This window comes from Sphaeramia orbicularis, chromosome 13 (genome assembly GCF_902148855.1).
Source record: "Sphaeramia orbicularis chromosome 13, fSphaOr1.1, whole genome shotgun sequence".
In the NCBI taxonomy this organism is placed as follows: Eukaryota; Metazoa; Chordata; class Actinopteri; order Kurtiformes; family Apogonidae; genus Sphaeramia; species Sphaeramia orbicularis.
Window position 1 is genome coordinate 12384289 of NC_043969.1, and position 72089 is coordinate 12456377.

The 72089-nt window shown below is 34.4% G+C and overlaps 1 protein-coding gene across 1 annotated transcript; it reads left to right on the top strand.

Annotated features, from left to right (window-relative positions):
• Positions 1 to 20772: 20772 nt before the first annotated feature.
• On the top strand, positions 20773 to 55178 carry LOC115431862 (myb-like protein D). Its single transcript, XM_030152535.1, has 4 exons — positions 20773 to 20831; positions 21108 to 21516; positions 22462 to 22683; positions 55020 to 55178. Exons 1-4 carry the CDS (start codon positions 20773 to 20775, stop codon positions 55176 to 55178), a joined length of 849 nt encoding a protein of 282 aa, XP_030008395.1.
• Positions 55179 to 72089: the final 16911 nt, after the last annotated feature.

Genomic DNA, 72089 nt, shown 5'->3' on the forward strand with positions numbered 1-72089 from the left:
GCCAAGAAATTTTTACAAGAGAAAAATATTCTTATTATATATATATATATATATATATATATATATATATATATATTCTTATTTTGTGTATGTGTGTGTGTGTGTGTGTGTATATATCTATTTCTTAATAAGATTTTCCAGCAAATATCATGGTGATTTTATTCTTCCACTAAACACTGTTTGCTAAAATTCTAGCAGTTTTGTCTAGTTTTAAGGCACATTATGGTGCTGTAGTTGATAGACTTATTCTTTTTTTTTTTTTTTTTTTGCGTGTTCTAAGAATTCTAGCCAAAAATTTCTTTCTTACCCCATTGGCAGAATTTTTTGCTCAATGTAAGCCAATTCGACCAAATTTAAGACTATTAGGTTCATTTCTAGCGGGGCATTTTTTGCAGTGTACTGCCTCTGCTTGGTTTGTGTTGTGTTTCCTCAGTAAACTACAGGTGTAAAACCTACATGTGTTTGTGTCATTACTCTAACAGTCTGTGTGTGAGCCGGTAGCAGTTGTTAGCAGTTGTCACCTGCTTAAACCGGTCACTTGAACATCTTTTGTGGATTGTGGCCTTGTTCATGTGTGCTGCTATAGTTCATCATTTTATCTGGACATGCAAATCAGACCACTACTGCCAGCCTTTTGTATATCAACCTTCCCCTCCAACCACTAGACGGCTTTATGTTTTTGTACACTGACGACATGTGGCCTTCAGTCAGACTTAACACCACACAAATGAGCTGAATAAAACTGGTCCTTCAGGGAAGTGCATCCACATCAGCCGCTATGTTTTCATTAGGGTTGGCCTATAATATATACCTCAGCTAAAATTTACTTAGGGGTCAAATGAGTGGCCATTTTTGTCAAAAAATAAAGTTGTAAGAAATGCATAGAACTGTGTTGAAATAATGCTAATCCATTTGTGCACATTTTACTGATATTATTTGACAGTAGAAGCTCTATTTTCAGAAATATTGGATTTTGAATAGCACGTGTATGTGAAAACTTTTGCTGGTGGATGGACGTGACATTACCCATGATGCTCTGGTCAGTACCAGTACTTTATTAGTAATAAACTTATATACTTACTATTGCTAATTCTCCTCTTATTCATAAATGTTAGTATTGTGGATCTAAAACAATAACAGTTGACACAAAAACACAAAATGTGGCAGTGGACGGATGTGACATGGTTGTTACAGATCCCATCATACTGATGCTCGGCAGTCATGTCACCGTTTACACTAATGATCCCTGTGCAAAAACTAGGATCAGAATTATTTATTGTATAGTTTATCATCATACTAAAGAGGAAGTAACAATATAGAATTGTTATTTCTTTATAAAAATGCTTATTATTCGAAAACTGTTGATTTAAAAAGTGACGTGTGGCATTTTTAATGTATGTATTGGCGTAACATAAGCAGGATGGATCAGCACCATACTCCATATTACAACCTGTAGTATAAAAAACAACCATGTAGTATAAAATCTTGTAAGAAAAATTGTGGAATCTGAAAGAATAGAATATTTGTTTTTCAGGTAAATTCAGTTCAAATATAACTTGGCCATTTGTGACATGAAAATGTAGCATTAATTGTGATGAAATTGGACATTTTTGACCTGAAAACATAGTTCATATGACCATCAACATGTTGCAACAGAACTGAAATCCTGTCAATTTGCATAACTTGCATTTACCAACACAAAGTTCCTTTGGGGATTCACTTAGATTGATTTCTTATGCACAAAGAAAGAAATAAGACCTCGAAGCAAATTTTAGCTGAACTATAATAACACTGGGTTACAAAAAAATGTTTTTTGCAAGTTGTCTAGGTTTTTTTCAACTGAATTAGGACCATTTTGCACCGCTAAATCCAAAAATGACATCTGTTTTTCTCAATCAGGTCAGGTTTTTTTGCTAATTTGATTTTGAAAAATTTGATCTTCTCACAAAATTGATAACATTTTTGTGACTTTATCAGTTGATTTTTTTTATATAGTTCTCACCCAAAATAGGTTTTAAGAGAAAAAAAATAATTTTCTAACAGGATGTATTTATTATTTACTATGTATTCATCGCAGATGTAGCAGAATACGTCAGGCTTATTTTTGCAAGATCTTCTAGTCGAAGCCATTTCATTCACCTGTAATCTTAAAAAAAAACAAAAAAAAACAATCATAAATTGGCAAAAGTAAAATCTTCAGAACTCGTTTATTGCAAGAAATATGAAAGAATTTTGTATCATATGATGTGAAAATGCCCATAAATGTAAGCAAAAATGTTAAAAAGCCAATATGTAGCATAGTTCAGAAAGTTGACCTGATTGAGCAAAATTAATGTGATTTTTGGATTCAGCACACCAAAATTATCCTAAATCAGCTCAAAAAACTTAAATATATATATATATATATATATATATATATATATATATATATATATATATATATATATATGTATATATATATGTATAAAATATTGTGATTAAGGTTCTCCTAATTTGTGCATGAAAGGGTTAATAAGTTTTTGAGTTATTGTGGTCACAGACAAACAAACAGACAAACCTCAATGAAAACATAACCTCCGCCGTTCCTTGGTGGAGGTAAATGAATAAATAAATGCAAGGATTGTGCATGTACCATGGCATAAACCCGACGGTGAAAGTGATTAGAGCAGGAGCGTCAAACTCATTTTAGTTCAATGGCCACGTTTAGCACAATATGATCCGAAGTGGGCCACACCAGTAAAATAATAACATAATACTATATAAACAAGTGGTGCCAGGCATAACAAACCCCGCCCGCTGCATGTACAGGGTGGGGAAGCAAAATTTACAATCAACATTTAGTTGTTTTTTCTCAGCAGGCACTACGTCAACTGTTTTGAAACCAAACATATATTGATGTCATAATCATACCTAACACTATTATCCATACCTTTTCAGAAACTTTTGCCCATATGAGTAATCAGGAAAGCAAACGTCAAAGAGTGTGGGATTTGCTGAATGCACTCGTCACACCAAAGGAGATTTTGCGATAAATCTCTCATTTCTGCGGTTTAGAACAGCATCGACAGTGAAGATCTTTTCATCTGAAAAGATCGTTACAATGGAGGACTTTTTCTTGAACCATGTAATAATTTTCTTGCACCTTTCCAATCTCTTTTCCTTCATAGCGGTTGTCAACAAGTGTTTTGGTGTTCTTGTGTAAGATTTTAACTTCAAATCATATTTTACTGCATTTCTAACGGTCTTGTTGTCTACCTCAAGTTCAATTGCCATTTTTCTCATGGATTTGGTTGGATGGACGCTGAGAAAAAACAACTAAATGTTCATTGTAAATTTTGCTTCCCCACCCTGTACAGTATAAGCCAGGACCTATCAGCCTCCATCAGCCGAAGGAAAATCAGGTTTTTTGGAACCAGAATTCAGGTCACACAGATGCTATATTCTGTCAGTGCATACCTATGTAGGACCTGGACACAGAACAGGACGAGGTATCTGAGGACAAACCTAATAGTGACAGCTCTTAAAGGGCTCTGCTTGTATTCATAGAATCTACTGTCGTTATACTCAACCAATGCCACACGGGAACTTCCATCATAGCTCTTTGTACTCGTATGAATGTACTCATATGAATCACATGGATATATAAATATATATATGGATGTGATCCCACTCTCACACGGTAGAAATACTGCGCTGTTATTGTCAGAATGTTCTTTTTTTAAACCTTTCAAAGAAGCGATCTGTCATGTTGTGTCACATTGAGTTTATTTGTTGTGGTATTGAATATGTGAAGGGCAACAAGTACTACAGCTCTAGTATCCAGTATTCAGTCAGATGGACATTCAGCAGTATGGAGCAGTTGAATTTTATATACGGAAATGATAAGTGTGTTAGGTCAGTGCAGAAAACCAGGATGAAAGAGACGTGTGTTATAGAAGATGTGATGGATAAATATGAAAGGGATGTAAAGTCTCGGTCCTTCAGCTTGGTGAGATTGTCTCTGCTTGTTTTTCACTGTTCCTCTAAATCAGGGGTGTCAAACTCCTTTTAGTTCAGGGGCCAGATTCAGCTAAATTTGATCTGAAATGTAGTAGCAGTACCAGTAAAATAGTAACAGAATATATAAATAATGTCAACTCCAAACTTTTCTCTATGTTTGAGAGCCAAACAAGTTAATTTACATGATGAAAAGGTTTACATCTACAAACTATCCTTTCAAAAGATGTGAATAACATGAACAAACTGAAAAAAAATAAGTGTAATTTAACAAGATTAGGCCTCAGTTTATCATTTATACATGTACAGGGTGGGGAAGCAAAATTTACAATATTTTGAGGCAGGGATTGAAAGACAGTGTATGACCAATTAGTTTATTGAAAGTCATGAGAATTTATTTGCCACAAGAAAATTGACATAATAGAAAATGTTTTTATTCTATGTGTCCTCCTTCTTTCTCAATAACTGCCTTCACACGCTTCCTGAAACTTGCGCAAGTGTTCCTCAAATATTCGGGTGACAACTTCTCCCATTCTTCTTTAATAGTATCTTCCAGACTTTCTCGTAATAGTTTTGCTCATAGTCATTCTCTTCTTTCCATTATAAACAGTCTTTATGGACACTCCAACTATTTTGAAATCTCCTTTGGTGTGACGAGTGCATTCAGCAAATCACACACTCTTTGACGTTTGCTTTCCTGATTACTCATATGGGCAAAAGTTTCTGAAAAGGTATGGATAATAGTGTTAGGTATGATTATGACATCAATATATGTTTGGTTTCAAAACAATTGACGTAGTGCCTGCTGAGAAAAAACAACTAAATGTTCATTGTAAATTTTGCTTCCCCACCCTGTATGTTATAACTTATATATCACAGTGGATCTACAAACACACAAAACGTTTAATAACAGGTGGAATATTGTTAAAATTGTACGTACTTCTCTTAAGACATTTCAGGTTATTGACATTTTTAGCAAAATTATACTTTGTTTTAGTGTAAATACATGAAAATATTTACATTTACAAAGAGAAACATAAATAAATGCGATAAGTCTAGCATTCCTGCGGTTCAGAACAGCATCGACAGTGAAGATCTTTTCATCTGAAACTAGAAGCACTCGGAGAGCGCAGACCTCCGCCAAGGCTGATCAGTGCCCCCCCCCCCGTGGGCCCCCCCCACGCCAAGGAGGTTATGTTTTTGCCAGGGTTTGTTTGTTTGTTTGTCTGTTTGTCTGTCCGTTAGTGTGCAACATAACTCAAAAAGTTATGGACAGATTTTGATGAAATTTTCAGGGTTTGTTGCAAATGGGCCCCCCCGTGGGCGCCCCCACCCCCGATCACCACCAAAATTTAATAATTTTTCCCTTAGCCCATTTCCAACAAACCCTGAAAATTTCATCCAAATCTGTCCATAACTTTTTGAGTTATGTTGCACACTAACGGACAGACAAACAGACAGACAAACAAACAAACAAACCCTGGCAAAAACATAACCTCCTTGGCGGAGGTCAAGATCGTTACAATGGAGGACTTTTTCTTGAACTATGTAGTAATTTTCTTGCACCTTTCCAATCTCTTTTCCTTCATAGCGGTTGTCAACAAGTGTTCTGGTGTTCTTGTGTAAGATTTTAACTTCAAATCATATTTTACTGCATTTCTAACGGTCTTGTTGTCTACCTCAAGTTCAATTGCCATTTTTCTCATGGATTTGGTTGGATCCTTTAGGATTTTGGATTTGAGAGCTTTAATAAAAGCTTTGGTACGTTTTTTGTTGCTTCCTCCACTTCCAGACTTTCTCGTAATAGTTTTGCTCATAGTCATTCTCTTCTTTCCATTATAAACAGTCTTTATGGACACTCCAACTATTTTTGAAATCTCCTTTGGTGTGACGAGTGCATTCAGCAAATCACACACTCTTTGACGTTTGCTTTCCTGATTACTCATATGGGCAAAAGTTTCTGAAAAGGTATGGATAATAGTGTTAGGTATGATTATGACATCAATATATGTTTGGTTTCAAAACAATTGACGTAGTGCCTGCTGAGAAAAAACAACTAAATGTTCATTGTAAATTTTGCTTCCCCACCCTGTATGTTATAACTTATATATCACAGTGGATCTACAAACACACAAAACGTTTAATAACAGGTGGAATATTGTTAAAATTGTACGTACTTCTCTTAAGACATTTCAGGTTTTTGACATTTTTAGCAAAATTATACTTTGTTTTAGTGTAAATACATATAAATATTTACATTTACAAAGAGAAACATTTGGAGTTGTCATTATTTTTATGTTATTATGATAGTATTTTACTGGTCTGACCAACTATAGACTGAATCGGTTTGAATTTGGAACATGAACTAAAAGGATTGTTAATATCTTAGTGTAATTTTTGCATTTCACAAATTCATCCCAAGGGCCGGACTGGACCCTTTGGCGGGCTGGATTTGGCCCCCGGGCCACATGTTTGACAGCTGTGCTCTAAATAGAACCGCAGATATGGAGTACTCAGCCTCACAGGATGTACTCAGGTATACCACTGGGTGACTATTTCAGTCTGGATCATCCTACTTTCTGTGACTGTTTCCCTTGTTACAACGACTTCCAACTGCAACATCGTCAAAGACACACATCCTATAACGTTTGTTTTTTTTTTTTTTCGGCAGGGGTTTAGTTCTTTTAATTGCATGGCTGCTCACCTGCAAATGTTCCACCAAAACAATCTTCTCCCAAGACTATTTTGCAAAACGCTCAGTTGCTACATCCTGTGCTTAGCGCCACCGAAACTGGGTGTGATTTGTTTAAAGAAACGCAAACCCGCCAGACGACACAGACGTTGTTTTTCCCCCTATACGAGAATAATAGTGGGTGATGCAACACTTATCTCACTCCCTAATGAAGTGTGGAGATCTGGGGGTCTGGCTGTACAAGACTCACATCACAGTACCTCTATAATGTGATGGCATTGTCCTTTTATAGCACAGGTGTCAAACATGCGGCCCGGGGGCCAAAACCGGCCGCTGGGATGAATTTGTGAAATGCAAAAATTATAATGAAGATATTAACAACTAGAAGCACTCGGAGAGCGCAGACCTCCGCCAAGGATAATCAGTGCCCCCCCCCCCCCCCGTGGGCCCCCCCCATGCCAAGGAGGTTATGTTTTTGCCAGGGTTTGTTTGTTTGTTTGTCTGTCTGTTTGTCTGTCCGTTAGTGTGCAACATAACTCAAAAAGTTATGGACAGATTTTGATGAAATTTTCAGGGTTTGTTGGAAATGGGATAAGGAAGAAATTATTACATTTTGGTGGTGATCGGGGGTGGGGGGGCCCACGGGGGGGGGGGGCGCAGACCACAAAATTTCATCAAAATCTGTCCATAACTTTTTGAGTTATGTTGCACACTAAGGACAGACAGACAGACAAACAAACAAACAAACAAACCCTGGCAAAAACATAACCTCCTTGGCGTGGGGGGGCCCACGGGGGGGGCCACTGATCAGCCTTGGCAGAGGTCTGCGCCCCCTCCGTGGGCCCCCCCACCCCCGATCACCACCAAAATTTAATAATTTCTTCCTTATCCCATTTCCAACAAACCCTGAAAATTTCATCCAAATCTGTCCATAACTTTTTGAGTTATGTTGCACACTAACGGACAGACAAACAAACAAACAAACAGACAAACAAACAAACCCTGGCAAAAACATAACCTCCTTGGCGGAGGTAATCAAGGATGTGAAAATCATTTTAAGTCAATTCAATCTGAAGTGGTTCAGACCAGTAAAATACTATCATAATAACCTATAAATAATGAAAAAGGCAAATTTTTGTCTTTGTTTTAGTATAAAAAAAAGTAAAATTACACAAAAATGTTTATATTTACAGACTATCCTTTTACAAAAAATGTGAAAAACCTGAACAAATATAAACAAGATGAAATGTCTTAAGAGACGTATGTAGAATTGTACCAATATTCTGCCTGTTACTAAATATTTTGTGTATTTGTAGATCCACTGTGATCTGTAAGTTGCAATGCACATGCATAAATGATAAAATAAGGTGTAATATTGTTAAAATTGCACTAATTTGTCTTAAGAATTTTCAGGTTCATATTTGTTAGTGTTATGTTCAAGAACAGTTCGTAGATGTAAACATTTTCATTACAGAATTTTACTTTTTTTACTCAGAAACATAGAGAAAACTTTGATGTTGACATTATTTATAAGTTCTTAACTTATTATTTACATTATTTTACTGGTCCGGCCCACTTTAGATCATATTAGGCTGAATGTGGCCCCTGAACTAAAATGAGTTTGACACCCCGGTTTTATAGGAATTTATCCGAATCATTTTCTTATGATTATACAGTTCTGTAGAAAAGTCACTTAGGACACCTTTAGCTTTGTCGCTATTGCAGGGTTGAAATAAGCATTTATATATGTGTATTTCAGGTTCTGTTCTTCTTCAGACGCAACCGGAAAACACAAGAAATACATGCAAATAACAGTTGTACTAAATGTGTTATGAAGGTTAACCCTTTATCAGGCATGTAAGTAGGGATGGGAATCGGAATTGGAATCGGAATTGCTTATCGATCAGATTCCTTATAGATTCTCTTATTGGTTCTCATTGGGTGAGGGAATAGTAGAGTACAAATGGGTGTGTTGCATTAACTTGTCTGCACAGAAAATATAACATATAAAGTATGTACAAATAATAATAACAGATGAGATGCCGGGTCCGGTTCGGGGCGGGGTGAAAGTGAAAGTGAAACTTAAGATGCTTTACAAATTCCTCTATTGCTACATGTCCACTACGCGGAACTAGTTCAACTCGGCTCAGCTCGTCTCCCGTTGTTGTGCACCTCATTTTCTTTCCCCTACCATCGGAAACTTGTATTTGAGGGGGTACGACGTTTGTTGCTCACACCGGAACCAGAACTGGGCCCGGCGTTCACTCTGCCGCTACATTCACAAGCATTGCTACGTAGCGTATTGTAGTACAGATCGTATTAATCACTGTTGTGTTTTGTGTAATTTTTTCTGTATGTTTACACACATTTATTGTTCTTGTTTTGAGGAGAATAAAATGTTATTTCATAAGAAAATGTTTTATTTTCCACATAATGTACCGTGATGTTTTTGGTCCAATTCCAGCATTTGCCTAATGTCACCTCTCATGTCATGTATTTACCCACACATTTGAACTAACTATTCTTTTTTACGGTAAGATAATATTTACTGCCGCGCCAATTCAACACCTTTAAAATGTAATGTCAATCATCACATGTAGCCTATTTAGTCATTAAAACATCGGTGTTTCAAAATAATGCAAAAAACATAAAAGAGCCAGTCTTTTGAACGACTCTTTTCAGTGAACGACTCCTGATTGAACGACTCCCTTCAAAGGGGAGATATCATTTTTAGATGAAAAATGTCAATTTACTGCTCGGTAACACGTGGACTTGAAACGGACATCAATTTTTTAAGCTTTACACAAACATTCAAAACACGTGGTTGTCGACAGAAATTGATATAAAGTAGGACAAAACCTTTTACATATTATGTTCAACTATGCTGAAAATAAATTTTGGAGTAAAATATTGAAAAGTCTGTTTTATTGACATGAGAATGTGGTAACATGTGGACAGGCTGCCATAGTACACTGTAAAAAATCAAAATCTTACCAAGTGTATTTTTCTCATTTCTAGTCAAAACATCTCATCACACTTAAAATAACAATTAATCACCTAAAGAGTAACTTTTCAGTGAGATATAAGAACTTACTTTTACACAACAGATCTTGACAATCTTATTTCAAGAAATCTTACCAAGATAATTTTCACTTGTTCCTTTGGCAGAGTTCTTGCTCAATTCAAGATTTTTTTGCTTAATCCAATTTAGTTGCTATCCACTGCAACGCCTATGAGAATCATTTTATGAAAAAAACAAAAACAAAAATGGACTTACAAGGTCTCCACCTGACAGCGACGATATAATACTTCCAGCCTTGACTGGGGACAGTGGGTGGGAGCAAGGTTCTAATAGTTTTGGATTTTTCATTATAGTTTAGTTTCATTTAGTTTTGACTTTTTTTTTCTCTAATTCAGTTAGTTTTAATTCGTTTTTAGAGCAGGTTTGCTAGTTTTTATTAGTTTTTGTTATTTTCTAAATGCTTAGTTTTAGTTTCGTTTTTTTTTTTTTTTTTTTATCTTTTCTCTTCTTCTCTGTCATATTCAAATAAATTCCAAACAGGACTCTGCTGTTTTCTCCTAATAATAATAATAATCTGCCAATGAAACAAGTGAAAATTACCTTGAATTAGCCCTGCTGATTGCTTGTTTTTGTAATGGTTTACCCCCCCCCACCCCCTTTTATTTTTTTTTTATCTTTTTTTGACAAATTGCAAAAAATAAATAAACAAAAAATGCCCGATCATCAACTGATACCAATCTATAGATTGGATCAGGACATCTGTATTTTGTGGCCCACTCATTGAAATATTCTGAAATTCACAATTTCAACCTTAGTGTGTTATTTGAGGACATAAGAAAACTTTATTACCTTTGAAGGTTATAATAGTTTTGGATTTTTCATTTTAGTTTAGTTTTATTCAGTTTTTACTTTTTTCCCCCTCTAATTCAGTTAGTTTTAATTCGTTTTTAGAGCAGATTTGCTAGTTTTTATTAGTTTTTATTTTCTAAATGCTTAGTTTTAGTTTAGTTTTAGGTTTTTTTTATGTCTTTTATCTCCTTCTCCGTCGTATTCAAATAAATCCCAGACAGGACTCTGCTGTTTTCTCCCAACTTTAGTTTCCATGTTTCCAGGTAGAGTGGGGACCAGAAGACGACTGGAAACCACAAGTGACCACAAGTGATGACCGTTAAATATCATATGGTGCCGCTAGCTAAAATTGGTTAAGGTAAATAAATCTATTTCATATCAATCCGACATTGACAACGACGAAAATGAAGGGAATTTTATCCATAACACTGGGTTACAAAAAAATGTTTTTTGCAAGTTGTCTAGGTTTTTTCAACTGAATTAGGACCATTTTGCACCGCTAAGTCCAAAAATGACATCTGTTTTTCTCAATCAGGTCAGGTTTTTTTTTGCTAATTTGATTTTGAAAAATTTAATCTTCTCACAAAATTGATTACATTTTTGTGACGTTTATCAGTTGATTTTTTATATAGTTCTCACCCAAAATAGGTTTAAAGTAAAAAAAAAATCATTTTCACAAGCACACTTTATGAAATTTGTGACTTGATTCCTGTTAGGTACAATGGTGTATTCATCGCAGATGTAGCAGAATACGTCAGGCTTAATTTTGCAAGATCTTCTAGTCGGAGCCATTTCATTCACCTGTAATATTAAAAAAAAACAGTAATCATAAATTGGCAAAAGTAAAATCTTCAGAACTCGTTCATTGCAAGAAATATGAAAGAATTTTGTATCACATATATGATGTGAAAATGCCCATAAATGTAAGCAAAAATGTGAAAAAGCCAATATGTAGCATAGTTCAGAAAGTTGACCTGATTGAGTAAAATTAATGTGATTTTTGGATTCAGCACACCAAAATGATCCTAAATCAACTCAAAAAACTTAAATTTGTTGTTGACCAGTGTAATTTTTATACGTTTTAGTTAGTTTTGTAAACACACAATACAGTTTCATTTAGTCGTTTTTTTTTCTTTTAATTATAGTTTTTATTTATGTCATTTAACCAAAATGTTTTTTTCAATTCTAGTTTCGTTAGATTTTGTTAGTTTTCGTTAACGATAATAACCTTGGGTGGGAGGAGTTTTTTTTTTTTTTTTTTTTTTTCCAAATGTATGGTGAAATCCAGTGCCTCTATGTGGAGTCCATCTCTGGAGAATGGGATTCCATCTGCTGAGGAAAAATGGCCTTGGGGATGGAAGACAGACTTTCCACTAGCAGCAGGATAGCAGGAAACTTCTCCACGTCCCCACGGAGTCCGATAGTGGGATACCAGCACTGGTAGTTCTCCTGAGTCGGAAGCCATTAAGCGAGGCCACGATGGGACATGTCTGGCCAGAGGCCCCTGGTCGAACATGCCCCCACCTAAGAGTTTGCAAGAAGGTGCAGGCTGCTCCGTCTGACACTGCAATGCTTCTTAGATCTGTTATCATTTGATGCCCGCCAGGTCTTGAAAAAGTGCTTTAGAAGTGGCCATGTGGCAGGAGGATAGAGGAGGAGAGGGAGTGGGCTGCTGCTCTGAGACTCCAGGCCACAAGTGGGTTGGAGAGAGCAGCACTACAGCTTCAGCATTTCATTACCCTGGGTGAATTCAAATCTGCTCTGTCAAACTGTCCAACAGACGTGGCCTATTTTTGCACCGGTTTTTAGCTATTTTATGTTGTCTTACTTGTATGTAAGTTTCCTACTCTGTTCATTTCCTTCAAAAAAACAGATTTTTATCTCAAGGGACTTCTTGGTTAAATAAAGCTTATATTAAATAAACTAGAAAAGCATTCAATGAACGCAGACCTCCACCAAGGCAGATCAGTCCCCCCCCCCCCCCCCCCCCCCCGATCAAAATCTTTCCATAACTTTTTGAGTTTTCTTGCAAACAGACAAACAAACCACCCCGTCGCCCCACCCCGATCACCACCAAAATTTAATCATTTGTTCATTGTGCCAGTATCAACATTTCCTGAAAATTTCATCAAAATCCATTAACTCTTTCATGCATACTGGTCACTACAGTAGACAGTTATTCTACAGCTGTTCTCTTGTATACGTGGATTTTGTTGTTCTTTTTTTTTTTTTTTTTTTTAACACATATCTATATTAAAGTTTTAGTACAGTACATATCTTTTCTGACATGAATTGGTAATATTATATAGATCTCCCCTGAGCATAAACCCCCAGAATCACAAAGCCCTCCCCATCATTTTCACACAATTTATCAGTAAATACATGTTTCTGTGCGTCAAAAATTAAACGTGTGGTGTCCAGCTGAGTGGACATTTTTGCAACTTCATGAAAAATAGGTTCATAAGAATTTTTTTTTTTTCATTATTTTTTTTTAATGCATTTTTAAATTTTTTTTAAAATTATTTTTATTTTATTTATTTATTTTGTTTATTTGTTTTTCACAACAAAATTTTCAATTGCATTGTTTTTTTCATGCCTAAAGAGGAATAAAAACACTCAGGAAAATATTTTGATTAAGGTTCTCCTAATTCGTGCATGAAAGGGTTAATAAGTTTTTGAGTTATTGTGGTCACAGACAAACAAACAGACAAACCTCAATGAAAACATAACCTCCGCCGTTCCTTGGTGGAGGTAAATAAATAAATAAATAAATAAATAAATGCAAGGATTGTGCATGTACCATGGCATAAACCCGACAGTGAAAGTGATTAGAGCAGGAGCGTCAAACTCATTTTAGTTCAATGGCCACGTTTAGCACAATATGATCCGAAGTGGGCCACACCAGTAAAATAATAACATAATACTATATAAACAAGTGGTGCCAGGCATAACAAACCCCGCCCCCTGCACGTATTGAATCTTATTTTGGCTTTGATCCAGCTGATGTCATCATGTCTATGTGTGTGCTGATGTCAGCATATCAATTGCGTCTATATACAGGGTGGGGAAGCAAAATTTACAATGAACATTTAGTTGTTTTTTCTCAGCAGGCACTACGTCAATTGTTTTGAAACCAAACATATATTGATGTCATAATCATACCTAACACTATTATCCATACCTTTTCAGAAACTTTTGCCCATATGAGTAATCAGGAAAGCAAACGTCAAAGAGTGTGTGATTTGCTGAATGCACTCGTCACACCAAAGGAGATTTCAAAAATAGTTGGAGTGTCCATAAAGACTGTTTATAATGGAAAGAAGAGAGACCGTTAGAAATGCAGTAAAATATGATTTGAAGATTTAAATTCTCATGACTTTCAATAAACTAATTGGTCATACACTGTCTTTCAATCCCTGCCTCAAAATATTGTAAATTTTGCTTCCCCACCCTGTATGGGCCAAGTTTGAAGTAAATTAAAACAAAATTGACGTTTCTATAGACAATTGAAATGTCACCCATTATAAGTAAATGGGAGAAAAAAAAAAAAAGATTGTAAAAATTCATGCAAAATTTAACTTTGACCTACTTTTGCTAAGATGTAACCACATCTATTCTGGGTCACTGGCAATCACTAAACCCAATTTGGTATGAATTCAACCAATAGTTTTGCTGCTAGAGTGTTAACAAACAAAGAAATGAAGAAACCGAACCAAAAACAATACCCCTTGCCTCTCCTTTGGGGGCAGGGTAAAAATGTCCCCTCCAAACTTTTCAGAATTGTGTGAAAAAAGTACAATAACATCAAGAAAAGATTTAAATCTACAAACTATCCTTTTATTTTATTTATTTATTTTTTCCACTTTTCTAGTAGATGCTAGAAAAGTAGATGCGGGAGATTGTTAAATTAAATATATCAGATAAAATAGATAGATTTTTGGGTATGTTGCATATTTGCGACAACAAGCAAAAAAGGTAAGAAAAAATTATTAATGTCCAAACAAACAGAGGTAAAGCTTTTAATTTGGAACATTGATGTCAAATTCATTTTAGGTCAGATGCCAAATTCAGTCTATTTTAATATCAAGTGGGTCGGACCAGTCAAATACTATCATAATAATCTATAATAAATGACAACTCCAAATTTTCCTCCTTGTTATAGTGTTAAAAAATGTAAAATTACATGAAAATGTTTATAAATTACATTAACAAACTATCCTTTCCTAAAAAAGGGGAATAACATGAACAGCCGTGAACAAACTAAAATTTATACAGAAAAATAAGTGCCGTTTCAATATTATTTAACATTATGCCTCAACTTCTCATTCACACATGTGCATTACAACTTATAGATCACAGTGGATCTACAAATACACAAAACATTTAGTAACAGACATACAATTATAGAAACTGCTCTTCTCTAAAGATTATTATTATTATTATTATTATTATTATTATTATTATTATTATTATTATTATTATTATTTTGTTCATTTGTTCAGGTTACGCACATTTTTTGAGAGAGAGGGTAGTTTGTAAATATTTTCATGTGATTTTACTGTTTTTTTTTTAACACTAAAACAAAGAGAAAAAATTGTAGTTGTCGTTATTTATAGATTATTATGATACTATTTGACTGGTCTGACCCCCTTTGAGATTGAAATAGACTGAATTTGGCTCCTGACCTAAAATGAATTTGAAACCAATGTTCCAAATTAAAAGCTTGACCTCTGTTTGTTTGTACATTAAAGGGGTCATATTATAAATACATTTATTTATGTATTTGAGAACAGATCTTTACTACGATCCCAAAGGAGGACACTTTGTGTTGAAACCGTAAATTCCGGACTATAGACCACACCTGAATATAAGCCGCAGACCCTAATTTTAGAAAGAAAATCAATTTTGTACACGTATAAGCCGCGCCGGTTTATAAGCTGCGGGTGTCCACCAGTGGTGATTTCTCATAGACTGCAAGAGAAGCCCGGCTTCCCCTATCATTACGAAAATTAAATGGTTAAATATGTTCGGTTGTGTTGACATTTCATTGACTACACATGTGTTAAAACACGTTCATCTCACAGACGAGTTGGTTCAGAATCAGCTTTATCACAAATCATCAGACTCCATGTTGTTCACTTCTCATACATTCCCGTTGCGCTGTTTCCTCATACGATCTATGCTCAGTGCATTTCCCCGTTGAAGCCTGGCTTCTATGGGAGTCTATGGGACCGAGTGGAACCTTTTTTTTTCATTGCGTCAAAACTGGACGGTAATTGGATAAAGATTTTCTTTGAGTTCAAATGAAATTCTTCCCTGTATGTAAATGGGTCTGATATGTGTGAGCTTGCTGTCATATCTATAGGTTGATTCGCTGTTAATATGATGATTAAAAAACAAAAGACAAAAACGAGGCAATAAAAGGATAGTAATAAAAGCACATTTTCTCTTTCTTTTTTTTTTTGTCAGTGGACTTATCGGGGTTTCCTTTGGATTCGTGCCGATACGGGATTGACTTGCTTTTGCGCCGGCTGTGGATTCACGGACTTAAAATGACTTGAAAGACACTTGAAAGTGAACAAATTTTTTGTTTTTTGTTAGAGTAGGACTTTTAATTTATTTTTAAAATATAAAGATTAAAAACAAGTTATTACGTCTGTTGTAATATCATTTTCATTTAACATTACGCACGACGTGCAGTAGGGATGAGATGCCACAGTACCAAGCCGTGGTACCGAGCTGAGCTATGGTACCCAGCCATGGTCCCACGGCGCCATGGCACCTGGCACGGAGCTGTGGCACCGCGGTACCGCGGCTCAGTGCCGGGTGCCGTGGCACCGCGGTGCCACAGCTGGGTGCCACCGGTGCCGCGGCACCACCGGCACCTCGAGCCGAGGCACCACCGCGGTGCCATGCACCGAGCCGTGGTACCGCGGTGCCACGGCACCTAGCATTGGCCCCGAGGCACCACCGAGGTGCGCTGTGGTACCGGTAAAATCGTCGTGTAAGCCGCGTCGGAGTATAAGCCGCAGTGTTTAAAGCGTGGGAAAAAAGTAGCAGCTTATAGTCCAGAATTTACGGTAATTATTTTTATGTGCACAAATCTTTATTTATAATTAAGTTAATTAGTTCTTTCTTTTTTAAGTTATATCTTTTTATTTCCAAATAATTCAAGACAGACCACTACAAACAGAGTTCCAAAGTTCAATAAATCAGACAGTGATGGCACAGCACTCTGTTTTAAGTCGTTTTTTTCAACTAAAAATGCTTTGCGCTGGTTAGGGGGTACTTGAAAAAAATATTTCACAGGGGGTACATCACTGACAAAAAGGTTGAGAACCACTGTCTTAGAGGGTGTAGTCCTAATGAAACAGAACATTCTGCTGCAGCGATCTGATTTCAATATATTCTGCTTTGACAAGTTTTCTTTTTGGTGTTAAAAAGTCAGGATATTTTTGTCACTGCAGCCTGATCATATCTTGTTATTCCCTCCTCATTAATTTGCTTCCCTTTTTATCCGCTCTTATTTTTCTATATCCTTATCATTAGGGCAAGGGGACGGAGACAAGAAAAGAATGAGGAGGGTAGACCAGAGAGTAAAAGAGAAAAGAGACAGAGCTCCATCAGCTGTGAATGATAAGAAACCCCAATGGGAGCCTTCAGCTGCACCCAACCTCCATTCACTTTAATGTTTAATTGATCCCAAGGTTGCGAACACAGAGCATAAAGAACACTGGCTGGATGATACTGGCCCGGGGCTCAATATGTGTAGAATAAAACATATGCAAGACCGAAAAAATGCAGAAGTGAAATGGACGTATTCCATTACATGTGTGCTGTCTTTGTCAAACTTCGCGTGGCTCGAGTTCAGTTCTTTTTTATCGTCGCCATCAGACACAGACGAGTTCTCGGTTATAAATAATGAAGGTCCGTCGTAGAAGAAACATGAGCCTTCATTAAGTGGATCAAGTGTGTGAAAGAAAATAGATCAGGAAGGACACGAAGGACTTGGATCAGGGTGAACCAACAGATAGAGCGCACTTTCACTGAGACACACACTAAACGAATGACCTCAATCAAACAGTGGAAGTTTCTGCTTCATCCTCAGTCACGAAGCATCTTATTCAGCCCATGTTTCTTGTTGTTGTACACCAGTGGTGGAATGTAACTAAGTATTTGGACTTTGTTACTGTACTTAACCCATAAAGACCCAAACAGCTACTGGTGACAACAATAATCTACTGATCGAAACTGTTTAATACCTGTTGATCCTCTAATTCACAGGTGTCAAACATGTGGCCCGGGGCCCAAATCTGGCGCGCAAAAAAAAGGGTCCAGTCCGGCCCTTTGGATGAATTTGTGAAATGCAAAAAATTACACTGAATATAATAACAATCAGGATATACATTCAGACCAATTCAATCTCAAGTGGGTCAGATCAGTAAAATACTATCATAATAATCTATAAATACTCACAACTCCAAATTTCTTTGTGTGTAAATGTAAATATTTTCATGTATTTACACTAAAACAAAGTATAATTTCACAAAAACCTGAACAAATATGAACAACCTGAAATGTTTTTTGAGAAGTAAGTACAATTTTAACAATATTCTGCCTGATATTAAATATTTAGTGTATTTGTAGACCTGCTGTGATCTGTAAGTTATAATGAACAAATGAAAATGATCAACTTGAAGCATAATATTGTTAAAATTACACTTATTTTTTCACTTTGTTCATGTTATTCACATTGTTTGAAAGGATAGTTTGTAGATGTAAACATTTTCATGGTTTAATTTGGCTTATTCTAATACATTGAGAACACTTTGGTTTTGACATTATACATTATTATGTTATTATTTTACTGGTTCGGCCCACTTCAGATCAAATTTAGTTGAATGTGGCCCTTGAACTAACATGAGTTTGACACCCCTGACTTAAAGGGTTAAAGGTAGTTAAGGCTGATCTGTTTTTATATCGCATATCTGAATAAAGAGTGTGTGTCGGAAAGTGAGATATATAATTTTTTTACGATAATATACTGCATGTTGTTGGTTTTCCTGCTCCTTTTGTAATAAAAGATCAGGCATATATGATTTAGTGGGATTTAAGGGATGTTTTTCTTTTAATGATAAAAAAAAAGGGCAAGCAAATTGAATGAACAAAACCTTGAAGCCTGCTATAAAATACCATGAAATTATATTAAATTATATATTAACAATCCTTTTAGTTCAAGTTCCACATTCAGACCAATTGTGATCTCAAGGAAAACAAGAAAAGCACTCAGAAAGTGCAGACCGCCGCCAAGACAGACCCCCCCCCCCCCCCCCGATCACCACCAAAATGTAATAATTTCTTCCTTGTGCCAGTATCAACATTTCCTGAAAATTTCACGAAAATCAGTTCATAACTTTTCGAGTTATCTTGCTAACAAACAAACATGCACGCAATAATAACATAGCCTATAAATAATGACTCCAAATTTAAATCAAAATTTCACTGTAAAAAGTTCATATCAGATCGGTATTGGATCAGTATTGGCAAAACTAATCCCCCAAAAAATCAGATCGGATTGGAAGCAAAAAAATCCAGATCGGGACATGGTACTAATGTAAGGAATGATGTTCAAAGGGATAATCTGGATGTGGACAGGTGTCTGGATCAGCATTGTGGTTGCAATTTTAAACTAGAAGCACTCGGAGAGCGCAGACCTCCGCCAAGGCAGGTCAGTGAGCCCCTGTGCCCCCCCCCCCCCCAATCACCATGAAAATGTTATCATTTGTTCCTTGTGCCAGTATCAACATTTCCTGAAATTTTCATCCAAATATGTCCATAATTTTTTGAGTTATCTTGCTAACAGACAGACACAGAGAAAAAGACCAACCAACACTGACAAAAACATAACCTCCTTGGCGGAGGTAAAAACTGATGTTCTAATGTTCTAAAATATGTGTTCCTTTCACTTTACATGTATTTTTCTTGTATTTTTCATATTTACTTCTTGGATTTATTAATTAATTAATTTATTTATTTATTCATTTATTTATCCCTCCAGTATCCCGTTCAGCAAGGCCCTTACTAAGCACCAAGTGTGCCTTTTTGGCACACTTATGGGATAATGTCAAAAAAATTTTCATAGTTTGTTTTTAATTATTTTACACTTTGTTCTATTTCATCAACTTGCGTCGTAAATAAAAAAATACCAATTGACAATTATTGAGCATTTGCAAATGCTCAATAATTGTCAATTTTTTTAACCCTATGAATGCTGTGTTTGTAATGTAAACAAACCTTTTTTTTATGCAAAAAGAGGATCTTAACCCTCCGGTATCCTGTCCAGCAAGGCCCTTACTAAGCACCAAGTGTGCCATTTTCGCACACTTGTGGAATAATGTCAAAAAACATTTCATACAGTTTGTTTTTAATTCTTTTTCTCTTTTACACTTTTTTCTATTTTATCAACTTGAGCCGTAAATAAAAATACCAAATACTCAATAATTGTCACATTTTTTAACCCTTTAAATGCTGTGTTTGTAATGTAAACAAACCATTTTTTTGGATGCAAAAAACACAAAAAATTATTATTTTTTCCAATATACTACATAAAAAGTGGATCATATATTATTTGATTTTTTCATCCTGGCATATGTCAATGATTAACTCCAACATCGGTTAATTCGCATTATTATTTTTGACGCTAGGTCAAATGTTCAAAAATACTAGCATCTGTCACCAAGTGTGTATAAAATGCACACCTATAAATGAAACTATTAAATATTATATATTGATTTATTTTTCCGCTCTAATTTGATTTTATTTTTGTAAATCAAGGTCAGCTCTAATCATACATATCAAATGGAAGAAATAGTGCGTTTTAAGCACACTTGGGAGACAGATGCTAGTCTTGTAATTTTCTTTTGTTTACAATGTGCACATTTTAGTTGGTGGCCAGAATTTTAAAGATCATGCAAAAATGAACAACTTTTGAATTCCAACCTTATTTAAATTGTGAAAAATAATATGAAGTTTTTTAAAATGAAGTGCAAAGTGTGCCTAAAAGGCACACCTGGATACCGGAGGGTTAATTTGCTTTGTTTTGTTTTATTTAGTTTCTTTGCATGTTCGAAATAAATACATAAATATAAATAAATAAGACCATCCTCCTGTTTCAATTAAGCATTTAGAGCCAGGCACTTCCAAGGCAAGGAACATGTTTAGTGTGCCTAAAAGGCGCACCTGGATACCAGAGGGTTATTTTTCCCCTTCTGTGTAAGGAACCAAATATAGTAATTTCATTAACCTTAAAACAACAATACAAATTTTTGAAAAAATTCACAAAAGTATTAAAGTCTTATTATGTCCTCCAATAACACACAAAGGTTGAAATGTTGAATTTCAGAGTATTTCTATTTGTTTCCTATAAAGGGTTAAGTGCTAACCTTCAGTACTTCCTCCACCTCTGTTGCACACAGTGTTCTTCTCTGCTTCTTCACTAATCTGGACAGTTTACATTGTAGTGTTAAATCAATGGATAACTTCTCAAAGTGGCGTGCAGAATAACAACGTGCAGTGGACTGGGCAGAGTTTAGAATCAGGACAGGAGATCTGCCCGGCTGGCAACAACAACGACGACAACAACGACGACAACAACAACGACAATGACAACAACAACAACGACAACAACAACAACAACAACGACGACGACGACAACAACAACTACAACAACAACGACAACAACAATCACAACTATGATGACAACAACAACGACAACAATAACAACAATGACAACAACGACAACAACAACGACAACAACAACAACGACAACAACAACTACAACAACTACAACGACAACAACAATCACAACTATGATGACAACAACAACGACAACAATAACAACAACGACAACAACGACAACAACAACGACAACAACAACAACGACAACAACAACTACAACAACTACAACGACAACAACAATGACAACTACGATGACAACAACAACGACAACAATAACAACAACGACAACAACAAAAATGACAACGACAACAACAACGACAACAATAACAACAACGACAACAACAATGACAACGACAACAACAATGACAACAATGACAACAACAACAACGACAACAACATCAACAACAATGACAACGACAACGACGACAACAACGACAACAACGACGACAACAACAATCACAACTATGATGACAACAACAACGACAACAATAACAACAATGACAACAACGACAACAACAACGACAACAACAACGACAACAACAACAACGACAACAACAACGACAACAACAACTACAACAACAACGACAACAACAATGACAACTACGATGACAACGACAACAATAACAACAACGACAACAACAAAAATGACAACGACAACAACAACGACAACAATAACAACAACGACAACAACAATGACAACAACAACAATGACAACAACAACAATGACAACAACGACAACAACAACGACAACAACATCAACAACAATGACAACAACAACAACAACGACAACAACAACAATGACAACAATGACAACAACAACAACAACGACAACAACATCAACAACAATATCAACAACAATGACAACGACAACGACGACAACAACGACAACAACGACGACAACAACAATAACAACGACAACAACAACAACAACAACAACGACAACAACAACGACGACAACAACAACAACAACGACGACGACGACAACAACAACTACAACAACAACGACAACAACAATCACAACTATGATGACAACAACAACGACAACAATAACAACAATGACAACAACGACAACAACAACGACAACAACAACAACGACAACAACAACTACAACAACTACAATGACAACAACAATGACAACTACGATGACAACAACAACGACAACAATAACAACAACGACAACAACAAAAATGACAACGACAACAACAACGACAACAATAACAACGACAACAACAATGACAACAACAACAATGACAACAACGACAACAACAACGACAACAACATCAACAACAATGACGACAACAACAACAACGACAACAACAACAATGACAACAACAACAACGACAACAACATCAACAACAATGACAACGACAACGACGACAACAACGACAACAACGACGACAACAACAATAACAACGACAACAACAACGACAACAACAACAATGACAACAACAACAACAACGACAACAACAACGACAACGACGACAACAACAATAACAACGACAACAACAACGACAACAATAACAACGACAATGACAACGACGACGACAACAACAACAAAATCCCACTTACCGTCGGAGGAAAAAGACAGCTGACTAATGACAGGAGTACAGCACAGACAGATAAACACAGAGCTGTTCTACACTGACAACTGATGAACACATGCTTTTACACATACCTCAGATCACACACACACACACACACACACACACACTGGATAGTAAAGCTGGTTTCCTCAGAAGAGCGAAAAAGTAAAGCCTCTTAGGTTGTTCTATTCGGCTGAACAACATTAACACCGACCCCAACAGGACAGAGCGGTGCAGTTGACATGAATTTGGTCTGAAGTCAGAGACAGACGGTGAAACCTGCAGGTTTTACGATGACAACATGTCCATCTATTTCAGAAGGAGGGTTTTGGGAGAAGTGGTTTGTTTTACTTAATGAAAAGCACAGAAAGCTTAGGTGTTCCCGAACGATCCCAGTGTTAAAAACAGAAGGTGAGCAGGAATCTCTGGGGAGAGGAGACCGGCGGCTGATCTCTGTTAGTCAGCCCCGACGCTTCACACTTTATCTGACATCCTACTACACACACACACACACACACACACACACACACACGTATGAAATACATCAAAAGAACACTTTGTCTGTGTGTATTATATCATCGCTGGCTCCCATATAGACCGTCTCTTTCCCCAAGTCAAGCCTGCTCCTGTATTTCAGTGGAAAATATATAAGAACTAGAAAAGCACCTGGAGAGCGCAGACTTCAGCCAAAGTGGATCAGCCCCCCCCCCCCCTCATCACCACCAAAATTTAACCATTAGTTCCTTGTCCCACAGAGGTTGCGTTAACCTAAAATATTCCATCATTGACAGATTTTTTTTTTTAAATAACGGAAAATTCTGAAGGCCGTCCGTCATTTTGACAGATTAACCCAGGGGTGTCAAACATGCGGCCCGGGGACCTGTTGATTGATCTTAAGTGGGCCGGACCAGTAAAACAATAGCATAATAACCTCTAAATGATGACGACTCCAAATTTTTCTCTCTGTTTTAGTGCAATCAAAATGAAATTATGAAAATATGTACAATATGTGCAAACTATTCAAACAAAAATGATGCGAATAACCTGAAAAAACCTGAAATTTCTTGAGAAAAATAACTGCAATTTTAACAATATTACACCTCAACTTACCGTTTATACATACATATTACAGATTGGACCTACAAAGGCACAAAATATTTAATAACAGGAAGAATATTGCTAAAATTTCACTTCCAAAATTTCAGGTTTTTAACATTTTATTGTTGAAGGACCATTTGTAAATGTTAATATTTTCATCATTTAATGTAAGTTTTTACACTTAAAACAAAGAAAAATTTGGAGTTGTCCTTACATATTTATAGATGTAATGTAATATTAGGTTTTTCACATTAAACTAAGAAAATTTGGAGTCATTATTTACAGGTTATTATGCTATTATTTTAGTTGAGATCACATTGGTCTGTATGTGGAACCTGAACAAAAACCACTTCGACATCCTTGATTGTTAATATCTTCAGTGTAATTTTTGTACTTTACAAATTCATCCCAGGGGCCGGATTGGACCCTTTGGCGGGCCTCATTTGGCCCTGTTGAGCCGCATTATGTAATAAATTCCCATTATGTAATAAAAGTTCAAAATGTAATAAGAATGTCACGTCATCTTGTAATAAAGCCGCATTATGTAATAAACTGACGCATTTTGTAATAAACTACCTCAATGCATTATGTAGTACATTTTTTCACATTATGTAGTAAGTTATTACAATTTGAGAAATTTATTACAAAATGCACTTGACACATTTTTATTTTCAGGAAAATGTAATGTGCTAAATTAATCTTTAAACTGTGTGGTTAAAGTTCTGATTACCTGTAGCTCCTGTGACTAATTTCCTCTAAATTGCGCTGAAATTATATTAATTTAGATTGTTATTACATCATGAACCATGTTATTACATTATTTTTTGATAAAATGTCTACAGATAACACACCAATTAAAAGTGGCTTATAGAATTATGTGAGTCGTAATATCACATTGGTTTATCAGCCAGCAGCAACTACAGCTGCTGCATCATTGAGATGTTTTTGAACGTTAAATACTACTAAATATATCTCACTATCATTAAAAAATTTTTAAAAATCTGAAATGACGGATAATAATGTTATGATGGAATTTTTACAACCTGTCCATCAAAATGACAGACAATAAAAATGTCTACTGCAACCTCTGCTGTGCCAGTATCAACATGTCCTGAAAATTTCATCAAAATTCACCCACACACCCCCGGATCACCACCAAAATTTAATAATGTCTTCCTTGTGCCAGTATCAACATTTCCTGAAAATTTCATGAAAATACGTCCATAACTTTTTGAGTTATCTTGCCAACAGACAAACAAACAAACATACACACAAAGCAAAGTGATCACAATACCTCCTGGCAGAGGTAATAATAATAATAATAATAATAATAATAATAATAATAATAATAATAATAATAATAATAATAATAATAATAATAATAACAACAACAACAACAACAACAACAATAACAACAACAACAACAACAACAACAACAACAACAATAATAATAATAATAGCTTTATGTATATAGCACCTTTAAAAAAATGAAGTTTCCAAAGTGCTTTGACAGACAAAGCAGAAGCAGCAGCAGAATACAAGATGCAAGCAAAGACATTAAAACAGAAAACAACCCAATAAAATAGATATGTACAGCAAACACGAAAAATAGGTCACTTCGAATAAATTGAGAGAATCGAGGTAAAGAGGGCAGGGATAGCGTAACATGATGTTGTCAAATCAATGCCAAAATGAAGGAGTGAGATAAAACAACATCATGTATGAGAATATAAATTAATAACTTAGTGGAGCTTTGCCACATATGTGTTGATAATATGTAGTTTAAATATGGATATATGAATATATTATTACTATATAGGACAATATAGAATATTATCTGTATTTACATTACATATGTATATGTGTTTTTTTTGTTTTGTTTTTTGTTTTGTTTTGTTTTGTTTTGTTTTGTTTTGTTGTTTTGTTTTGTTTTGTTATTAATATCTGGTAATATCTGGTAGGATAAGTAAATGGCTATTGTCACATTAGCGTATATAAGAAAAAGGATGTGGGATATTATTATTATTATTATTATTATTATATTCATATAAAATAATAATTGCTTATAGTAGGGATGTAACGGTATGAAAATTTCATATCACTGTTATTGTGACCAAAATTATCACGGTTATCATTATTACCGTGGTATTGTTGAAACTGTACTCAAAATGTTCAAAAAGTACTAAGACACACACTGAAATAATTTAACCTAGTTGTATTAAAAATAAATAAATAAATAGATAGATAGATAGATAGATAGATAGATAGATAGATAGATAGATAGATAGATAGATAGATAGATAGATAGATAGATAGATAGATAGATAGATAGATAGATAGATAGATAGATAGATAAAATAAAATAAAATAAAATAAAATAAAATAAAATAATAGGCACAATGTACCTTCTGTTGCAGAAACGTTCAAATATTAACCCTTAGTGGTCTGAACCTATTTTGGCTGTTTTTCAGTCCTTTTGATTTTGCCTTTATATACTATATAAACAAATGTTTACTATACCCATGTTTGGGATCTGTTTTTTTCAGCACAACTTCATCTATATCATCTGTCTATTATTTTTTTTCACTTTAACCTACTATAAAAACATAAACGGACAAAAAAAACACGAAAAAATATAAAATCCGATTTGAAAATGTATATAATTTATTGCATAAATAACACACACATGTTTAACGAACCTTTTCAAAAAACTTTAAAAGTGAATATTGGTTCCAAATATTAGGTATATGAAATTAAAATTGTAATAAATTAAAACTATACTCAAATATTTGACATAAAAGCAGATGTTTACATAGGTGTTTTTTCCCCTAAAAGTGCGGTAATCAAACATGGTTATCATGATAATTAGAATTTAAACGGTAATACTAACCGTCTGCAATTTTATGCATTTTATTTATCGTTATCCCTACTATATAGTGATCATAAAGCATAGAAATTGGGGGTAGGAGTACATAAGTTTGTACTTCTTCCTACTTCTTTTCGAGCATGTATAATTTCATTTCACTTGTATTATTATTATTATTATTATTATTATTATTATTATTATTATTATTATAACTATTATTTTTTTTTGTTATTGTTTGTTTTGCTTATCAATCATTTATGTGCCAGTACTTATATTTTGTTGGTTGATTTTTGTTTTGATTTCACTGTCTACATGTTTGAAATAAAGATTTTATTCATTCATTCATTCATAATAACCAAACAAGACAAAATTAAAAATAAAAAAAAATTAAAAAAAAAGGGACAAACATCACATAAAGGCAAGTCTATAAAAATGTGTTTTAAAAGATGTAACTGATTCCACAAGCCTTACCTCCTCAGGCAGGAATATACCCATCTAGTATCTACTGCTGTCTAATACCCCCCCCCGCCCCCCCCCATACAACACAAGGCTAACACAGCGTCGGTAACAAGGCTAATATCGCTGGGTTGTGATGTAAGGAGAACTGCTAACAACCTTATCCAAACAACAAACAGTGAACAACAAGGTCACCACACTCAGACACACACTGCCTCAAACACTCCTGACTCATTCATTATTTCTTCAACATCCTCTTTTTTTTTCCTTCATTAGGCTTCTCAGTGTTTACCGGCTTATAACCTCATTCTGCTGCGGAAAATCTTCTGACACCAAAACAAACACAGCCGCTGTTCCCTATATTTTAACGACTAATGTTACATCTATCACTGAGCCTGTTTACATGAGCAGAAAAGTCCGATACCTGGGAGTAATCGGATAATTGTAGTCATCAGATCTGACGCATTTACACGCACTTAAGAAATGCGATAATCGAAAAAAAAAAAAAAACTGGTTTAGACGCTGCTGTCCATTATTGGATTTCTTTCGGAGTATGTACGTATAATGTGTGCTGGTCCCTAAAATCAGGACACGGGGGCTAAAAATTCAAAGATGTAGACTAATGTTATGAAGCAAGTTTGGAAACACTTTGGGTCTATTAAAAAAAAAAAATTACTGAGATAAAATAGAAACTATTTTTCAGATTAAACACATTTTTATATTATTTTAATATTTTTTAAATACAAAAATCTGCATGTAAGATAGAAAAAAGGACACAAAAATTATGCGCTACTATTTTTATCAAATATCTTTTTATTCTCTCACAGGTACATTCTACACTGGAAATTTGCCCAAGTAAAATTTACTCAAATTGAAGAAAATTTTACTCTACTCCGATAACATGTAGTCCCTCCCTAAAAAGAATAAAAGGTACTCTTTGGTTAGAGCTCTCCAAACTCAATATAGAGCAAAAATTACTCAAAATACAGCCAAATTTACTCAATACAAGGCCAAATTTACTCAAAATAGAGCCAAATTTATTCAATATAAGGCCAAATTTACTCAAAATAGAGCTAAATTTATTCAATATAAGGCTAAATTTACTCAAAATAGAGACAAATTTATTCAATATAAGGCAAAATTTACACAAAATAGAGCCAAATTTACTCAGTATAAGGCCAAATTTACTCAAAATAGAGCCAAATTTACTCAGCATAAGGCAAAATTTACTCAAAACAGAGCCAAATTTACTCAATATAGAGCAAAATGTACTCAAAATAGAGCTAAATTTACTCAATATAAAGCAAAATTTACTCAGAATAGTCAAATTTACTCAGTATAAGGCAAAATTTACTCAAAATACAGCCAAATTTACTCAATGTAAAGCAAAAATTACTCACAATAGAGCCAAATTTATTCAATTTAAGGACAAATTTACTCAAAATAGAGCAAAATTTATTCAATATAAGGCAAAATTTACTCAAAATAGAGCTAAATTTATTCAATATAAGGCAAAATTTATTCAAAATAGAGACAAATTTATTCAGTATAAGGCCAAATTTACTCAAAATAGAGCCAAATTTATTCAATATAAGGTAAAATTTACACAAAATAGAGCCAAAGTTACTCAGTATAAGGCCAAATTTAGTCAAAATAGAGCCAAATTTACTCAGTATAAGGCAAAATTTACTCAAAACAGAGCCAAATTTACTCAATATAAGGCAAAATGTACTCAAAATAGAGCTAAATTTACTCAATATAAAGCAAAATTTACTCAAAATAGAGTCAAATTTACTCAGTATAAGGCAAAATTTACTCAGAATACCACCAAATTTACACAATATAAGGCAAAATTTACTCAAAATACAGCCAAATTTACTCAATGTAAAGCAAAAATTACTCAAAATAGAGCCAAATTTACTCAATTTAAGGCCAAATTTACTCAAAATAGAGCAAAATTTATTCAATATAAGGCAAAATTTACTCAAAATCAGCTAAATTTATTCAATATAATGCAAAATTTACTCAAAATAGAGACACATTTATTCAGTATAAGGCCAAATTTACTCAAAATAGAGCCAAATTTATTCAATATAAGGTAAAATTTACACAAAATAGAGCCAAAGTTACTCAGTATAAGGCCAAATTTAGTCAAAATAGAGCCAAATTTACTCAGTATAAGGCAAAATTTACTCAAAACAGAGCCAAATTTACTCAATATAAGGCAAAATGTACTCAAAATAGAGCTAAATTTACTCAATATAAAGCAAAATTTACTCAAAATAGAGTCAAATTTACTCAGTATAAGGCAAAATTTACTCAGAATACCACCAAATTTACACAATATAAGGCAAAATTTACTCAAAATACAGCCAAATTTACTCAATGTAAAGCAAAAATTACTCAAAATAGAGCCAAATTTACTCAATTTAAGGCCAAATTTACTCAAAATAGAGCAAAATTTATTCAATATAAGGCAAAATTTACTCAAAATCAGCTAAATTTATTCAATATAATGCAAAATTTACTCAAAATAGAGACAAATTTATTCAGTATAAGGCCAAATTTACTCAAAATAGAGCCAAATTTATTCAGTATAAGGCAAAATTTACACAAAATACAGCCAAATTTACTCAGTATAAGGCCAAATTTACTCAATATCAGGCAAAATTTACTCAAAAAAGTGCTAAATTTACTCAGTATAAAGCAAACTTTACTCAATTCAATTGTTTGGATAGTTTGTAAACGTAAATATTTTCATAATTTAATGTTTTTGAGTTTTTTGTTTTGTTTCTTTTGCACTAAAACAAAGTGAAAAAATAGGAGTTGTCATTATTTAGGAGTTATTATGCTATTATTTTTTTGGTCCAACCCACTTGAGGTTATATTGGGCTGAATGTGGCCCCTGAACTACAATGAGTTTGACACCCATGATATACAGGGGTTGGACAAAATAATGGAAACACCTTCTATGATGCCACAATGTTAGGTGTTTCTATTATTTTGTCCAACCCCTGTACATCAACATATCAGATTATCCTGTTTACATGATCACTCAAATAATCTGACAACTAAAGAAATCAGATAATGATCGGAGTATTGGTGTGCATATATGAGTAGATGTCTTTGCAGATGAAGAACTCAACTACTAACAACAAACACAAGTATAAAAAAAATAGTCAGTGGGCAAAGACAGCATGTGCACTATGTTAAATACGTAGAAGGGGAAGAAAACAGATGGATTGTAATTTCTTTTTACTGCATTATTTTGCGAGACAATGCGCTCTCCATTTCCTGCTCTTCAACAGTCACATGAAATGATTGCATCATTCTGTGAAATCGTTCAGTCTGTTCACATTAATCCTCCCATTCCAGCAGCAGAGAACATTTGCCACATTTGCCGAAAGCTGTTAACAATTTGTGGCCTAAACAGTTGGTGATGGTCCCGACGTCAGTGTCTTTTAAAGAAATCAAACCAGAATAGCAAATCACCTCTCAGTGATGCCATGTGTTCGTTAATAATTCAGTTTTCTAAAGGTGCAGGGAAAAGACGAATAAAACATAAAATATGCATGTGGAAGTTAAGCTGGTCTCACCGCATGGTTGAAACAAGCTAATTAATATCAGATACAGATGAAAGAAATGTCACAGCGCTAAACTGGTTTTTAACCCTTAAAGACCCAAACATCCACCTGTGACCAAAAATAATCTACTGATCTAAACTATTTAATACTTATTGATCCACTAATCCTATCAATACATGTAAATAATTGGTATAAAATACAGTTTGTCGTCTTTTCATGGTCACCAGATATGACCCATCTGGACGTTTAGAGGCTCTGTAGTTACCGTGGAAGCACCGTCATCTTCTACAGCATTGATTCACCAGTAAAACCCATGGAGTTTAATCAATGGGTACGGTTACATGATGTTTTTTAAATCCGATTTATTTTTCCCGAAGAAATTAATCCAGAACTAAAGTACTTTCTCTTCTGTTTACATGGAAATGTTAAACCCGAATAAAAGTTTACACGAGAAACGCTATTCGGTTCTCGCAGCCCTTCTGTTAGCTTAGCTTAGCATAGTCACTGCATTTCCATGGTCACACATAGCCAATTTTTTAAAGGCGATTTGTCGTCTTTTGTAAGTGATTTTGTGAAATCCGATTCTCCCTAATTATTTCTTTAGATCTGCGACTTACTGCACTCATACAATCTTGGGACTGTTGTGTTGACGGAAGTTGGAAAATCTTTTTGTTGGAAGGGATGCATACACTAAATTAGCTTTGCTTTACCGTTTTAGCTTTGCATTAGTTTTTATTACCCAAGATTTTATTAGTGCAGTAAGTCACATGGCCATGATTTGAGCCTCAATTTGTGATCATATTGACCCCACCGGACTAAAGGAATGATTAGGGAGAACTGAATTTCACAAAATCACTCATAAAATACTACAAATCACCTATAAAAGCCTAGCTACTTCTGACCATAGGAATGAAGCCATTTTGCTAAGCTAGGCTAAGCTAAGCTAACGCAAAGGCTGCGAGAACAAGGCAATCGGTGCACTGCAGTGCAAACTGATTTGCCCACTTATCGAACTCATTAGTGCATGACAAATGAATGAATAAAAACAAGTGGTGAACTCTTCCTTCAGTAATCAAACTAATCAAACTTCTTTTTTTTTTTGACTGATTGAGCACTATTTTATTCAATTATAATCAATAAGAAGTGGTGTCAGTCACAACAAACCCCACCCCTCATACATATTGTAACTTATTTTGGCATCGATCCAGCTGATGTGATCGTGTCTATGCATGTGCTGATGTCAGCATATCAATTGCCTCTATATTTGTGCCAAGTTTGAAGTAAATTGAAACAAAATTGATGTTTTTTAACAGACATTTGATATTCCACCAATTATAAGTAAATGGGAGAAGGAAAAAAGAGTTTAAAAATTCATTTAAAAAAATTTGAACTTTGACCCACTCTTCCCAAAATGTAACCACATCTTTTCTGGGTCAATGGCAATCTATAAACCCAATTTGGTATGAATTCAAACAATAGTTTTGCTGCTACAGACATTTGAAATTTTGCCCATTATGAAAAAAGATTTTAACTCTGTAAAGTCTTAACTATTTAATCATTGACAGAAAATTCTATTTTTTTAACATGGAGCCTGTATTGGTCCTTCTTAACAACTCAAAAATGTGTTTTTCAAATATCAATTTCCATGTATGAGTTTCAATTTTGTATCATATTTGATACATTGGGTCTCAATGCTCAAATATTATGTTTGAGCAAATAAAAATATAATAAAACACAAACATGTCTAACAAGGTAATTCCTTTTCAAAATTGGCAAAGTTCTGCCTCCTTCCTCATTAATGACCGTCTTGTAGTGTCACTGGAAAGGCCTCTGGTGAATGAAGTCTTCCCCCTGGTGGATTATCTGTGTATTGTATGTATCTAATTATATACATCAGGTTTTTCAAGAAAAAAATATCACACTTTCATATAGAAGGCTTCCAAACTCATGTATCAAATATGATACGTTTGGTGTTATAAGGTTAAAAATTTAAAAAAAAAAAAAAAAAAAAAAAAAAAGTGAACTTCGACCTACTTTTCCCAAAATGTAATGAGATCTGTTCTGGGTCACTGGTAATCCATTAAACCAGTCTGGTATGAATTCAACCAATATATTTGCTGCTATAGTGTTGACAAACAAACAAACTGAAACAAAAATAATACCCCTTGTCTCCCCTTCAGGGGTCGGGGTAATTAGACTGATTACTGGAAAGAATGATATAAAAATCTGACACACTGTACCTTTAAGAAAGGTTAAAAATAGAGAAAAAAATTCATTTGTGAACTGTCACCAAAGTAGGACTGGGTCTTTATGGCTTCAACCTCTTCAACCTGTTTTTCACTGGACTGTTTTCTTCTGCTTTACCTGCAACCTGAATCAAATATTTACACTCCAAAACTGATTTCTTCCACATTCTGTGCAGAACTACAGCGAATGTGTATTAGGATCTGAATGCTGCCAAAACACTGCTGACCTCCACAGCAGCTCTGTGCCAAAACACACCTTGTGAAGTTGCTAGTGCTGTACTATTGGCATGCTGCTTCCACTCGACCGCCTGTGTGGACAAGGTATGAGGGATTAGGGATGAAATCACTTGGACACAGACAGAGCTGAAAGATTAAAAAAAAAAAAACTAACATGTGACAGTTTTTTTCTGACAGCATATTAGGGCCACATAAGAAAAAAGAAAAAAAGGAAAAAAAAAAAAAAAAAAACGCTTGTCACTATGACAACAAAGTCGTTATATTTCGAGAATAAAGTCATTATTTAATGAGAGGAAAGTCGTAGTTGTAAAAAACTCATTATTTAATGAGAATAAAGTCGTACTAAAGTTGTAATATTTTGAAAATTCGACAGTTTCCAGTTTTACAGCGAAGGCAACAAGCGAAGCAGCGATGTGTTGATGGGGGGATGGGCTCAGTATTTGGCCTTTGTGTGTAAACCCCAAATGAAAGGAGAACTGCACTAAATGTTCCAAGTTCTACATTATTTGATGAGCGGGCACGACTTTATTCTCATTATATTATGACTTTATTCTTTAAATATAATGACTTTATTCTTTAAATATCACAACTTTATTCTCCTTAAATAATTGTTTTTTTTTCCTTTTAAACTACAACTTTATTCTTGTTAAATAATGACTTTATTCTCGAAATATTAATGAGTTTATTCTCGCTAAGTAATGAGTTTTTTTAAACTACAACTTTATTCTCATTAAATAATGACTTTTTAAACTATGACTTTATTCTCGTTATGACTTTAATCTCGAAATATAACGACTTTATTCTTGTTAAATAATGACTTTATTCTCGAAACATAACGACTAATCTCATTAAATAATGACTTTTTAAACTATGACTTTATTCTCATTAAATAATGACTTTATTCTCAAAACATTACGACTTTATTCTCGGCGAAATAATGAGTTTTTTTTTTTTTTATTACGACTTTATTCTCATTAAATAATGACTTTTTTCAACTATGTCTTTATTCTCGTTAAATAATGACTTTATTCTCGAAATATAACTACTATTCTCATTAAATAATGACTTTTTAAACTATGACTTTATTCTCATTAAATAATGACTTTATTCTCGAAATATAACGACTTTATTCTCGATAAATAATGACTTTTTTCCAACTATGTCTTTATTCTCGTTAAATGACTTTATTTTCAAAATACGACTATTCTCATTAAATAATGACTTTTTAAACTATGACTTTATTCTCATTAAATAATGACTTTATTCTCGATAAATAATTAGGGTTTTTTTATTACGACTTTATTCTCGTTAAATAATGACTTTATTCTCAAAATATAACGACTTTATTCTCATTAAATAATGACTTTTTAAACTATGACTTTATTCTCGTTATGACTTTAATCTCGAAATATAACGACTTTATTCTTGTTAAATAATGACTTTATTCTCGAAACATAACGACTAATCTCATTAAATAATGACTTTTTAAACTATGACTTTATTCTCATTAAATAATGACTTTATTCTCAAAACATTACGACTTTATTCTCGGCGAAATAATGAGTTTTTTTTTTTTTTATTACGACTTTATTCTCATTAAATAATGACTTTTTTCAACTATGTCTTTATTCTCGTTAAATAATGACTTTATTCTCGAAATATAACTACTATTCTCATTAAATAATGACTTTTTAAACTATGACTTTATTCTCATTAAATAATGACTTTATTCTCGAAATATAACGACTTTATTCTCGATAAATAATGACTTTTTTCCAACTATGTCTTTATTCTCGTTAAATGACTTTATTTTCAAAATACGACTATTCTCATTAAATAATGACTTTTTAAACTATGACTTTATTCTCATTAAATAATGACTTTATTCTCGATAAATAATTAGGGTTTTTTTATTACGACTTTATTCTCGTTAAATAATGACTTTATTCTCAAAATATAACGACTTTATTCTCATTAAATAATGACTTTTTAAACTATGACTTTATTCTCGTTATGACTTTAATCTCGAAATATAACGACTTTATTCTTGTTAAATAATGACTTTATTCTCGAAACATAACGACTAATCTCATTAAATAATGACTTTTTAAACTATGACTTTATTCTCATTAAATAATGACTTTATTCTCAAAACATTACGACTTTATTCTCGGCGAAATAATGAGTTTTTTTTTTTTTTATTACGACTTTATTCTCATTAAATAATGACTTTTTTCAACTATGTCTTTATTCTCGTTAAATAATGACTTTATTCTCGAAATATAACTACTATTCTCATTAAATAATGACTTTTTAAACTATGACTTTATTCTCATTAAATAATGACTTTATTCTCGAAATATAACGACTTTATTCTCGATAAATAATGACTTTTTTCCAACTATGTCTTTATTCTCGTTAAATGACTTTATTTTCAAAATACGACTATTCTCATTAAATAATGACTTTTTAAACTATGACTTTATTCTCATTAAATAATGACTTTATTCTCGATAAATAATTAGGGTTTTTTTATTACGACTTTATTCTCGTTAAATAATGACTTTATTCTCAAAATATAACGACTTTATTCTCGTTAAATAATGACTTTATTCTTTAAATATAACGACTTTATTCTCCTTAAATAGTAGTTTGTTTTTTTTTTAAACTACCATTTTATTCTCATTAAATAATGACTTTATTCTCGAAATATTAATGATTTTATTCTCACTAAGAAATGAGTTTTTTTAAATTACGACTTTATTGTCATTAAATAATGACTTAATTCTCAAAATATAACAACTTTACTCTCAGAGTAACAAGCATTTTTATTACCTCTGCCAGGAAGTGGTGTGATCACGTTGCTTTGTGTGTTTGTGTGTGTGTTTGTTTGTTTGTTAGCAAGATAATTTAAAAAGTTGTGGACGGATTTTCAGATACTGGCACCAGGAAGAAATGATTACTTTTCAAATGTCCCACATCATAATAATAATAACAGATTCCAGACTAACCGCGAACACCAACTGCTGCTGTGGGCTTGTAAAACTCTGCAAAAAATCCTCCAGTATGATGAGCTACTTAAACACATTTGGAGTGACTTGACCTTTTGCACATTGTAAACGTCCAGGTGGCAGCAGCCCACAGTGAGTCACTGTATCAAAATGAATGGACTCATTAGCTGAAACAGTACAGCAGACATCCCCCAGTAACACAGACTACCTCTAACAGTAAAACTGCACTCAAGAGCCGTGTAGAAAGTGTGGACTACTGTATTCTTGACCACTTAATCCATTTTTTTTTTTTTTAATCTCAGTCTCACACAAGAACTAAAGCTGCCTCCCCAAAGAGAGTCCATTTCAAAGTGCAAGACGGCTAAAATTTACTTAGGGGGTCAAATGAGTGGCCATTCTTGTCAAAAAAAAAAAAAAAAAAAAAGTTGTAAGAAATGCGTAGAACTGTGTTGAAATAATGCTAATCCACTTGTGCACAGACTACTGATATTATTTGACAGTGGAAGCTATATTTTCAGAAATATTGGATTTTGAATAGCACGTGTATGTGAAAACTTTTGCTGGTGGACGGACGTGACATTACCCATGATGCTCTGGTCAGTACCAGTACTTTATTAGTAATAAACTTATATACTTACTATTGCTAATTCTCCTCTTATTCATAAATGTTAGTATTGTGGATCTAAAACAATAACAGCTGACACAAAAACACAAAATGTGGCAGTGGACGGATGTGACATGGTTGTTACAGATCCCATCATACTGATGCTCGGCAGCCATGTCACTGTTTCCACTAATGATCCCTGTGCAAAAACTAGGATCAGAATTATTTATTGTATAGTTTATCATCAGACTAAAGAGTAAATAACAATATAGAATTGTTATTTCTTTATAAAAATGCTTATTATTAGAAAACTGTTGATTTAAAAAGTGACGTATGACATTCTTAATGTATGCACTGTAAAAAAAAAAAAAAAAAAAATCCTGTTTTTACGGAAAAAAAACTGGCAGCTGTGGTTTCTAGAACAATACTGTAAAAACACATCCAACTGTAAACATATTTGTGGAGCAACATGTGGATTTAACATTGGATTTAACTGGTAAATGGACTGCACTTATTTAGCTCATTTTCTCCACCTTCATGGTGTCCAAAGCACTTTCCAAATCCACCAGGTCCAACTGGGAACAATTTAAGGTTCAGTGTCCTCCATGTAAACTTTAACATACTGACTGTAAGAGCCAAGATTTGAACCACCAACCCTTTGGTTTTTGGACGAGCTGCTCTACCAACTATAATAATAATAATAATAATAATAATAATAATAATAATAATAATAATAATAATAATAATAATAATTAATAAATAAATAAATAAATAAATAAATATAAGCAAATACTCCGTTATTTCAACATTATGGTCTTTGCAATTTTAACGGTACCACATTCTTTTTCAATTTACAGTTTTATTTTCTAAAAACAATAGAAATCCATCATTTCTACATACAAATCTGGTTTTGTTCACATACTCTTCCTGTAAAAACTACAGCTATACTTGATTCAATCGTTAACACAAAAAATCTTTTCAAATAAACAACTTTGCATTGTATTGTCACAGTTTTTTTAAGTTGCAATTTTTACACCTTTTTGGTGTTAATTCTACAGTCATTTTTTACAGTGTGTATTGCCGTAACATAAGCAGGATGGATCAGCACCATACTCCATATTGAACCTGTAAAAATAAAACATGTGATATGTAGGATAGAATCTTATTAGAAAAAATGTGGAATCTAAAAGAACAGAACATTTGTTTTTTCAGGTAAATTCAGTTCAAATATAACTTGGCCATTTGTGACATGAAAATATAGCATTAATTGTGATGAAATTGGACATTTTTGAGCTGAAAACATAGTTCATATGACCATCAACATGTTGCAAAAGAACTGAAATCATGTAAATTTGCATAACTTGCATTTACCAACACAAAGTTCCTTCGGGGATTCACTTAGATTGATTTCTCATGCACAAAGACAGAAATAAGACCTCGAAGCAAATTTTAGCCAAAGAGAGTTTTGATCAGAAGGGTTAAAAAGTCTACGTCGGATCAGCACTGACTGTACAGTGACCCCCCCCCCACCCACACACACACACACACACACACAGTTTAACCTTACAGATGGCCAATGCCTGACAGGCTCTGGTGGGCATCACAAAAAAGGTCCTCGATCTAGAGCGGGGGTGTCAAACTCATTTTCTTTCAGGGCCTTCATTGGCAGTGTATCAGACCAGTAAAATAATAGAAGAACAGCCTATGAATAATAACTGCACGTTTGTCTTTGTTTTAGTGTGAAAAATAACATCACATTGTGAAACTAAAATTTATAAACCATCCAAACAAAAAAAAAAAAAAAGTCAGTAATCTGAGAAACTGACATTCCTTAAGAGAAATAAGTGTAATTTTAACAATATTATGCCTCATGTTATCATTTATACAAGTGCATTATGGATCTACAAAAGGCACAAAACATTTAGTAACAGATAGAATATTGTTAAAATTGCCCATTTCAGGTTCATATTTGTTTAAGTTATTCACATTTTATTGTTAAAGGATGGTTTGTAAATGAAAGTACTCTCTTAATATAAGGTTATTTTTTGCACTAAAGCAAAAAATAAACATTTGGAGTTGTCATTATTAGTATCTTGTCTATTTGTTGGACGAGGGGGCACAGCAGTTATATACGCAGGCAGGGTGCAATTTGTTGAGGGGGATGATTTTTTTTTTTTTTTTTTTTCAGTATTTTTTGCTTAATTCAAGCAAAAAAAAATCTGCCAATGGAAAAAGCGAAAATTTTCTTGGTAAGATTTCTTGAAATGAGTTTTTCAAGAAGTATTGTCTAAAAATCAGTTCTTATATCTCACTGTAAAGTTATTCTTTAGGTGTTTATGTCTTGTTTTAAGTGTGATGAGATATTTTGACTAGAAATGAGAAAAATACACTTGATAAGATTTGGATTTTTGCAGTGTATGAACTGTGACCAGAGCCAATCCCAACATCACCTCTGTAATCCAATGAACATAAGCAGGAGGGTTTTTCACCTTTACAGGCTGTACCTTTAATTGATTTATCTCCATTTAGTCTAATATTATGCTCTGTATTTGGCATTTTTTAGAGAAAATCTGATATTTTCCTATATTTAATCTAAGCAAAAAAAATCTGCCAATGGAAAAAGTGAAAATTATCTTGGTAAGATTTCTTGAAATAAAATTTTCAAAATCTATTGTGTAAAATTAAGTTCTTATGAAAAGTTACTCTTTAGGTGATTATGTCTTATTTTAAGTGTGATGAGATATTTTGACTAGGAATGAGAAAAATGCACTTGGTAAGATTTTGATTTTTGCAGTGTAACCTTTGGATTTAGTCTGAGCATCTTCATGATCCGTCAATGAAGTATAGGAAAATACCACATTTTCACTGAAAAATGCAAAATGCAGAGGATACTATTATAACACTGGTCAACAATAAATTTACAGGGTGGGGAAGAAAAATTTACAATATTTTGAGGCAGGGATTGAAAGACAGTGTATGACCAATTAGTTTATTGAAAGTCATGAGAATTTATTTGCCACAAGAAAATTGACATAATAAAAAATGTTTTTATTCTATGTGTCCTCCTTCTTTCTCAATAACTGCCTTCACACGCTTCCTGAAACTTGCGCAAGTGTTCCTCAAATATTCGGGTGACAACTTCTCCCATTCTTCTTTAATAGTATCTTTAAGAAAGTCGACATTGCTGTGTGATGTTCTATTGGTAGCATGTTCTAAAACGCCCCAAACAGCAGAATCCAGAGGGTTTAGATCTGGGCTAGAAGGCGGACATAAACATGATTCCCAAAAATTGCTAAAATTTGATTTGTTGCTGTTGTCAACAAGTGTTTTGGCGTTCTTGTGTAAGATTTTAACTTCAAATTTTATTTTACTGCATTTCTAACGCTCTTGTTGTCTTCCTCAAGTTCAATTGCCATTTTTCTCATGGATTTGGTTGGATCCTTTAGGATTTTGGATTTGAGAGCTTTAATAAAAGCTTCGGTACGTTTTTTGTTGGTTCCTCCGCTTCCAGACTTTCTCGTAATAGTTTTGCTCATAGTCATTCTCTTCTTTCCATTATAAACAGTCTTTATGGACACTCCAACTATTTTTGAAATCTCCTTTGGTGTGACGAGTGCATTCAGCAAATCACACACTCTTTGACGTTTGCTTTCCTGATTACTCATATGGGCAAAAGTTTCTGAAAAGGTATGGATAATAGTGTTAGGTATGATTATGACATCAATATATGTTTGGTTTCAAAACAATTGACGTAGTGCCTGCTGAGAAAAAACAACTAAATGTTCATTGTAAATTTTGCTTCCCCACCCTGTAGTATTTAAGTTTTTTGAGCTGATTTAAGATAATTTTGGTGTGCTGAATCCAAAAATCACATTAATTTTGCTCAATCAGGTCAACTTTCTGAACTATGCTACATATTGGCTTTTTAACATTTTTGTTTACGTTTATGGGCATTTTCACATCATATGATACAAAATTCTTTCATATTTCTTGCAATAAACGAGTTCTGAAGATTTTACTTTTGCCAATTTATGATTAATGTGTTTTTTTTAATATTACAGGTGAATGAAATGGCTTTGACTAGAAGATCTTGCAAAAATAAGCCTGACGTATTCTGCTACAGTTCTTAACACTTAAAAAATACATCCTGTTAGAAAATTTTTAATTTTTTTTTTTACTTAAAACCTATTTTGGGTGAGAACTATATAAAAAAAATCAACTGATAAAGTCACAGAAATGTCATCAATTTTGGGAGAAGATCAAATTTTTTAAAATCAAATTGGCAAAAAAAAACCTGACCTGACTGAGAAAAACAGATGTCATTTTTGGATTTAGAGGTGCAAAATGGTCCTAATTCAGTTGAAAAAAACCTAGACAACTTGTAAAAAAACATTTTTTTTTGTAACCCAGTGTAATAAATGGAGATAAATTACTTGGGAAAGACAAAAAATATATAAAAAAATATTTGGGAGTTGTAACAAAAGTAGTTGTGGGTGCTTAAGGGTTCAACTGCCTCAGTGTTCACAAGCTCCAAAAGGGCACAGATACACAACAATTTACACACTTCTTTTTTTTTTTTTTTTTTTTTTTTGCTATATAGAGTCATCTTGACATCTTGACAATCACAGTCTCACTCAGAAACATTTCAGTCACAAATTCTACCCAAAAACCTTTGTTACCGCAAATGTGGATTAAAAAATAAATAAATAAATAAATAAAAAATACATAAATACCTCCATCCACCTCAGAAACTACATTTAACCCTCCAGTATCCATGTGCACCTTTTAGGCACACTTTGCACTTCGTTTTAAAAAACTTCATATTATTTTTCATAATTTAAATAAGGTTAGAATTCAAAAGTTGTTCATTTTTGCATGATCTTTAAAATTCTGGCCACCAACTAAAATGTGCACATTGTAAACAAAAGAAAATTACAAGACTAGCATCTGTCTCCCAAGTGTGCCTAAAACGCACTATTTCTTCCATTTGATATGTATGATTAGGACTGACCTTGATTTACAAAAATAAAATCAAATTAGAGCAGAAAAATAAATCAGTATATAATATTTAATAGTTTGATTTATAGGTGTGCATTTTTGGCACACTTGGTGACAGATGCTAGTATTTTTGAACATTTGACCTAGCGCCAAAAATAATCATGCAAATTAACCAATGTTAAGTTAATCATTGACATATGCCAGGATGAAAAAATCAAATAATATGTGATCCACTTTTTATGTAGTATATTGAAAAAAAATAATTTTTTGTGTTTTTTGCATCCAAAAAAATGTTTTGTTTACATTACAAACACAGCATTTAAAGGGTTAAAAAATGTGACAATTATTGAGTATTTGGTATTTTTATTTACGGCTCAAGTTGATGAAATAGAAAAAAGTGTAAAAGAATTAAAAACTGTTTGAATTTTTTTTTTTTTTTTTTGACATTATTCCACAAGTGTGCCAAAAAGGCACACTTGGTGCTTAGTAAGGGCCTTGCTGGATGGGATACCAGAGGGATAAGCATCAGTCAGAGTCCAGATCTGTCTCCTCACCTCTCCGTCTGATCAGCGGTGAGTGAAGGACAGAAAAGAACGGCCTCACATTCCCATTGACAGAACAGTGGAGGTTGATTTTCAACAGAGGGTGGAAAGAAAGAACAAAACAATCCACACTTTCCGACGGAGGCAGATTGGGTCCGGTGGGTTTGAGCAGTAGGCAGCGAGCGGGGGCCTCATGAGAATAGTAACATGGAAGAATCAGTTTTCACCCCACACTTCAGTATAATTAGACATGATTAACAACGCCGAGTGCTTTAGCATGTGGAAATGAAGAGGTTGTCAACTAAAATGGAAAAGTCGAGAGAAAGGTTGAGGGTCTGCGCAAGAACCTAAGTGTCCACTCGGTGAAATATGGGGAACGCTGCTGAGAGCTTTTATCAACACAATTATTTTGATCTGGCAGAATTTCAACCACTCATTAGATCTTAGATTAGTTTTTTGCCTCAAGGATGGGTGGAAAATGATAAGTCTGGTCTGGTCTACAAGTAAAATATTTCCAGAAAAAAACTGCAGTCACTTTGGGTTCGGGTCAATAATAAAGAAAATGAAGTGATAGTCGGCTACAGTTTATTCAGGATAGTGTCAAACTCTTAAATTCTCAAGAATTTTGCAGAAGGATAATTAACCCTTAGGGGTCTGAGTCTATTTTGGCCGTTTTTGAGTACTTTTGATTTTGTCTTTATATACTATATAAAGAAATGTTTACTATACCCACGTTTGGTATCCTTTTTTTTCAGCATAGCTTCATCTGTCTCATCTGTCTATTATTTTTTTCACTTTAACCTAATATATCAACACAAAAGGATAAAAACTCACAAAAAATATAAAATCCGATTTGAAAAATTTATATAATTTATTGCATAAATAACACAAAGATGCTTAAGGAACCTTTTCAAAGACTATAAAAGTGAATATTGGTTTCAAATATTACATATATAAAATCAAAATTGTAATAAATTAAAACTAGACTCAAATATTTATTTTTTTTAATTTTTTTAAATTTTTATAACCCCTTTAGCCCTATTGGCCCAGCTGCGGGCCTAAAAAATTATATTAATATTCATCTACTATAAAAATATAATAAATCAGGACAATGGATGTTTTTTTCAACTTTTGCTCAAAGTTTAGACCCTAATGTTAATAAAAGTACATCAAAAGTGTATTTTAGTGCAAACTTTAAAGATCCCGTATTATGCAAATCTCACTTTGTGACAGTTTTCTTATAGTAGTGTGTGTTGCAGTAGCCTCATTATGAGGTTCGAATTTGAAAACTGTCTGTTTCCTCCCTGCCTTGCTACACCACATTTTGTGAAAATGCCTGCTCATACGGCCGAGTTTGAGTTGGGTCCGCTTATGATGACATAAGCGGATTTAACTCCTCCCCCTGACTGTGGCCCCACTCTGCATGAAAAGGTGAGCCCCACCCTGGCAAAGTACCTCTTGGACAACAAACATGGCGAAGGCGAGACACGCAAGTTGTGGTGTTGTTGGCTGCACACACCAACACGATAGTTTATTTTTGCTCCCCACTTCCAAGTCTCTCCGTAAAAAGTGGCTGGATTATATCTTTGATGGTCATGGACCAAACTACATTCCCAAACGCTTGTATGTGTGTGCCCGGCAGTTCACGGACGAGTGTTTTTGAACATGGGCCCATACAGCTCCGGCTTAGCACAAAGACTCCGAATCAAGAAGGACGCAGTACCAACGCTTCGTGACCCAAGTACAAGTGTGGGAGATGTAAGTTCTTATCATTTTTTTTGTATCTTTAGTGCATAACCCTACATTACGGATAAGCTGGTGGTTGTTTATGTGTACGTCTAACGTTAGCATGGCAGCTAACATAGCTCAGTTACTGCTGCTAACGTTTGCGTCCCCGTTAACATGCAAGAGCTGATAATATCCAGAGACATTCAACAGAACTACTTTGAACACGGGGCTTTTGTGGTTGGCATCAGTATAGTTAGCATCAAGCTTGTTAGTAGCTGCCTGCATTAGTGGTGGCAGGCGTCTTTCCGTGTCAGGTCCACGAACCCGACACAACACCGCCGTTTTCCGTCGGCGCTCAATCACGCCTCAAGGCAAAGAAAGCCAGTGTTTGGAAAGACGTTCTGTCTGAGACATGTATTGTAGACGAGAGAGGGGCATTTCAGACAGGTGACTTGTGTATTCAGAACAGATAAGTAGTACCGCTAGCGTAAGCCGCGTCCTCTCCCAGAGAGGGGAGGAGGAGTGGGTGTGGACAGATGCGTTCATTTGCATACCTGGAAGCAGGCCCAGAAACAGCCTGTTCTGAGGAGGGCTGGTGAGAGTGACTTTTTCGACCGCTGAAACTCCGAAAAAAGGATGATTTTGGGGCGAACAAACTTAAATACTATGTTTTTGGGCTTCTGAGACCTATATGACGTGACTGAAAAATAGCATAATACGGGACCTTTAATGTTCAGACATGATTTTTAATCTTTGTGGAGTGAAATATACGCCATTAAAAATCTCCGACACAAAGAATTAATTAACGCATATCGTCGTCAATCCAATCCTGGTTTTCACATCAGGTTTAGGTGGGGTCATTCTCACCCTTACCTTAATGCTAATACAGTCTGTGGATTACAATCTGCAATCTTTTTTTGAAAAAGGACAAAAAATGACGTAGATCTGGTCAGAAATACATCTGCTTTATATCGCTATAATAACGCTATATCGCTTGTTAAGTCCAGTTTCAAATCGTCATATTTCCGGTTGTATTTGCTCTATCAACATCAAATAAAAAGTGAGAGTATTTCAAGTCCGCACTTTCGAATGCAATTGTCCCCAGTGGTCTACGAAAATGCTGACATGATTTAAAGTTACTATTAGTTATCAATTATTATTTTGGTTTTTATTTTCATTGCTGTTTCAAAATTCAGAGGTGGTTCGGGAAAGGGGGGGGGGGGGATTTTGAAACTGTTTCTATTGAGCAAACAATTGAATTTTTATGAATATTTCAAATAAATCATACATTCAGAATTATCCCCACAGACACGTCAGGGGTTAAAGGGTTATGATTTAGAAATGTTATATAAATGGACAGTACATAAACCTACAATCTTTTGTTTTCCTCCCAATTTTATAGGATATACCACAGTTTATTTCTGAAGTAGATCATTTCCCCAAAACTGTACACCAGAGAAAAGTGAAAAAGAATGAAGAATGTTCTCACCTTATTAAACACTGAGACAAACAGAGGAAAGTCAAAGGTGTAAGTTAGAAAACAGCTACAGGTTCATGCAAACAATTCATCCTGAGAGCAGAATAGTATTTTTGTCAAGGTGACTCAACTACAATATAATCCCTCTCTCGCTCCTCCATCTTGTTAAATAAGCGTCTTTCTAAAAGCATCTAATATATCTAATACAGCAGCTCCTTCCCATTTCTGAATCTGAATGCACTCCGTCGTCCGGCGCTGTATACAGTAAGTGCTTGTCGATAATGTTTTGTCAAGTGCAGTTAGTTCTTTGCAGTTTCTTTATTGAGTGTCGGTTTCATCTTGTTCGCATATGCCGGCACCCAGGGGCACTGTTGGCTTACATGCATTTAGAGCTGCTGAATGGGCATTTGCACTTCAGTTTCATCAGGGACGACGAAGCTTTGGACGAGAAAAGCAGCAGAAACACATTGAAACAGACTTCCAGTACCCGGCGCAGACCTACACTTATCTAATCACGTAATAGCAGCTAATCAAAGTGACATTTCTGCCCAGACAGTTTAATGCGAAAGCTTAAAGATCCCTGGTTAGGCTCTCTACACTCGCCTTCTACTCCATGCTGTTTCATGCTGGGGTGAAGGCTGGACGGAGGTAATTTACTGAAAACAGCTGCTTTAGAGTTTAGTACATGTATGCAGGCCAGAAATGGACAGGGGGTCCCAAAAAAAATGTGTATAATTTCCTCACCGAATAATTTGTTACCTCCGCCAAAGAGGTTATGTTTTTGTCGGCGTTGGTTTGTCTGTCTGTTTGTGTGCAAGATAACTCCAAAAGTTATGGACGGATTTGGGTGAACATTTCAGGAAATGTTGATACTGGCACAAGGAACAAATGATTAAATTTTGGTGGTGATCGGGGGTAGGGGCGGCCACTGATCTACCTTGGTGGAGGTCTGCGCTCCTCGAGTGCTTTTCTAGAAAAGACAGCGCAAGTGAAGATTGGTTTCAAATATTAGGTATATAAGATCAAAAGTGTAATAAATGAAAACTAGACTCAAATATTTGAAATAAAAGTGTATCTTTACATAGGTGTTTTCTGCGGTATCCCCCCCCCCCGCGCTACTCCTGATATCCACATCTGGTTTAGGAGGGGGGGTCCTTTTCACCCTTACCTGTACTGCTAATGGGGTCTGTGGATTAGAATCTGCCAGTTTTTTCCGTTTTGAAAAAGGACAAAAAATGACCAAGATATGGTCCGAAATATAACCCCCCCTACACACACACACACACACACACACACACACACACCTCATTTTCATACTTTTACTCATGTTTGTTTACTCTGGTTTCAGACTGTCATATCTCTGGTTGTAATTTGCTCTATCAACACCAAATAAAAAGTGGGAAAGTGTTTCAAGTCCGCACTTTTGAATGCAGTTGTAGATTACATGACCGACTTTTGATGCTACGATGTGTCGAAAGTGTCGTGTAATTCAGTCACGGGGCCGTGACCGTGGACCCCTAAGGGTTACAAGAAAGAAAAGGGCATAAAAAGAGATCATACATGTCACTTACTTTTAAGATCTAGATTCTAAACAAGGAAAGCACTTGGAGGGCGCAGACCTCCGCCAAGACAGATCTGCCCCCCCCCCCCCCCCCCCCCTCCGAAATATAACCCCCCCCTACACACACACACACACACACACACACACACACACACACACCTCATTTTCATCGTTTTACTCATGTTTGTTTGCTCTGGTTTCAAACTGTCATATCTCTGGTTGTATTTGCTCTATCAACACCAAATAAAAATTGGGAGAGTGTTCCATCCATCCATCCATTTTCTTCCGCTTATCCGGGGCCGGGTCGTGGGGGTAACAGTCTAAGCAGGGATGCCCAGACTTCCCTCTCCCCAGACTCCTCCTCCAGCTCTTCCTGGGGGACCCCGAGGCGTTCCCAGGCCAGCCAAGAGACATAGTCTCTCCAACGTATCCTGGGTCTTCCCTGAGGTCTCCCGGTGGGACATGCCCGGAACACCTCCCCAGGGAGGCGTCCAGGAGGCGTCCGAAACAGATGCCCGAGCCACCTCAGCGTGCCCCTCTGGATGTGGAGGAGCAGTGGCTCTATTCCGAGTTCCTCCCTGGTGACTGAGCTCCTCACCCTATCCCTAAGGGTGCGCCCAGCCACCATGCGGAGGAAACTCATTTTGACCGCTTGTATCCGGGATTTTGTCCTTTCGGTCATGACCATAGGTGAGGGTAGGAACGTAGACTGACCGGTAAATCAAGAGCTTCGCCTCTCGGCTCAGCTCGTTCTTCACCACAACCGACCGATACAGCAACCACATCACTGCAGACACTGCACCGATCCGTCTGTCAATCTCACACTCCATCCTTCCCTCACTCATGAGCAAGACCCCGAGATACTTAAACTCCTCCACTTGGGGCAAAGACTCCTCACCGACCCGGAGAGAGAAGACCACCTTTTTCCGGTCGAGAACCATGAGAGTGTTTCAAGTCCACACTTTTGAATTCAATTGTGGTCTACGTGACTGACTTTCGATGCTACGTGTTGAAAGTGTCATGTGATTCAGTCACGGGGCCGTGACCGTGGACCCCTAAGGGTTAGAAAAAGGCATGAAAGAGATAATAAATGTCACTTAATTTTAAGATCTAGATTCTAAACAAAGAAAGCAGAGAGCGCAGACCTCCACCAAGACAGACCTGACCCCCCCGCCCCCATCAACACCCAAATGTAATCATTTCTTCCTTGTGCCAGTATCAATATTTCCTGAAAATTTCATGAAAATCCATCCATAACTTTTTGAGTTATCTTGCTAACACACAAACATGCACACAAAGCAAAGTGATCACGATACCTCCTGGCGGTAATAACTCATAATCATATATAAAGGAAGGAGCGTCTTGAATATTTGTTTATTCTGTTTAGTCCTACTGTGGGTGGGTGAGTAATCAGAGTAAGTCACAATATCAATTTAAATTTTATAACCCTTAAGCAATATGCTACTATTATGACATGATGTCCATTATAACAATCATGTCACATTCTAGTAGGGCTGCTCGATTATAGGAAAAAAAAATAATCACGATTATTTTAGCAATAATTGAAATCACGATTATTAAAAACGATTATTTGTTAACCTTAAAGTTGTTTACTTTTTTCTTGCAAAACAATGTAAAATATACTCTTTAAACATAAATAAAGCTTTTAACCACTAAAACAAAGTATGTTCACTTTTGTACGAAACAAAAAAATCTTTGAATGCAAATAAGTGTACTGTAAATTCAAGTGTTTCCTTTTGTAAATAAATAGTGCACTGTAATTAAACTGCTATAGACTTGCCATAGAACTGTAGCAATAAAAAAAACTCATGTAAAGTGCAAATTATAAATTCAAGTATGTTCAATGTAGTATGAAACATAGTAAATTCAGTGGCGTGCTGTGAGGTTTCAGTTCAGGCCTTCTGTATACATCAGCCATGTATAGAATATGCACGTTAGGGTTATACAGGTTAGGTTAGGTTAATACGGGAGTTGCAGCGTAAAGAGATTCGGAGACTGAAGACTGCATTGCGGACGAAGTTGTAAACGGAGCTGTTTTTATGTGTTTTAGTTTTTCATAAGATTATGATAAAGGTGGCGGTGGTTAAACTTTTGATGGTTCAAAGGTTTGTTGTGTTAGCGGTCGGTGCGGACACAACTACGAAACACTTTTTGCACGTGATGTGTTTTGCTCTTCGTCTTCTTCATCAAACCCAAAGTGATTCCATACAATTGAATTTGACTTGCCTTTTTTGTTTACCAAGCACTTCTGCTGCCGTTTTTCCAGGTCGGTGGTCCAACTGTCCTCTTGGGGTGGACCTGCCGGCTAGCAGGCAGCAGTAGCTTAGAGGGGGGCGGGGCAGAGCAGCTCATGGGAGCTTGCGTGCGCGCGAATTAAAACAACTCAAAATTAATAATCGTTTTTTCTCGATTACATAATTTTTGTAATCCTTGCGGGTAATAATCGAAATCGTAATCGAATTTCGATTAATTGCACAGCCCTACATTCTAGTGATATTATTGTGGTAATTGTGAGGCGTTCAACACAGACGGATACAGAGCGGTTTGATCTAGAGGAAATAAAACTACAATACGATACAAAAGACTGTTGATTTCCTTGCACGTATATAGGTACGATGCACACAACTGAAAAACGGACTCATAATTTCTGCTTAGACTGTACACATCTTCATTACATGGCCCGCCAACCTTGACCCAGAGGTAAGGTTTCTGAACGTCGTCTCTTTCTGGTTTTCATTTCCCACTTCAATCTGTAGTGGAGGTGGAGGATTGGTGATTGGTATTGATTTAAAATGGTTCCCCGCCGGACTAGAAAAAAAGCTATTTTTTTACATTGTAAGTTACAAAGTGGTTACACCTTCAGGGCGACAGAGTCAGAATAGAAGGAAAAAATACACACAAGGTCGCTACATTATAAACAAGTCACTCACATAAGTATTATTATCCCCCTGGGAGACACTGGGGATCATTGGATAACCACTGGCACCTGGAAATGCACTGTTAGAAGCTACAGCAGGGGTGTCAAACTCATTTTAGTTCAGGGGTCACATTCAGCTAAATTTGATCTGAAGTGGGCCGGACCAGTAAAATAATAACATAATAATATATAAATAATGACAACTCCAGATTTTTGTCTTTGTTTTAGTGTAAAATAAATAAATAAATTATGAAAATACTTACTTTTATAAACTAAACAAAAAAAAAAAAAAAAAAAAAAAGAAAAAAACTGAAATTTAAATTAAAAAATGTAAGAAAATTTAGTGCAATTTTAACAATATTATTCCTCAACTTATCATTTCTACATGTGCATTATGGATCAGATCTACAAAGATACTAAACACTGAGGAACAGGAAGAAAAATTGTTAAAATTGTGCTTAATTTTCATTAGACATTTCGAGTTGTTCATATTTGTTCAGGTTATTTACATTTGATTGTTTCAGGATAGTTGGTAAATGTAAATATTTTCATAATTTAAGGTTATTTTTTGCAATAAAACAAAGACAAAAATGTGATGTTGTTAATTCTAGATTTTTTGCTAAATTCAAGATTTTTTGCTAAATTTAAGATTTTTTTTTTTTTGGCTTAATTCAAGATATTTTTTTTACTTAATTGAAGATTTTTTCTTTTGCTTAATTCAAGGTTTTTTCCTTGATTCGAGCAATTTTAGAGAATTTTATCCATAATTTTTATACATTTTAGTTAGTCTTATAAACACACAATCCAGTTTCAGTTAGTTATCGTTCTTTCTTTAAATTACAGTTTTTAATTATTTCAGTTAACGAAAAAAATTTTTCAATTCTAGTTTTCGTCATTTTGTTAGATTTCGGTAACGATAATAACCTTGACACCCACACCACACTCCTCTTCCTCTCAGCCATGCTCTCCTCTCATGCGCAGTATTGAACTGATGCTAACAGGCTAACGACAGCTAACTGGAATTGCTGCACTTCTGGTCACATGACATGTATGGACTTGTTCAATTTTATGCTGCCGGGGGGTGGGTTGGTACAAAACCTTGAAATAAGTTACCCTATAACACAGGTGTCAAACATGTGGCCTGGGGGCCAAATCCGGCCCACCAAAGGGTCCAATCTGGCCCGTGGGATGAATTTGTGAAACGCAAAAATTACACTGAAGATATTAGCAATCAATGGTGTGAAAATCATTTTAATTCAGGTTCCACATACAGACGCATACAGTCCAATTAGATTTGAAGTGGGTCAGAACAGTAAAATATTATCATTATAACCTATAAATAATGACAACCCCAAATGTTCTCTTTTAAAGTAAAATTACATGAAAATGTTTACATTACCAAACTATACTTTTACAAAAAAACATGAATAACCTGAAAAAATATGAACTAACAGAAATATCTTAAGAAAAGTAAATGCAATTTTACCAATATTCTGCTTGTTACTAAATATTTTTAACAATTATAACGCACATGTGTAAATGATAAAATGAAAAAACCAAAGCATAATATTGTTAAAATTGCACTTGTTTTTCTTACAACAATTTAAGTTGTTCATGTTATTCGGATTTTTAACAAAACTTTGTAGATCTAAACCTGCTCATTATATGATTTTACTTTTTTCACTGTTGTTATTTTACTGGTTTGGCCCACTTGAGATCAAATTGGGCTGAATGTGACCCCTGAACTAAAATGAGTTTGACACCCCTGCCCTATAAGATTCAGACAGGTGCTTTTATTTCACATTTATCAATTAATATCAATACTTCTTTAGCGTAATTGATCCTCAAATGAGTAGTGTGTGAGTATCGATATATTGATACCACTGAATGGATACATCCACCACTACTGGGCTGTTATTTACACAGTTTTCTAAGGTTATGAGTCCATTACACTATAAAAAATAAGGAGCTTAGCAAGAGTAGATAGGAAAAGTACCTAATAGTAAAATACATCACAAACCAATAGCAGCCTGCGAGCACCGAAAGGTCCTAAATGCCCAAACTAACCTGAACAACAAAACTTTTATGAAACTATTAGATTTATTGTAGGAGTGTTGTGTTGAGACTTTATTTTTGGCTACAGACTATACGCCTAATAAACAGCTAAGTGAGTTTATTACCGGTTTCCTTACAAATGGAACAAAGTGGGCAGAAAAAACAAATCTGACTCATTAGACTTTAACAATATCACTAACAAAAAGACGACTGAACATTTAGGCGGTGGTTTTGATAGCGCTAGAGAGAGGCATATTCTAAAGCAGAGCGGTAAATATACCAATTAATTAGTTTTTGGCATACATGAGCTGTGAGATACTGAACGCAACTGAAACGACAAAATCACCGACAGAACATAAGCTGAAGAAAAGAAAAGAAAAGAAAACAGCCACACACTACAAGACTACACCAAACAACTCAATCAATTATTGTATTTTTTTTAAAGAACAGCCTCCAAACCTTCCACTGAAAAAGACACTCTTACAGTCGATAAATGCCCACATTACTTTGCAAAACCATCAGAAAAGTCATATTATACTGGGCCCTGTGGACCCACAGTGGGTTAGACATAATGAAGAGATAGTGGAGAGAAAGCAGCTCAGTCTGGGTTTAGATAAAACAAGAGAAACAACATTCCTCTATCATGACAACCACAACATACTCCAGTACAATGAGAATGAATTATGTTAGGGAACATGAAGTTGGTTCCGTAAATGGAACCAGTTCCGAGTTCCGAGCTCATAACCTGTTCCGTCTAAGGCAGGCATGTCCAAAGTCCGGCCCGGGGGCCAATCATGGCCCGCGATCAGATTTTATACGGCCCGCAGCTTGGGTTTTATATTATATTATTTATGGCCTGTTTGGACTGTTGAACCGAGTACATGAATCATAAAAGGTTCAAAATGCAGTTTCTCCTTTCACCTCATGGTGGCAGCACCACTCTAACTCTATCAGGCTCTGTGACTTTGCCGTGAACCATTTTCGCTAATTTCTAACCACGGCGCCTGTAAATAAAACAAAAGGAAAGTTGACAGTGAGGGCCGCCGCTTCCAGGAGAGATGGGAATTACAATTTTTTTTCACTGAAAATCAAGGTGATTGTGTTTGCCTAATTTGTCGAGACATTGTTGCCTTGTTTAAGGAATTCAATGTAAAGAGACACGAGCAGACAAAACATGCTAACGCATACGACAAACTAGCAGGGAGTGAGCGCTCTGAAAAAGTGAAGCAAATTCAAGCTGCTTTAAACTCCCAACAGTGACTCTTCATGTGAACCTGGGAGTTCAATGAACTCACCACCAAGGCAGGCTACCAAGTTGCCAGGTTAGTTGCCTATAATTGCTGGTGTTATGGACTTGTAGATGTGACACAAATATTACTTTCTGAATGATTTTGTGAAAGACAAGAGTAAGAGTCAAATGTTTTCATCTTAAACGTTAACAGACTTTGCATTACTGAGTAATATATGAGTACTGATTACTCATATAAGTCATGTTTAAAATGAATGTGGGGTTAAGATTTTTATCAACTTCTTGGAAGTTTAAGATACTCTATACAGTTTGTTCTATGTTATCTGACTCCAGATGTGAAAGGAAGGCAGAATTGTTTTTTTTTTTTTTCTTAATTTGTTCACACCTGAGTGGCTTAGATTTGGTTACATTGCCATTTTAAAAAATTATATTGTGACAATGAAAATAAAATTATTGTAGAACAGCACATTTATATGTCATTTTTACTGTTTAAAAAACGTCCGAAGGGACCACTGGCCCTTGGCAATCTCCACATTATCAGATCTGGCCCTCTTTAAAAAAAGTTTGGACACCCCTGGTCTAAGGATCTAGTTCGGAACCGTTTTTGGAACTCGGAACTGGTTCTGTATATGGAACCAACTTCATGCTCCCATTATGGTATACTTTCCAATGTTCCAATGTTTCTATTAACTCTTTCTCCGCCATTGACGAGATATTCCGTCAATCCGTGTTTTCACTTTTATGCTATAGTTGGAGGTGTTGCGGATTGTGTGAATTACTTTCCTTTGGCCAAAAACAAACAATTAAGCAGCTTTTTCGGAAAAATGACGGACCGGGTTTAACGTTTTCGCACCGGAGTCTCCGTATCCCATGGCAACGCATACAGTGCCAGTCACTGTGAATGGGGAAATGATGAAATTTTCAGGGTTTGTTGGAAATGGGCCCCCCCGTGGGCCCCCCCAACCCCGATCACCACCAAAATTTAATCATTTCTTCCTTATCCCATTTCCAACAAACCCTGAAAATTTCATCAAAATCTGTCCATAACTTTTTGAGTTATGTTGCACACTAGCGGACAGACAAACAAACAAACAGACAGACAGACAGACAGACAGACAAACAAACCCTGGCAAAAACATAACCTCCTTGGCGGAGGTAATAATAATAATAAATAATAATAATAATAATAATAATAATAATAATAATAATAATAATAATAATAATAAATTAGTATTTCTTGTGCAAAGCTGTACGTAGCGGCTCCACTGCTACTGTTGTGTCCATATCAAACAAATCCAATCTAATCTAATGTTTATCATGGACCTTCACGCATGCATCGGTGCCAGTGGGAAACACTACATGCATGTCTGTTCAAGCCTCTCTCTCTCTCTCTCTCTCTCTCTCTCTCTCTCTCTCTCTCTCTCTCTCGCTCGCTCGCTCGCTCTCGCTGTCAGCTTCTCCAGCCTTTTCAACTGTCGTCATGTCCACAGAGCCAGGATGTCACTGTAAACCTCCGTCCCGGTCTGTGCCAGTCTGGTCCGGTACCTCTGGGACAGATTACAGCCCTTTGCTCCCCACTGTTCCCCATCCTGGCCTCTCCTGCTGTGACAGACTGCTCCTTGTCCTTTGCCATGGCTAGAGGCTGTTAATGCCAGTCAGCCGCTTCAATACTGGGAATCTTTATGCTAGCCAGCTGAGTAACCTCTGGCACTGTGTGTATGTGTGTGTGTAACTGTAGGTGTGTAACTTTGTGTAGTGTGGTTCGCTCCTGGCCTCCTTCCTGCTGTGTCTCTCTTAACCTCTTTGTGGGTCACATCCACTTTTGGAAGCACTTTTAACGCTGGAAGCATGACATATAACATTACAATGGCCGACCCCCATGCTATACAACACGGAGAGAGGGAACTTTGTGCGCCGCTTTCTGTCACTTTCTCTCATCTCATTATAGCAGCACATCATAGGAAGCCATTCAGCTCCTTCCACAGTGTCAGTCAGGGCTGGAAGAAAATATCGGTATCGCAATATATCACAATATTTCATTTCAAAATACTGTATCGATATTCAAAAGTACTGTATCGAGACTTTTAGGTGTTTATTCAAATGCAGACATGGCAGAGGTTCATTTTCGTTTTTCCAGATCTTTTATTTCTGTATTCACATGAGTATTTTACTCTTTTATTTCTATATTTACATGGGTATTTTACTCATATTTCTATATTCACATGGGTATTTTACTCTTATTTCTATATTCACATGGGTATTTTACTCTTTTATTTCTATATTTACATGGGTATTTTACTCTTATTTCTATATTCACATGGGTATTTTACTCTTATTTCTATATTCACATGAGTATTTTACTCTTTTATTTCTATATTTACATGGGTATTTTACTCTTATTTCTATATTCACATGGGTATTTTACTCTTATTTCTATATTCACATGGGTATTTTACTCTTTTATTTCTATATTCACATGGGTATTTTACGCTTTTATTTCTATATTCACATGGGTATTTTACTCTTTTATTTCTATATTCACATGGGTATTTTACTCTTTATTTCTATATTCACATGGGTATTTTACTCTTATTTCTATATTCACATGGGTATTTTACTCTTATTTCTATATTCACATGGGTATTTTACTCTTATTTCTATATATACATGGGTATTTTACTCTTTTATTTCTATATTCACATGGGTATTTTACTCTTATTTCTATATTCACATGGGTATTCTACTTTTTTATTTCTATATTTACATGGGTGTTTTACTCTTTTATTTCTATATTTGCATGGGTATTTTACTCTTATTTCTATATTCGCATGGGTATTTTACTCTTATTTCTATATATACATGGGTATTTTACTCTTTTATTTCTATATTCACATGGGTATTTTACTCTTATTTCTATATTCACATGGGTATTCTACTTTTTTATTTCTATATTTACATGGGTGTTTTACTCTTTTATTTCTATATTCACATGGGTATTTTACTCTTATTTCTATATTCACATGGGTATTTTACTCTTATTTCTATATTCACATGGGTATTTTACTCTTATTTCTATATTCACATGAGTATTTTACTCTTTTATTTCTATATTTACATGGGTATTTTACTCTTATTTCTATATTCACATGGGTATTTTACTCTTATTTCTATATTCACATGGGTATTTTACTCTTTTATTTCTATATTCACATGGGTATTTTACGCTTTTATTTCTATATTCACATGGGTATTTTACTCTTATTTCTATATTCACATGGGTATTTTACTCTTTTATTTCTATATTCACATGGGTATTTTACTCTTTTATTTCTATATTCACATGGGTATTTTACTCTTATTTCTATATTCACATGGGTATTTTACTCTTATTTCTATATTCACATGGGTATTTTACTCTTATTTCTATATATACATGGGTATTTTACTCTTTTATTTCTATATTCACATGGGTATTTTACTCTTATTTCTATATTCACATGGGTATTCTACTTTTTTATTTCTATATTTACATGGGTGTTTTACTCTTTTATTTCTATATTTGCATGGGTATTTTACTCTTATTTCTATATTCGCATGGGTATTTTACTCTTATTTCTATATATACATGGGTATTTTACTCTTTTATTTCTATATTCACATGGGTATTTTACTCTTATTTCTATATTCACATGGGTATTTTACTCTTTTATTTCTATATTTACATGGGTATTTTACTCTTTTATTTATATATTCACATGGGTATTTTACTCTTATTTCTATATTCACATGGGTATTTTACTCTTATTTCTATATTTGCATGGGTATTTTACTCTTATTTCTATATTCGCATGGGTATTTTACTCTTATTTCTATATATACATGGGTATTTTACTCTTTTATTTCTATATTCACATGGGTATTTTACTCTTATTTCTATATTCACATGGGTATTTTACTCTTATTTCTATATTCACATGGGTATTTTACTCTTATTTCTATATTCACATGGGTATTTTACTCTTATTTCTATATATACATGGGTATTTTACTCTTTTATTTCTATATTCACGTGGGTATTTTACTCTTATTTCTATATTCACATGGGTATTTTACTGTTTTATTTCTATATTTACATGGGTATTTTACTCTTTTATTTATATATTCACATGGGTATTTTACTCTTATTTCTATATTCACATGGGTATTTTACTCTTATTTCTATATTTACATGGGTATTTTGCTCTTTTATTTCTATATTCACATGGGTATTTTACTCTTTTATTTCTATATTTACATGGGTATTTTACTCTTTTATTTCTATATTCACATGGGTATTTTACTCTTATTTCTATATTCACATGGGTATTTTACTCTTATTTCTATATTTACATGGGTATTTTGCTCTTTTATTTCTATATTCACATGGGTATTTTACTCTTTTATTTCTATATTTACATGGGTATTTTACTCTTTTATTTCTATATTCACATGGGTATTTTACTCTTATTTCTATATATACATGGGTATTTTACTCTTTTATTTCTATATTCACATGGGTATTTTACTCTTATTTCTATATTCACATGGGTATTTTACGCTTTTATTTCTATATTTACATGGGTATTTTACTCTTATTTCTATATTCACATGGGTATTTTACTCTTATTTCTATATTCACATGGGTATTTTACTCTTTTATTTCTATATTCACATGGGTATTTTACTCTTATTTCTATATTCACATGGGTATTTTACTCTTATTTCTATATTCACATGGGTATTTTACTCTTATTTCTATATATACATGGGTATTTTACTCTTTTATTTCTATATTCACATGGGTATTTTACTCTTATTTCTATATTCACATGGGTATTCTACTTTTTTATTTCTATATTTACATGGGTGTTTTACTCTTTTATTTCTATATTTGCATGGGTATTTTACTCTTATTTCTATATTCGCATGGGTATTTTACTCTTATTTCTATATATACATGGGTATTTTACTCTTTTATTTCTATATTCACATGGGTATTTTACTCTTATTTCTATATTCACATGGGTATTTTACTCTTTTATTTCTATATTTACATGGGTATTTTACTCTTTTATTTATATATTCACATGGGTATTTTACTCTTATTTCTATATTCACATGGGTATTTTACTCTTATTTCTATATTTGCATGGGTATTTTACTCTTATTTCTATATTCGCATGGGTATTTTACTCTTATTTCTATATATACATGGGTATTTTACTCTTTTATTTCTATATTCACATGGGTATTTTACTCTTATTTCTATATTCACATGGGTATTTTACTCTTATTTCTATATTCACATGGGTATTTTACTCTTATTTCTATATTCACATGGGTATTTTACTCTTATTTCTATATATACATGGGTATTTTACTCTTTTATTTCTATATTCACGTGGGTATTTTACTCTTATTTCTATATTCACATGGGTATTTTACTGTTTTATTTCTATATTTACATGGGTATTTTACTCTTTTATTTATATATTCACATGGGTATTTTACTCTTATTTCTATATTCACATGGGTATTTTACTCTTATTTCTATATTTACATGGGTATTTTGCTCTTTTATTTCTATATTCACATGGGTATTTTACTCTTTTATTTCTATATTTACATGGGTATTTTACTCTTTTATTTCTATATTCACATGGGTATTTTACTCTTATTTCTATATTTACATGGGTATTTTACTCTTATTTCTATATATACATGGGTATTTTACTCTTTTATTTCTATATTCGCATGGGTATTTTACTCTTATTTCTATATTCGCATGGGTATTTTACTCTTATTTCTATATTTACATGGGTATTTTACTCTTTTATTTCTTTATTTACATGGGTATTTTACTCTTATTTCTATATTCACATGGGTATTCTACTCTTATTTCTATATTCACATGGGTATTTTACTCTTATTTCTATATTTGCATGTTTATTTTACTCTTTTATTTCTATATTCACATGGGTATTTGCTGCACTAAAGGTTTTTCCAGGAAATAATATTTTAATCAAAGAAACAAAACGAAAAAATATTGTTAACAGTATCTTGATATATCGTGACATATCGTATTGCAAACCTACTCTTGTGATTCGTATCGCATCGCCTGATTCTTGCCAATACACAGCCCTAGTGTCAATAATACAGACATATTCTACACTGATGCTATGAAGCACCATGATTAGGATGCATAATGCAGGGGAAAAAAAGGTGTAAATTTGCATCTAAATCTTACTGTAAAGGGGGCACAATGTGTCAAAGAGTGAAAGCAGACGCAGAATGGGGCATATACAGCATGCAGAATATGGATTACAGCGGGGTAGCAGAGGCTTATGAATGTTGAGCGGCTTTTATGGGAATGCCAGATATAAAATCACAAGTCTTTATGTTTAAACATTTTCACACTCCATTGCTAGAGCAACAATACATGAAGCCCTAAGGCTGCTGAAAGCTGTAAATGAGTCAGGAACAACAGGGTGGTGTATCTCTCGCACTGTGTGTTTGTATTTCACATTAAGCCGTTTCATCTCCTCCCACCTCTCATCCCTCTTTTGTTGATGTGGACTTCTGCCTCCCACAATCCTCCTCTCCGCCCTTGTTCTCTCTCCATTAGGGAACTGGCAGCTCAGATCAGGTGATGCTGCACTTGACTCATTTCCTGTGGGGATCGATGGCCACATTCAATCAAATGGCTGGAAGCTAATGGCTTTAGTGGGGCTCGGGGGCGGGGCCAGAGTGCCCTAGCTGAGGTCAGCACCAGACAGCCAAGATAAGTGTAAATGTCCCTCCTGGTGAAAACTGTTAAAGGGCATCTGAACAGAGATAAGGTCCGCCCCGCTAACAAAAAACCGTGATTCACACCTGCTTCAAAAGGCTCTTTTAACCATTGTGTTCTACGACTTTTATAGAGTTCGACCATTTTCCGGAGGCAGTTCTGACTGTTGAGAATGTGGAATGTTGCATAAACTAACAAGTATGTTTCTGATTGAACTGAAGGTGCAGCTTCAGAGGTTATTTTAGTGTTTTTCCGCTGAAAATAGATGTTTGAATAAAAAGCCGAGGGGCTCAGGCAGACATGTCCTTATAGCAGGGGTGTCAAACTCACTTTAGTTCAGGGGCCACATTCACCCCAATATGATCTCAAGTGGGCCAGACCAGTAAAATAATGACTTAATAAACTATAAATAAAGACAAATCCAAGTTTTTCTTTTTGTTTTAGTGCAAAAAAAAAAAAAAAAAAAAAAAACAATTATGAAAATATTTACATTTTACAGAAAAGACGTGAATAACCTGAAAAAACAGAAATTTCATTGGAAAAATTAGTGCAGTTTTAATAATATTATGCCTCGACTTATTATTTATACATGTACATTTACACACAATGTTACATAAACGTTTGGTAACAGGCAGAAAATTGTTAAATTGTTTTGTTTCCACAATATCACATCTCTTATTATTGTTAACACAACTCCAGATGCACAAAACATTTAGTAACAGGCGGAATATTATTAAAATTGCACATTTCAGGTTGTTCATCTTTGTTTTTATTTATGTATTTATTTGCATTTTATTGTCAAAGAATAGTTTTGTAAATGTAAATATTTTCACAGTGTAATCTTATTTTTTTCACTTAAATTTTTCACAAAGAAAATTTGTCGTCGTCATTATTTATGGTTTATTGTGTTGTTATTTTTACTGTAGATCACATTGGTCTGTATGTGGAACCTGAACCAAAATGATTTGGACAACCTGGACTGTTCAGGTTCATTTTTGCACTTTCATCCCACGGGCCAGATTGGACCCTTTGGCGGGCCGTATTTGGCCCCCGGGCCGTGTGTTTGACACCTGTGCCTTAGAGGTTCAATGAGTAAGAATTAGGGACATCTAACTGCGCAACCGTAACGCAATACTGTGTAGAATTAGAAGCATTGTTTTTGTTTTATGTGTGCCAGAATAAACCTTTTTTGTTTCACGGCAGGTGGTATCTGGAATTAACGTTACTCCTGTGTTGGATCACAGCTTTCCTTTGACTTAAACAAAAATTCCACAACAGAGAAGCCAAATACGGCATTAGGGAAGGCTATATGCTACAGGTGTCAAACATGCGGCCCAGGGGCCAAATCTGGCCCGCCAAAGGGTCCAATCTGGCCCGTGGGATGAAAGTGCAAAAATGAACCTGAACAGTCCAGGTTGTCCAAATCATTTTGGTTCAGGTTCCACATACAGACCAATGTGATCTACAGTAAAAATAACAACACAATAACCTGTAAATAACGACAACGACAAATTTTATGTGAAAAATTTAGTTAAAAAAAAATAAGATTACACTGTGAAAATATTTACATTTACTAAACTATTCTTTGACAATAAAATGCAAATTAATACATAAATATAAACAAAGATGAACAACCCGAAATGTGCAATTTTAACAATATTCTGCCTGTTATTAAATATCTGGTGCATTTATGGATCCACTGTGATCTGTAATTGTGTTAATAATAGATGTATTATTGTAGAAATTGTTCAAATTTTAGTTCCAAACCCCTGTAATTTTAACAATATTCTGCCTGTTACCAAATGTTTATTTAACACTGTGTGTAAATGCACATGTATAAATAATAAGTTGAGGCATAATATTGTTAAAATTGCACTAATTTTTCAAATGAAATTTGTTTTTTCAGGTTATTCACATCGTTTTTTCTAAAATGTAAATATTTTCATAATTTAATTGAGGTTTTTTTGTACTAAAACAAAATGAAAAACTTGGATTTGTCATTATTTATAGGTTATTAAGTCATTATTTTACTGGTCTGGCCCGCTTGAGATCAAATTGGGCTAAATATGGAACTGAACTAAAATGAGTGTGACACCTCTGCTCTATGTGCTTCTGCAGCCATCATAGGTGACACTTCTTCAGTTGGTTGTGATCTGTAACATCACCACTAGTTGCTATTAAATATTATAGGCTGAAAAATTAAGTAATTATGGGCACAGGTGTCAAACATGCGGCTCGGGGGCCAAAACTGGCCCGCTAAAGGGTCCAATCTGGCCTGCGAGATGAATTTACAAAGTGCAAAATGCAAAAATTACCCTGAAGATATTAATAGTCAAGGGCATCAAACTCAAAAAGAATAGCATAATAACCTAGAAATAATGACTCCGAATTTTCTTCTTGGTTTAATGTGAGAAAAATAATAGGACATTATGCCGATAAATAATGGCAACACCATTTTTTTTCTCTTTGATTTATTGTAAAGAACATTAAATTCTGATATCCTTTAACAATAAAATGTCCATAACCTGATCAAATATGAACAACCTGGAATGTCTAAAGAAAAATAAGTGTAATTTTAACAATGTTCTGCCTGTTTTGTGCCTTGGTAGTTCTGATCTGTAATGCACATGTAGAAATAATCATAAGTTGAGACATAATATTGATAAAATTGTACTTGTTTTTCTTTAGAAATTTCTTTTTTTTTTTCAGTTATTCACATCTTTTTTGTTTTGGATAGAAACAGTTTCATTATCTAATGTTAGTTTTGGCACAAAAACATTTGGAGTTGCCATTATTTATAGGTTATTATGCTGTTATTTGACTGGTCCAGGCCATTGGAGATCAAACTGGGCTAAATATGGCCCCTGAACCAAAGTGAGTTTAACACCCCTGCTTTAGGGCCTTTATCACTTAAAGAAGTCTTCAGTCAACACCCATCCAAGAAAACACATCCATAGGTTGTTGAAGAATTCATTTTTATACCAATTTAAAGTTATAATCTGTTGTCCTCAAACATTCTTTTTTTACATTTAAGGGAAAAGGACAGAGTAAGGGCTGACTGATATTATCCAAAGGAAAAAAATAAAACATTATTGTGAGTAGGAGGATGGTGAGTTGAGCAGTAAACTCAGACCTGATTTTTCATGTCCTATTTTAAACCAAAAGTAAACCTTATTTTCTAGTTCAAGCTACAACTGTTTTTTACCCCATTCCCAAAGGGGAGGCGAGGGGTGTTGTTTTAGATCCGGTTTGTTTGTTTGTTTGTTAACACTCTAGCAGCAAAACAATTGGTTGGATTCATAACAAATTTGGTTTATAGGTTGCCAGCAACCAAGAATAGATGTCACTAAATTTTGGGATAAGTAGGTCAAAGTTAAAAAAATTTTATGAATTTTTTAAAATCTTTTTTTTCCCATTTACTTATAATGGGGGAAATTTCAAATGTCTGTAGCAGCAGCATTATTGGGTGAAATTATACCAAATTGGGTTTATAGATCGCCAGTGATCCAGAATAGATGTGACAACATTTTGGGAAAAGTAGGTCAAAGTTTACATTTTTTATGAATTTTTTTAATGTTTTTTTTCCCTTTAATTATAATGGGTGAAATTCAAATGTCTGTAGCAGCAAAACTACTGAATGAATTCATACCAAATTGGATCTATAGATTACCAGTGACCCAGAGTAGATGCCACAAAATTTTGGGAAAAGTGGGCCAAAGTTTCATTTTTTTATGATTTTTTTTTTAATGTTTTTTTTTTTGTCCATTTAGTTATAATGGCCGAAATTTCAAATGTCTGTGGCAGCAACATTATTAAGTGAATTCATACCAAATTGGGTTTATAGATTGCCAGTGACCCAGAATAGATGTCACTAAATTTTGGAGTAACTGGGTCAAAGTTAAATTTTTTTATGAATTTTTTAAATCTTTTTTTTTTTCCCATTTAGTTATAATGGCCAAAATTTCAAATGTCTGTGGCAGCAACATTATTAGGTGAATTCATACCAAAATGGGTTTATAGATTGCCAGTGATCCAGAATAGATGTGACTACATTTTGGGAAAAGTAGGTCAAAGTTTACATTTTTTTATGAATTTTTGTAATGTTTTTTTTTTCCTTTAATTTCAATGGAAGAAATTTCAAATGTCTGTAGCAGCAAAACTATTGAATGAATTCATACCAAATTGGGTTTATAGATTGCCAGTGACCAAGAATAGATGTCACTACATTTTGGGAAAAGTGGGTCACTTTTTTTATGATTAAAATTAACACTACTTTCAGAGCGAAAATTAAGTAAAATGAGTGTTATTTTTGTTACTTTCATGGTGTTAATTTAACTCTGTTTAACTTAAAGGAGAAACTCTGACAGTGTAAATAATAATAATAGTAATAATAATAATAATAATAATAATAATAATAATAATAATAATAATAATAATAATAATAATAATAACAATGGATTGGATTTTATATAGCGCTTTTCTAGACACCCAAAGCGCTTTACATTATTGATCCATTATTCATTCACTCTCACATTCACACTCTGGTGGTGGTAAACTACATCTGTATCTACAGTTGTCCTGGGGCAGACTGACAGAAGCGTGGCTGCCAATTTGCGCCTACAGCCCCTCTAACCACCACCAAACATTCATACGCATTCATACACCAGTGTGAGTGGCACTGGAGGCAAGGAGGGTGAAGTGTCTTGCCCAAGGACACAACGGACTGATTAGGACAGAGCGAGATTCGAACCGCCAACCCTTCGGTTATTGGACGACCTGCTCTACCACCTGAGCCATGGCCGCCCCCAATAAACAAAATAAATCCATATGGGTTAATAACTCAGGTTGGTGAGATTATGAAAGGTGGCTGTGGCTCAGTTGGTAGAGTGGGTTGTCCAGTGACTGAAGGGTTGGCGGTTCAAATCCTGGCTCCAGCAATTCACATGTCAAAGTCACCCACTGGTGTATGAATGTGAGGAATTGTAAAGCATTTTGGGCACCATGAAGGTGTAGAAAATTAAGTTCAGTCCATTTATGAACTCTTGTGAGTGTTGGTAGTTAAATCAGTCAGTGTTAAGTTAACTCAGGTTTCTGAGTTAAAAAGGCAACTCTGGCATGGTGTTAAATAATTAACTCCAATGAAAATGTTAATTTAACTCTTTAAAGCAGGGGTGTCAAACTCATTTTAGTTCAGGGGCCACATTCAGCCCACTTTGATCTCAAATGGGCCAGACCAATAAAATGATAACTGTGAAAAAAGTAAAATTCAATTAAGATCAGGTATACATCTGCAAAGTTTCCTTAAAAATCTGAATAACATGAACAACTTGAATTGTCTTAAGAAAAACAAGTGTAATTTTAACAATATTATGCCTCAGTTTATCAGTTTATCATTTACACATGTGCATTACAATCACACAAAAGATTTAGTAACAGGCAGAATATTGGTCAAATTGCATTTACTTTTCTTAAGACATTTGTTCAGGTTATTCACATTTTTACCTCCGCCAAGGAGGTTATGTTTTTTGCCAGGGTTTGTTTGTTTGTTTGTTTGTTTGTTTGTTTGTCTGTCCGTTAGTGTGCAACATAACTCAAAAAGTTATGGACAGATTTGGATGAAATTTTCAGGGTTTGTTGGAAATGGGATAAGGAAGAAATGATTAAATTTTGGTGGTGATCGGGGGTGGGGGGGCCCACGGGGGGGCCCATTTCCAACAAACCCTGAAAATTTCATCAAAATCTGTCCATAACTTTTTGAGTTATGTTGCACACTAACGGACAGACAGACAGACTAACAAACAAACCCTGGCAAAAACATAACCTCCTTGGCGTGGGGGGGGCCCCCGGGGGGGGGGCCACTGATCAGCCTTGGCGGAGGTCTGCGCTCTCCGAGTGCTTCTAGTTTGTAAAAGTATAGTTTGGTAATGTCAACATTTTCATGTAATTTTACTTTTTTACAACAAAAAAATCAAGAGAAAATTCGGGGTTGTCATTATTTATAGATTATTATGATAATATTTTACTGGTCTGACCCATTTGAAGTCTAATTGGACTGTATGTGTCTGTATATAGAACCTGACACCACTGATTGTTAATATCTTCAGTGTCATTTTGGCATTTTACAAATTCATCCCGCGGGCCGGATTGGACCCTTTGGCGGGCCGGATTTGGCCCCCGGGCCGCATGTTTGACACCTGTGCTGTAAAGTGTGGACCTATACAAACTCTGAAAAAGAGTTAAAATCAACTCTGTGGGAGTTGATTCAGCTCTGCAATTTTTGCTGTGTGTTACTGTTATTTTCAATTTTTCTATTTTAATGTACACTGCTACCCATAAAGTTGGAATAATTTAGTTTTCAGACACATTCGTCGTTTTATTCCTATTTATAAACATCAGTAATCACCTTGGATCAGGCACAATGATTACATACTGAGTCCCAGTTACACTTTATCAAGAATAAATCACACTGATTTCAGGAGAAGAGGTGAAAATATTTTACTATCTAATATTTTACTTTCTTGATTGCTCAATAAACTTCGCTGTGCACAATCCACCTGTCAATAAAGAGACTAAAAGTGGCTTAATGACTGGATAGGATTATTTTATTCTGAAGAAAAACAGTCATATCAGGCACTTTGTCCAGAATAACAGTGTTTTTCTCGGTGCTTTGGTGTGTTGGTGTGTATGAAATGATACTGCGGTATAATCATAGGGATATTTTTGAAGCCTTTTATTCATGTATTCAAAACAGTGTAATCTTTAGCACTGAAGAGTGAATGTACTCAGATTCAGATGGACTAATACTTATAAAAAAAATAGCCTACATCATTGAATGAAAGAAAAGAGAAATGCCTTTTGTTTTGGAGTGGCCTCTGACCACGGCTCTGAAAGTGGACATGAACTAAAATGGAAACACCTCAACCAACCATCAGCTAGCTTTTGTCTCTCAGTACTTCACTGTTATTCAGATACTGGAAATAAAAACATATGCTTATAATACTGCGTACAAAGACAGGTGAAATACAGGCTATACCTATGAAAGCCCACTACATATAAGAGAATGGTTATGTCCATTATAACGAGACAAAGTCTGCAGGGTGATTATGTCCTACAGATTTTTTTCTTTTTTTTTTTCCTTCAAGTACTGTACCATGGTTTAAATAGTAACAAAAATTTACATAAAAATCAATATAAGATCATGCACAATAATGTTATATTACACATAGGGATGTAACGATATGAAAATTTCATATCACGGTTATTGTGACCAAAATTATCAGTTATCATTATGATTGTGGTATTGTTGAAACTGTGCTCAAACTGTTCAAAAAGTACTAATACACACACTGAAATAATTTAACCAAGTTGTATTTTGAAAAAAAATAAATAAATAAAAAAATAATAAAAATAAATAAATAAATAAATAATAATAATAATAATAATAATAATAATAATAATAATAATAATAATAATGATGATGAAACAAAAAATATTAAATAATTGGTACAATATACCTTCTGTTGCAGAAATGTTCAAGTATTAACCCTTAGTGGTCTGAGCTTATTTTGTCTGTTTTTCAGTCCTTTTGATTTTGCCTTTATATACTATATAAACAAATGTTTACTATACCCATGTTTGGGATCTTTTTTTTTTTTTTTTCAGCACAACTTCCTCATGTATGTGGAACCTGAACTAAAAATGATTAATAGCTTCAGTGTCATTTTTGCATTTCACAAATTCATTCCACGGGCCAGACTGGACCCTTTGGCGGGCCGGATTTGGCCCCCGGGCCGCATGTTTGACACCTGTGTCTTAGATCATATGTTTCTGTCTCCTCAAAACAAGGTTATTATTGTTAACGAAAACTAACGGAATGACGTAAACTAGAATTAGAAAAACATTTTCGTTAACTGAAATGAATAAAAACTATAATTAAAAGAAAAAAAACGATAACTAACTGAAACTGTATTGTGTGCTTACAAAACTAATTAAAACGTCTAAAAATTCTGGATAAAATTCCCTTCGTTTTTGTCTTTGTCAATGTCAGAGTGATACGAAAGCGATTTATTTCGCTCTAGCAATTTTAGCTAGCAGCACCATACAGTACTTCACAGTCTGTCACTTGTCGTTTAGTCATCTTCTGGTCCCCACTCTACCTGGAAACATGGAGACTAAAGTTGGGAGAAAGCAGAGTCCTGGATGGGATTTATTTGAATATGATGGCGAAGAAAATAAAAGATACAACAAAATTAAAATTAACCCTTTCATGCACAGTGGTCACTCCAGTGGACAGTTCTTCTCCAGCTGTTCTCTTGTATATTCATGGGTTTGGTTGTTTTAGTTCCATATCAGCCAACACAGTGGACACTAATGCATCATCAACATACACTGACATTCATACCATTACTGTAACTTTCCTGTTCTTTTATCTAAATCAATTGCTAATTGTTATTAGACTGCAATTAAAAGTTTGTTTTGTTTTGTTTTTTCTTTTTTTTTCTTTTTTTGCATATTATCTGAGTGAGTAATAACTAGTATTATATTCAAATGCAAGAAAACATCAGATTAGCAGCATTAATCTCCTGAGACCCAGGAAAGTGAAAATTTTTAGCTTTTTTCCATTAAAAACTGCATAATGCAACAGTTTTTTGTTTTTTTTTCTGAGGCATTTTTTTTTTTTTTTTTTTTAATGGAATAAACAAACTTTTGTCCCCTACAGAGGACAAAAATGCATTGCTGGGTCTCAGGAGGTTAAAAATGTTTTTATTTCATAGTTTTCACACGGTATGTCAGTAAATGCATGTTTCTTTGCTTAAAAAATTAAACATATGGTGTTCAGCTGAGTGGACATTTTTGTAAATTTACGAAAAATAGGTTCATAAAAAAAAAAAAAAAATCAATCACAGTATTTTTCATGCGTACAGATGAATAAAAACACTCAGGAAAAAAAAATCTTGATTAAGGTTCTCATAATTCATGCATGAAAGGGTTACTAAAACTAAACTACACTCAGTGCCAATGAAAACGCAACACTTGAATGTGTTTTATTGTTCCTGAGCTGCATCAATATGTTTAAGTTTCACCTGTAGAAGATAATCCCAGACAATTTCTTAACAACCTGAGACGGGTTGAGCTATTGTCACGCTTGAATGAACTTGTCTGCATTCATAAGACTTGTTCTTCTCATTACTCAGCAATGAACTGCTCAACTTAAGGAATTGTGGTCAGTTAAGGAGTGGTCATGTTCTGTATATAAAGGCAAGCTGAAAAGCACCAAAATCATTTGCAACAACTCAGCGATACCTAGACTGACACGTGACCACAGATGCCATGCTATGGGGCTCCTGGAGGCCGGAATCTCTGCTCGGCAGGCGGCACGCTGTTTTGGATGCAATGTGTCCACCATAGTCAGGATGCAACAGAGACATGAAGAAACTGGCTCAACTGCAGACAGACCTTGTCCTGGACGAGCATGTGTGACCACGCCACAGCAGGACCGCTACATTGAGCTGCAGCACCTCCAGGACCGCTTTGTGACTTTTGGTTTTGGGGGTCCTTGAGTTTCTTTCTTTATCCTTATTTTTTGTCAACAAATTTGGATGCGATTTTTTTTATTCTTACTGTATAGAAATGGCCTATGATTAATTCCAAAGAGCTTATGGAATAAAAATCCTCATCGATTTAAAAAAAATATAAGAATCTTCAAGTGTTGTGTTTTCATTGGCACTGAGTACAAAAATAAGCCTTTAGAAGAAAAAAAAAAATAAATAAATAAATAAAAATAAAAACTAGCAAACCTGCTCTAAAAATGAATTAAAACTAACTGAATTAGAGGGGGAAAAAAAGTCAAAACTAAAAAAAAAAAAAAAAAAAAAGAACTAAAATGAAAAATCCAAAACTATTATAACCTTGTCTCAGAATGCAGGGGGGGAAGTCTGTGAACATCATGTGAGAATTTGTTGAGCTGTGGAATGGAAAATTCACAGCTGGCAAGGTTGAGATTTTATTTAACCCTCTGGTATCTGGGAGCGCTTTTTAGGCACACTTTGCACTTTGTGTTAAAAAACTTCATATTATTTTTCACAATTTAAATAAGGTTAGAACTCAAAAGTTGTTCATTTGTGCATGATCTTTAAAATTCTGGCCACCAACTAAAATTTGCACATTGTAAACAAAAGAAAATTACAAGACTAGCATCTGTCTCCCAAGTGTGCCTAAAACGCACTATTTCTTCCATTAGAACCACTGTTTTTGATCTGACAGCCATTAAGGCATAAATCCTGCTTTTACTGATAGCTGAGCTTCATTTGAGAGGTGAGGGTCTAAATTAATTTATTAACGTTGTTAATATTGGAGTTAATCATTGACATATGCCAGGCTGCAAAAATCAAATAATATGTAATCCAATTTTTATGTACTATTTTGAAAAAAAAAAAAAACACAACATATTTTGTGTTTTTTGCATCAAAAAATGTAGTGACATCATGATAAAAACAGATCATTTAAAGGGTAAAAAAAAAAAAAAGTAAAATGAATGATTATTTGATATGTATGATTAGGGCTGACCTTGATTTACAAAAATAAAATCAAATTAGAGCAGAAAAATAAATCAATATATAATATTTAATAGTTTGATTTATAGGTGTGCAATTTTGGCACACTTGGTGACAGATGCTAGTATTTTTGAACATTTGACCTAGCACCAAAAATAATAATGCAAATTAACCAATGTTGGAGTTCATTACTGACATATGCCAGGCTGCAAAAATCAAATAACACTGGTCTACAAGGAAAATGCTTCCAGAATAAAAGTAATGAAATTTTACCACATGAGAGTCACTGATGAAGAAAAATCAAGTCAAAAATGCTGGTTGGCTGAACTTTCCAAGATACAGCCTTGGGTCAAAATGTGAAACTCAAGAATTAACGAGAGAATGGGTTTGACTCAAAAGGAATATTTGTCTCAGAGCTACAAGATCTACTTCAAAACACTGTCTGCACATTAGAATACATTCACTTTACAGGTTCTATTTAGTGGAAGATTAATAAAACTATTATATAAATGTACATAAACCAATATATATGTGTAATAACACTTAACCCTCCGGTATCCGGGTGCGCCTTTTAGGCACACTTTGCACTTCGTTTTAAAAAACTTCATATTATTTTTCACAATTTAAATAAGGTTAGAATTCAAAAGTTGTTCATTTTTGCATGATCTTTAAAATTCTGGCCACCAAATAAAATGTGCACATTGTAAACAAAAGAAAATTACCAGACTAGCATCTGTCTGCCAAGTGTGCCTAAAACGCACTATTTCTTCCATTTGATATGTATGATTAGGGCTGACCTTGATTTACAAAAATAAAATCAAATTAGAGCAGAAAAATAAATCAATATATAATATTTAATAGTTTGATTTATAGGTGTGCATTTTACGCACACTTGGTGACATATGCTAGTATTTTTGAACATTTAACCTAGCGCCAAAAATTTATAATGCAAATTAACAAATGTTGGAGTTAATCATTGACATATGCCAGGATGAAAAAATCAAATAATGTGATCCACTTTTTATGTAGTACATTGAAAAAAAATATTTTTTTGTGTTTTTTGTATCCAAAAAAAATGGTTTGTTTACATTACAAACATGGCATTTAAAGGGTTAAAAAATGTGACAGTTATTGAGTATTTGGTATTTTTATTTGCGGCTCAAGCTGATGAAATAGAAAAA

Bases quoted from the DNA above. Each gene is read 5' to 3' on its own strand.
- LOC115431862 (XM_030152535.1), top strand. From the start codon at position 20,773: ATGTTTAGTGTGCCTAAAAGGCGCACCTGGATACCAGAGGGTTATTTT. The intron at 20,832-21,107 runs GTAAGGAACCAA...AACTTCTCAAAG, and splicing joins GGTTATTTTTCCCCTTCTGT to TGGCGTGCAGAATAACAACG. The intron at 22,684-55,019 runs AACAACGACGAC...TCATGTCCACAG, and splicing joins ACAACGACGACAACAACGAC to AGCCAGGATGTCACTGTAAA.